Source organism: Diadema antillarum, unplaced genomic scaffold (assembly GCF_040938485.1).
Source record: "Diadema antillarum isolate AM-2024a unplaced genomic scaffold, OU_Dant_1.0 seq00001401_RagTag, whole genome shotgun sequence".
Classification (NCBI taxonomy): domain Eukaryota; kingdom Metazoa; phylum Echinodermata; class Echinoidea; order Diadematoida; family Diadematidae; genus Diadema; species Diadema antillarum.
The window spans coordinates 67459-139547 of record NW_027272156.1 but is presented as its reverse complement, the minus strand read 5'-3'; the positions used below and the strand labels follow the sequence as shown (position 1 = coordinate 139547).

Here is a 72089-nt window from a genome sequence, read left to right as displayed (position 1 = left end):
TGCATGATAAAGAGAGCGAAGGCCTTTTTGCCCCAACAATCCCTAAAATTACTTTATAATAGTCTAGTGTTACCACAATTTGATTACTGTTCTGTTGTTTGGTCTAACAGATTTCAATACCATACAACTAAGCTAGAAAAAATTCAAAAGAGGGCAGCAAGAATAATTTTGGACAAAACATATGACACACCGTCGGCTGATTTATTCAAAAGTCTTAAATGGATGACACTAGACAAACGTTTTGATTTCAGCCGCGTTATGATGATATATAAATGCGTCCATAACTTAGCACCTTCGTACCTTCAGGTGCACTTAGTTAAGCCTAGTGATGTACATGAACATCATACATGGCTAATAGACAGTGGAAATCTATGTGTGCCAAGATTTCGCTCTGATTGTCACAAGTGCAGCCCAATCGTATCCTCTGTACTTGAATGGAACAGGCTAGATCATTCAATTAGATCAGCTTCTTCCATATATTCATTTAAGAGATTGTTTAAGCAAAGTTGCTATTTGTAAGTAACACACGAAATTCATTCTGGGCTTTATCATTCCTGTATTTAGCGTTTTTAATTGTTATTTCGGCATTCTGGTGAACTCTTGCTGTGGCATGTACTTTTTATGTTACTTTGCAATGTACAGTATGCTGGTATGTATTTACACTGTATTATGACATCTTCTGTATATACGTTTTGCTATTTAATGTACATATGTTCATCAATATTATTCAGGGCTCCATGGAAGACCACTATTTATTGGTGAATGGACTACCCTGACAAAAGATTAGAAATAAATAAAATAAAAATAAATAAATAAATAAATAAAGTATATACATATATATATATATATATATATATATATATACACATACACACACACACACACACACACACATATATGTATATATATATATATATATATATATATATATATATATATAAGTAACAAAGCTGCAACAAAGTTCATGCTGTATTCACCAACGGTTTATTTCTTCACACAAATTTTCGGGCGTCTCGCCGCCCTTTCTCAAGTGTTGACACTATAATATATATATATATATATATATATATATATATATATATATATATATATATATATATATATATTATATGTAATCCTAAGTTGCAGCTGGCACTGTTATTCACATAAATACCTTGATAGTGATTGCATAAACCTCACAAGTTTTTATAGGTGTGTCATTCATCTATTCGAACGTCAATTCACATCATTCCCATCTAGGAAGTTCTGACCTTATACGATTGAGAGCCACCACAAAGATATAAGAGATAACCCTATAATCAGTAAACTGTTAAAAGCGTAGACCTGCATGTGGTGCGCTATTCCGTGCGCGTTGCATGCGCTACAACTGGGGTAGTCCATGTGCTACTCAGCATTCGGTAGTCGATCTTCAATAAACACAGGGTAACGAAAACACCGATTTCTTCTTTTAACGTCACTAACAGTGGTGCTTTCATTCACTTTGGACTTTTTCAAGCACCATCCTCGCCACGGTTATAAGCATACTTAACAGTCTGTGCGTCAACCAGTCAAACGATTTCGCAGGTAAGGGAAAAATATTTAGTTTGTATAATGCATTATAGACTATCATTGTTGTTTGCATTCATTCGTCTCGAAAAACGATGGCGTATAGCGTAAGGCAAGAAGTTTGCACCGCCTTTATAGACTATTATAGATCCCAGATTACAGAAGACAAGCGACACGCACTATTCCAAGAGCTATGTTGTCATGCAGTATAGAACATCTATTTTTATCAGCCTGCACTTAACAATGTATCTCCGTCTCTCTTATGAACGATATAATACCGCTTATTGAAGTGTGCATGATATTGTATGCATGTTGTCTCTAGACCCACCGAACCCCTTTTATACCACCACTATTAGGATTTTTGTGACTCAGGCTGCTAAATGCTGCACCCTCCGTTGCCATCTATCAGTCTATGCGTGCTAAAAGTTGAAAAGCAGGCAAGCATTCAAGTAATCGTTATGCTTTCGGCACAAGATAAACTATAGTTTCAACATGTTTTGAAATAGAAATGTGGAAATCTGCATTCTGACATTTCTTGGTACTTTTAATTCATTAACTGATCCGTCACTGTGACTTTCAGTGTGAATTTAAATTAAGATATTAACTTAAGTTTTATGTGATCTAAATAATACCTATGTCTAGGCCTTATAATAAAGAGTTTAAATGAGTTAAAAGAGTTTAAAAGAGTTTAAATGCAATAACAGATAAACCTATCTTTATAGCAACTTGAAAGTAATTAAAACATTATATATGTAACAATCTCAATATTATCTTCAAGAACATTTCTTGTAATGAAACGGGAGAAGTATCATTGAAAAGTTTCAGTTTTCCCTGTTTAATGATGACCTTAAATAAAAACTTCGAAAATGCTGTTCATCTATTTTTGCATTCAAGCTCTTCATAATTATTATATATAATATGAACGTTAAAATATATCAAATGAATAGTAACGTTTGGACCGTAACATTCATATCTTTTTATTAATGTAAATCTCCTCTGTACTTCATAATCACTGTTGCAATATGTTTTATTCACCCGCACAGCATTACAGTTATTCTGTATGATTATTTCGTTGAATGAAGTAGGCCTAAATAAATAAATAAATAGATGATGTATTATTCAGGGGCTGCGAACGTTTGTAATTTGTGTGTGTGTGTGTGTGTGTGGGGGGGGGGGGGCTTACCGGTGGGGGCTTACCGGTGGGGGGGGGGGGGGTCAAGAGTCAACTGTGGAGAAAAACACCCCCTCGCACCCCCCCCCCCCCAAAAAAAAAAAACTAAACAAAACATGCAAACACACATACACACACACACACACACAAACAAACAAACAACAAATGGGCAACTTCTAACAAGTGCTACAACACCACAAAATTTGATCCGGATTATCATCCTAGACCATGAGATCTTTAGAAATGTTAGATTCATAGTGTTCATGAACGAAAACAAAAAAGTGCTTTCATAGTTGCACCACATGAAATTACGGAAATATGTTGGCTTTGCTTAGGTCCGGACTATCCAAGCACCCACACTTTAGTTAGACGTTCTTAATGTCTTAACCCTTGTTGTGCTTGTGTGCAAATGGCACAAAAAAACCCATTACATTGTTCACACTGTCTAAAGTCCATGGCTCTGATAGGGTTAAACAGTCAGAAACGATGTATCTGGGCAAAACACGGGACCATGCCACTCCTCCAGGGCTGCTGTCGTGGCTGAGCGGTAAAGCTACTATCATACAGACCAAGCGGAAAAGACTGCAGGCATCCAAAATGCATGTGTGAGATTCGAGTCCCAGCTCGACTTAAGTGCCCCCTGTCAAGGCACTTTATCCTCATATCATCACTGCCATTTAATTCTTTCGGAGGAGACATAGGTCGAGTCGTCTGTCTCGTGTTGAGGGGTAGGGTCGTGGGAGGGTCGTGGGAGGGGTCTAGGGCAATTACCCCCGGGCAATTACTAGTGCCCCAGACCCTTTCCCTGACCCCAACCCTGATCCTAAATCCTGAACCTAAACCCAACCCTTACCCAAATTCTACCCCTAAACCTATGTTTTACTCTAACCTTGTCATTAACCAGTATTTAGCCGGGGGTAATTGCCCGGGGGGGGGGGGGGGGGGGGGTAATTGCCCTGATACGGTGTGGGAGAACTATACCCTATGCACATAGTTGACATAGAAGAACCCACTTCACCTCTCCCGTAAAGAGCAGCCCCGGTGAAGTGGTCGAATACACACTCACGAGAGGGCTGATATTTGCAATAATAAGGCAAACAACAAAGGGCAATTTGCCGTGAAGATTAGAAGAAGAAGAAGGAACATTGTATTGAGACCATAATACAATGATCTTCGTCTGTATTCCAAACAGAGGCTGTATGCTGTGCAACTCGTTTGTCGTGAAATGAAAATGGGGCAGCAAAGTCAAGCCATAATAATTATCACGTTTCTTTCTGTAATCACAATATCAAAGCGACAATCCATAAGAGCTCATCTCTTGCTCAGCTAAGTAACATTTACTATCACTTCAGCAATCCTGTTTCAAATGACGAGTGAAATTTTGCAATAAGCGCGGAGGAATGTTGCCTTTAACCTTCTTCATTAAGGTAACGCCATAACATGGTATGAAAACTGACATTGTGAGATTGAAACGAAAGTATTTGAAACATCCAAACCTCTCTGGAAAACTTGTGGGGTTTTTTTTTGACAGAAATTCTTTATAATCTCAATCACTCTGTTGTTCAGTTATCTATTAATTCGTTACTGTATCTAACCTTGAGGTTCAACAACGTGGTTTCGCCTCTGAAGTAACACACATTCAATGTTGTCATGATTATAATATTATATATTACCTATCATATCATAAATTATATCATATATCATATCATATCATATCATATCACAGTTCTTTACATTACATCACAAAAGTAGATATGACTTTTCAGCTTCAGTTTAGTTTATTTGCATAAATATTTATCAGAAATTAACAATACTTTGTTGCAACACAAAATACATAACATGCATTAAACACATCTCACAAAAGTAAAGTTTTTCAGTTTCTATACGCGCCAACAACACTAATTTATTTGAACCTTGCTCATTTCCTGTCTATTCCCCCTGTGCTGATAAACGTACAATTCATTTTCCTGTCCACATAATTCATTTGCCAACGATTCTAGTCTTCCTCCCCCATCGGGGTCTTCAAACTATTTTTGATACGTATCGATGAACTTCACCATGTCATAGTGGCAAAAATTCCTATAAGATAAATGTTCCTTTAATCTGAAAACGGTATTCCTCTATATCTATTTTGATAACTCAATTCAATTCAGTTCAATTCAATTCAATTCAATTCAATTCAATTTAATTCAATTCAATTCAATTCAATTCAGTTCAATTTATTTCACATCTCTTAAACATGCACAAACTCGGTCTTGAAATACCCCCCAAAAAAAGCAACAACAAAAAAGCAACAACAACAACAAGAGGGAGGAAAGGAATCTGCACAAGATTTTGTTTTTCGAATGTTTTTGATTTGCTTTTTGAATAACGTGAAAAAGAACATTTGGTCATTCTTCCAACCTCCTCCTTTTCCTTTTTTTTTGGACCCGTTTTCTCGAGGAACTGTAAGAACACTTTTTTCTTTTCCTCTTTCATTATCTCTCCATCTCCCCCTCCCTTGCTCTCTCCTTACCCCTCCCTCCCTCCTTCCCCCTCTCCCTCTCTCAGAGTCTCCTTCTATTTCTCTCTCTCTCTCTCTCTCTCTCTCTATATATATATATATATATATATATATACACATAATTAAGAGTTTGCTTCCAAAAGCCGCTAAATCCATCGAAAAATGATGGATTTAGCGCCTTTTGGAAGCAAGCTCTTCATACATAATTATGATATGCGTGTATATACCTCCTTTCTCTTCTCTCTCTTTCTCTTTCCATGTCTTATGAACGACAAGACATATAAGGAGGGTGAGTCGATGATGTGCTAAGAAACCCCCTCACAATGTCATCAGAGACTCCAACCCAAAGCACCTTCTGATCTGGAGATTCTCCCGCCTGAAACCCCTAGCAAACGGGAGACTCCAAGTTGATGTGTGCGAAGCGCGAAATTCCTAGGGTTGTAGATGCTCTCTGGTGCTATCTAAGGCTTATTTTTTCAACATACAATAGCAATAAGTAAAAAATCCTTTCTAACGGGAGACACAGAGCCAGGGCGGGAGAAATTAAATCTCAAACGGGAGAACGGGAGATTTTGCAAAAATGGGTTTTCGGCGGGAGATCTCCCGTCGAAAACGGTAGAGTTGGAGTCTCTGTGTCATGCTCCGTTCATCGTCAAAATGTAAATGCATTGTGTGTGTGTGTGTGTTTGTGTGTGTATAAGTGTATAATATATATATATATATATATATATATATATATATATATATATGTTTGTGTGTGTGTGTGTGTGCATGTGTGTGTGTTTGTCTTTCATGCTTCTGACGAGCAAGGATGACTTGACTAGAATTAATGTTGACTCTAGACTGTGCTCACGAGTGCGCTCGTCCCTTCCCTGACACGACCATGACAGGATTCTATTTATATAATTATAACCCTTTAAATAATCATATTTCTTTCTTTCTCCGGGGTTGATCATGTATGATATGGGAAGGAATTTTTACACAGTATGCGTACATCAACAGCGTCATATAGTGTTTACCGCAGTATTTGAAAGTATTCATTGTAAAGTACTTTACATTGATAATAATTATGTAGAATACAAAACTCTTTTGATGGTATATCACTGTGCATAGAGACAGAGAAAATGAAAACAGCAGCCGGCCAGTGATTACACTTCCCCAGAAAATAGCGCTCATCGAAGTATTATTTCGTAGAGCGTCAGAGACCTAGATTATAATGATACAGTATGAATTAATAAGTCTTAACCAGAGTGTTTCTTTAATTAAAACAGCAGCAGCTTAAAATATAACGATATCTTCCCCAAAGGGCACCCTTTCTTCCTGACCATGCGTCTTGTCAAGTTGTACGCATTGAGACGGAAACCTCAAGCAAGTACAGGAAAATGACAGTGACTATGAGGCTTCTCTCTCTTTACACACTCAAACACAAACACAAAATACACACGGCAAAGCAAAGTAGTACCAAACAGCTATAAGAACAATACCCGTCAAACCAATTAACCCTTTCTGCATGTGTTAACGAGTCAAATGTGCACAAAATTTACACACAAACTTATATGGACATGGAAGTTCCCGTGGCACGCAGAGGGTTTAAGAAGCTCCGTGGTCGAACTGACCTACATTAAGTCAATGGAGGTTAGTTGGACGAGGGTCATCTCAAAGTAGGTCGTATGATCCCTTCTGTTGTAGATGTGTATACCTTCCCGAACCTTATTTCTTGTGACGAAGACTAATAAAAAAACGACGACATTGGTTTATATGAGGCCTAATGAGTGACAAAAGGTAGTACAAGTTGTAGCATACAAAGCGAAAGAGAGAGAGAGAGAGAGGGGGGGGGGGGGGCAGATAGGATGAAGGGGTCATGATGTGATGTAGGACTAACACATCAACGCACAAGTGCGATGTACTTCACTGCCCTGACGGCATCTATGGCATTGATATAGAGACGTCTAGGGAAGAAAGAGAAATGACCCCGCCTGACCCCTCCCCCTTTTCCTCAATGACAACAAAAGAACACACATACAAACAGATAAAACGCGCAGTGAAGCGAGATCGAGGGAGAGATGTGGATGGTTGATGTCACTAAACCAACGAGAATTGCAGGCGATCTCTTTGCTTTGAATACCGGCTCCATGACATTTGTTCCTGCGACAATATTGCCCCCATGAAACATCTGCAGGCTATAGAGTACAGCCAGACATAGATTCTACCCACAGTCATAACCCTAACCCTAATCCTAATCCTCACATCGAACTAAACCTAAAACCCTATCACAACCCTAACCTTAACAATAAGTCCTTGGAGAAAATAAGACCAGAGCAATTGTCGAAGGAGCAAACGTCGTGTAACTCTAAATACCAAGTGTAGAGGAAAGGCGTCCTTTTGTAACCCCCATCTTTGCTGTAGACCTACCGCTCTACACTATCCAACCCTTTCTGTTAGCATACGCACGGATGCCCGTACTCATACGGTGTATAATACACATTTTGGGAAGTGATGGGGCATTAGTGGGGGGCGGGGAGGAGAGGGGGACGTAAGCACCTCATCAGTCCTCTTTTATACCAGTAGATCTCATGTCTCACGTCACTGGTGTGTGTTTGTGTGTGTGTGTGTGTGTCTGTTAATGGCGCTGCAGGTTGGAAGGTCAACCCTGCTGGTAGTGGACAACCATGGCCCCATCTCGGGACAAGAGACTGGTCATCATCGACACCGACGGTGGCACCGACGACTGTAACGGCATCCTGATCGCCGCAGCCGATCCCGGCACCGAGATCCTGGCCATCACGTGCGTCGTCGGGAACGTCGAGGTCGACCAAGTCTGCCGTAACGTGGAGCGAACAGTCCGTCTGTCCGACAAACTTTGTGTAAGCTTTTTTTCTTTGTAATGCTGACTTCCATATTGGTAGGGATGGTATAGTATTGGTTGAGTCGAGGATTCAGCTGTTAATTCTTTGCGAGATAGTTACAAACCACTGCATGGTATGTTAAAGAGCACACAATTCTAAGAGGAATTTAAAGTTTATTTGATGAAAGTCGGTTTTAAAATGACTGAGATATCAAAAAAATAAAGTATAACCATGATAACGAAGCGATCCTAATAAAAGATGGGCCCCACCTTTTTTAGGCTTGTTTTATTCTAGATATGTCAGCCATTTCAGAACCAATTTTTGTCAAATAAACTTTAAATTCTTCGTAGAACAGGTAGAATATAATGCTCTTTCATATTCCATGAGAGGTTTTTAATTATTTCAATTAACAATCATCGAAAAACATTAGAAACCTGGAGCCCCAGCTCAGCCGAAGCTGTACCACCCCTTTAACGTCGACATGGAGATTAGTATTAATTTTGCTGTTAGTGTTAATGTTAATTCATGTGCTTGTGTTTGCGTTTTTGGTGTTGCTGTCGATGCTAATGCTGATGCTGATGCTGATTTTGTGTTGACGCTGAAGCTTATACAGATGTTTATGCTGATGTTCGTGTTGGTGTGGATGTCAATGTTTATATTAATGTTTATTGCAATAATGAAAGTATAGGATACAATCAATTTGAGATGCACTACTCAAATACACCACGTGACCCTAAAATAGACTCCAGTACAATCTCTCGTCGGAGATATCTGATGTTTATATCATCACCAGTGCTGAATTATTTACTGATATTGATTTTGCATTCTACGTCTACCCAGTGATATACAAATAGTTACTCCAAAACATATAAAAGATACAAACTTTTCATATACGTTATAGATAAATAAATAAATGAATGAATGAGTGAATGAATAAATAAATAGATAAATAAATGAATAAATAAACAAATAAATAAATGAATAAATAGATAGATAGATAAATAAATAAATAAATAAATTTATTTATTTATTTATTTATTAATCTATTAATCAATTAATCAATCAATCAATTAATTAATTGATTAATTAATTAATAACCAGGGCATAGATTCATTGAATACTGTTCATTCCTATACAGCGAAAGTGATTTATCAGTACAACACGGAAGGCCGGAAGGAAAACGATAAAGGAAGCTTGCACTTTATATGAGTTCATTCATTCCGTCGGTAAGAGGGGGAACGGGAAGAAATACATTAGCATAGGTTGCAGTGCACCCCATTTATACAGTACGAGAGAAATTTCGTAGTGATTAACTTCCGAGGGAGAGAAAAAACCCCCAAAGTAAATATTGGCGACAACGACAACGAAAGCAATGTATTTTTACAACATTTATTATAGCCAGTCATGCAAGGACGGTGCATGTTCATAACACTGATTTCGTTGTATTTTTCTTTTGCCACACACACACACACACACACACACACACATTTTTTTTTCTCTCTCTCTAGTCAGAAATGAACAGATATAGCGCCTATAAAAGAATTGGGAAAGCGATAGTAGTCACAGTATTGACCGATTCTGTGACGCGCTATATGTGTATTTTTGGCATGGGCGCAGCCATAGTGGGTGTATCAGCCGACCCCCCCCCTCCGCACTCCCTGAGTGCGCGAATGCTTGCTTAGTGCGCGAACCTTTGTTACAAGTGCGTGATAAACATGTTGCCCCGGGGTGGGGGAGAGCAGGGGGGGGGGGGGGGGTCGGCTGATACACCCACTATGGCTGCGCCCTGTGCCGTAAAATGTCTGCTGCCCTCAACGAACCCGAATCGGTCAATAGTACCACCAGTAGTAATAGAAGTAGTGGTATTAGTAGCAGCAGCAGGAGTGGCTGTGGTGTTAGTAGTAGTACAGTAGTAGTAGTAGTAGTATAGTCGCAGTAGTAGTAGTCGTCGTCGTCGTCGTATCAGTGGTATAGTGGTAGTATAATTGTAGTAGTAGTAGTAGTAGTAGTATAGTAGTCGTCGTAGTGTATTAGTAGTATAGTGGTAGTATAATAGTAGTAGTAGTAGTAATAGTAGTAGTTAGTAGTAGTAGTAGTAGTAGTAGAGTAGTAGTAGAAGTAGTAGAAATATAGTTACAATAGCACTAGCAACAGTTCAGCAGTAGTAGTAGTACTACTACGATACTAAACAATCCCATCATTGCACTCAACGTGCAGCTACAGTATTCCGCTGCTGTATTCTTGTCGGAAGAAGAGGTGGTGATAATGTTGATGCTATTACTGATACGTGGATGACAACATCCTGTGTCAATATCATTAATTGTGTCTCCTATATAGTGTTGTGGTTCTCGATCACTATTGGCGCTGTCACCATCAAAAACTTATCACATAATCAGTAACATGACTTGATTGCCATAACTTTCGTACTGCTCTTGAACTTAATGCGATGTTGTCATGCACCTATGTTTATGACGATATAAAAAATGGATATAATTATGATCTATAATCACAGAAAGCTAAGTGTCCAATCTACAAGGGAGCAGCCGAAAATTTAGCGGGGTTTCCAATACCACGCTTCAACGTGCATGGCTCGGATGGCCTCGGGGGACAAGGGTCCACGGAGTCTACCGACAGCCCGGACACAGGCTCACAACACCAGGGTCTGGTCCAGAGCGAACCTGCGTGCATGGCCCTGGTCCGCATCGTAAACGAGCACCCGGGCCAGATCAGTGTTGTTGCCATCGGCCCTCTAACCAACCTCGCCTTGGCACTCCGGATCGACCCTACCTTCTCGTCCAAGATCAAAGACTTGGTCATCATGGGCGGTGATTCAGAAGGTACGCAAGGATGCAGTATTTTTCACGTTTGATCACACAAAATCACAAGAGAAATTGATAAATGATCTTATCATGATAAAACTGATCGAAGAATTTCCTATGACGAGCGATTATCTTCGCGAGGAAATCGATGTCGACAACCCAATTCCCCATACTCTTCCTCGTCACCTTCAACATCAGCTATTGAAGTGGAATAAAGAAACATCCTCTGGCACTGCTGTGCATCTCCTGTTAACTTTGCTTCCTTGAAGGAGGTTTAATAATGACGATGATGATGATGATCATAATAATAATAATAATAATATTGAAAATGATAATGATAATGTCTTATTTATCCAGGTTAGCCTCTTCAGTGTTGTTACTGCTCTACCAGAGGGCCCTTCCATTATAATTACCCTAGTGTTGCTAGGTACCCATTTATACACCTGGGTTGAGAGGGACATGGCGGGTAAAAACATCTTGTCCAAGGACGTAAGCACTGGGTGGGATTGGAACCCGGGTCCTCCGATCGGAGGACCTTTTTCCCCATTTTTTTTTATTTTCCCCATTTTTCGCACTTGAAGCAAGGTTATACATGTACTTCACTTCGACCACTTCTGTTTCTTTTTTACTACAATGTATAATCACTATAAGGTCCTCAATTATTGTACAGTCGTTTAATTTCATAATATTCTGTTTACCATATTCTCTGTTATCAAAGGAGGTGAAACATATATGTTTTGTCGAAATAGGAAATAAGCTTTGAATTGAAAATTGAATTGAATTGTGAGTTGGGAGTCAGGAGTCGGGAGTCGTATCCACTATGCCACAGCGTCCCCACCATAAAGATGTATATAGCATCATTACGATGCACAGCAAATTCTCTCTTTCCATGCAGCTATTCGGTTTACAGAGGAGCCATGAGCATCTCAATCAATTATAAATGTTTTCGAGAGTGACCAAAAATGAACCGTATTCAAGCCAATGGTGACTGTCGTTGCAAACAATCTCAGTGACATTTATTTGTGACATCGAGCTCCTGAGGGGGTATCATCGTAGATGGACGAGAATATGTTACTTGTGATAAAGATCAGACATAGCAAAGATTGGCAGGACAAAAATGGGCCTATGAAGCTGAAATTCATAAACTTTTTTTGTTGAAAGAAAAAGCTAATGGCTGGTCATAATGACGTATACTTCAAAGGTATAAAAGTGATTCGTCAGTTGCAAGTTCTACAGGCAGTTAGATCATTGACGCTCTTGTCCTTATGTTAAATCACAGTTTTGTTCTCTTTCCTTGAGTTTCCATTTTGCTCATGCATGCTTCCTCATTGCTTTCTGTTTTGTCCACAGGACGTGGAAACATTACCCCGTGTGCCGAGTTTAACTTTTGCGCTGACCCGGAAGCTGCCCGTGTCGTCCTGCGAGAATTCGTGTGTCCGAAGACCCTTGTTTCGTGGGAGTTAACCATTAAGTACGCCTGGGAGATAGTAAGTTTCTGTGAGCCCTCTAGCTCAGGGAAAGCACATTAAGCTGATGATAGGCAGTTTGCATGACAGACAGGCTGACAGTTGTAGTTAAGAGACTCTAACATACAGTGCGCAAATTGAAAATACTTTTCCAGCCCTCTTTCCCACTTCTACATAGCTTCAATAGCTTTAACCCTTTCGCCTAGGAACTACCAAAGACTTATACACGCAACCTTCTACAGTCATGCGGGCAGTGAGTTAACTCTAGCTGTGCTTTAGAGAACTGGTTGTGCGATGGGTCATCCCACGAGGTCGACACCCATGAGTCATACAGCCCACGAGTTCGACATTTTAAAAAAGGTCCATGAGTCATACAGCCATGAGTTCGACACTAGGCAAACAAGGCTCACGAGTTCGACACAAGGTAAAAACAGCCTGCGAATTCGACATCGTTTCGTGGGCCTTTTTTGCTAAGCGTCAAAACCCATGGGCTGTATGACTCATGGTTCGTATGAACTCTCAGGAAAATTACAATACCTCGACAGTAAACCAAGGCTGCAAACTTTATAATAATATATACCTCTTCGTTCTTTGCCGTCCCACGTGTTACGGAACGGGTTTCCCCTTGAAATGGAAATCTCTCGTTAATGCTATGAAATTGAAATATGACAGCCATCTCACAATTCAGAAGTGTTTATAGGCGTCTAGATTTATGTCTGAAAGAATAATATTAATCGAGGACAATGCTCTTCAAGCTGAAACTATTTTGACAAGGTTAGTCATGCTGTAGACAGCAGAGGAGCGAATTTAATATTTCTCTGCCTGTTCTGTCCCGAGTAAGGGAACTGTTTGTTTGCTTTCGGTGAAAAACAAAGTGCTTCTGTCCATTCTTTTTTACTGTTATGACACCCTCGACATAATCATAAATAATATATCATAAAACTTGCTTCACAGAATACAGCGTCATAGATCCTTGTCTATTACAACATAGCTGTGACACGTTGTCACAGTTAATGAGTGTCGTTTTTCTTGCATCATTTCTTATGTTTTCTCTCACTAGTCACGTCGTGGTAACATTAATGGGAAAATGTTTCTTCATCTTAATCACAAGCTCACTGAAAATGATATCTTCGACAGAATGTGATATTCGTTATCGTGCATTGTACATGTCACCCCACTATACAGGACTGGATGTACGATAACTTGTTTGTGACTGACACCAAAGTTGGACAATTCCTTCGAGACACACATGAATTCATCATCGCCGTATGTAAAGAGGTACCATAAATTCACCATGTAAACTTAACGTTATTATTCACGAAACAAAAAATCAACAAAAACTGTTTTCCATCGACAACTAACGGGAGCCTGAAGATGCGCTCTTTACAAAGACTATAATTCGTTGATTTTAAAATCTCGCAGTTAGCTGATTAGACACGTATAAATACAATCAACATCAACGTTGAATCAGGCGTAAGTTTTGTTTGTTTATCTGTTTCATTTCCATCTTAAGAAGATGGCTGGGTATCCCATATTCAGCTGCAACAGCTGGTCTCCCATGGGGTCCAGTTGAATGTGAGGCGGGACCACTTTACCGGGTTAAACACCCTGCTCTTTTCCATGTATGAAGCGGGATCTTTTACGTGCATGAGTTGTGACTCTCTCACACACGGGACGTCCGTTTTATGTCCTATCCGAGAGGCAGAGTATTTTGCCTCTTTGATACTATATAGGGGACGATATGATTCACACAACATAATTGCTCTGTGGGAATCGGTAATCGAACTCGGATCCTTTGTGAGGCAGATGCGCTGCCGACTGAGCTAGATATAGCAGTTAAAGTGATGCATAATACAACTCATTGACATTTTCCCCAGGGGACTTACCTGGTTTAAGTGATTCACCTGATCCGAATGGCTCCTACCACACATTGTGATATTACAAAGTCCATCTGCAATCAATCGAATAGTGGGAAAGCTACATAGAGAAATCTCTAGGCAAACGTTCCTGTTGCCATAATTATTATTTACATATTTTATAAGAATGATCCTTTAAATAGGAGTAAGCTGTTCCTGAGGTTGACAATCATTATACCAGCGGTAATATTGTTGGATACCGCAAAAGCCACATTTTAAATGAGACTTACACCGACCGATTTAGTCAGAAAATGGAGAGTCTCTTCCGTTTCTTCTCTTTCCGATTTACCGGTACCTGTGTTGTCTGTTTGTCTGTTTGTTTACTTGCTTTTAGCAACCTGATAAAACAACAGGTGGACTGCAAGACAAGTTTCCTCCATGCGACCAGATGGCAGTAGCAATCTGCGCCAATCCTAGTCTCGTCACAAAGGTGGAGGCGTGTCCTTGTACAGTGGAGGTAGGGGGCGTGTGCAGCAGGGGTCACCTCGTCATCGACAGGGGAGGGATGGACCCCACCCTTGCTTCGGTCACGCCCACCAGGATTGTCACCGAAATTGACTTCGAGGAATTCAAGAAGATGTGCATTAACTGTGTGCGATGATAATGGTCGCTTGAACTCGTTCGCCTGGTTTTGATCACTCGATCGTAGCGTCTTCCAATGCTTTTCCTAGTTTCATTTTATAAAAGCATAATTATGGTTATAAAATTGGGAAAATCAACCAATCATTGACAGTCAGTCTCAATCAAAATTACCGTATAAACCTTGAAGAGTTCAAGAAGATAAGCATGCATGTGCCGATGTAAGCATGGAGAGCCACCTTCAACATCAAGAAAATCAGAATTATGCATGGAAAAGAGGCATTAGATTTTAGAAATATGCAGTATGCGAACATGGGCTCAATAGTTATACGATCGAGCATACACTATAGCACAAGTGCAGTTGCGTACTTTAGTGTTTATAATTATTGTGCACAAAGTATGGAAGGGCTCAGTATTCACCAATTGCTGGCCAGTACACAGTAGAAAGGTTGTATATACAGGGATGCCAAGTTCAAACCAAAAATGTATGAGTGAGATTTTCATGACTCGGCATCTCAGCGAGCGAATGTGCGCAAAAGCGAGGGTGTGGGAGGGGTCCCCCCCCCCCATGGCCTCCCACGGTAGGGAGCTTTTTCAATTTTTAGCTCTTAATGGCGCGATCAGGTGCATACTAAAGTGACTAGATCTATTTTTTACTTATTTTGAAAGACAAAAGGAAAAGATACCTTCAATTGTAACTATCACTTTTTATGGGCCCAAATTGCAGACTTTGCCCGATGCGTGAGAAAAATGGGCGCCATGCGTGAGATCGTGAGACGACCCCTAAATGCTTGAGTCTCACTCAGAATGCGTGAGACTTGGTAGCTCTGTATATAGAAAGACTTATTTATTCATATCATATCTCGTAGCCTATAAGGGGCTAAATTGCGTATAACATTACAAATAATATACAGACAAATTCAAACATTCATACAGTAACAAAATAAAGCGTTTACACGTTGTGTGGTGATCTTGACAGCAGATGGAATTACGTGCATGTGGATGACATGTCGAAGTACTGGGATGGCATGTAGTAGTAAATAATGTATATTAAGCTGTAGAACATCAATTACACATGTGAGAATTCACAGTATATGAGTACGTGACCGTGCACTGTAGTATTGAGAACAATGGCTATCGTGTGTGCCTTTCCAACATATCACACGTCATTAATGTGTGTATGTGATTGTTATACGTATATCATTTTTATGTGACTATACATACATGTATATGCATATCCATATACACGGGTGTGTTTAAATGTCATAACATTTGTGTCAATTTCCGCTACTCCTCAAAGCGGATTTTCATATAAGCGCTATTAGAATTGTAAATCACACTGGATACTTATCCCACACGAATGAACTTTTTGTGAATGACAAAATTTTGAAAATTCCAGAGTTATTTTATTACAACGTTGGACTGTTTATGTTTAGATTCTCAACTGGCCAATTACCAGATGTATTTTCCCAATTGTTTACAAGAAATTATACAGTTCATGATTATCCAACCCGTCAACGTTATGCATATCACCTTCCACGTACCCGAACAATTTTCGTGAAAAAAAAAACCCAGTACGTTCATTGGGCGTAAGTATTGGAATAAACTCCCTGCGGAACTTATAAGTTGTACCACTGTAACCTCATTCAAACGAAAATTGAAGCAATATCTTCTGAGCAGCTACGGCATGCATAGTGTATATAATGCTTGTTGCTCTTTACTAGTATTTTACCCCTTGTCTATCCCTTATTAGTAGTCCGGAGGGATCCTAACCATGAACATTATTTTTGATCAGTCTGCCTGTTGCGCTCTTCAAGCACTTATTGTTCCACTCGATTATCGAAATTCTCGCGCATGGCAGCTGTCGGTTACCATAGTCACACCAACCTCCTTGGTCACACGGCCTGCATGGTTTTAGGAATGTGACTCCTGAGCTCTATTGCCCTTGTGTGTATTGTTATACATTCACGACAAATTTCATTATTATCCCACCTTCTACTTATGTACTTATGCGATATTGCTACGCCATTATCTATACCTTCACACACCTTGAATCTCTACAATCTCAGTTCTCCCAATGTCCTTACTTGCAGTTATAGGTTATAATATTGTTGCAACATATGGCCTTTCTGTATTCTATTTAGTAACACTTAGTTTGATCGGATTTTCTTGTTTTGTTTTAATCGGTTCCCCCAATTATAGTATGGTCTTTAAAATATCTGTATTTTAAGCTTCCCCTAATCTGACTTATCACGGGACCTGCGGCTGTACAAGCTAATGCTTTTACGCAGGCCCCATCATATTTTTCGCATCATGACCACAGTTCAATTCGCATGTATACAGACTTTGTGTTTATACCAAGACAAACTTTTGTACATCCCGTTGAAGTTTCGTCTAATTTATGTTTTGTATGATTTTCGTATTTATATACTTTTTGTGATATGAGAAATATGAAAATAAATTGAAATGAAATGAAACGAAATAAGCATAATGTCAATAATTATGTGGTTATACAGAATGCTGCTCTGAAATAAATGAAAAAACAAAAGCAATCTGTCCCTTAGGGAGACATTGGAGCAAGAACAATATTGCTGAACGATCCGAGTACATGCATAAAGTTGTCATGTAACTCAGTTCATACTGTTGTTGTTGTTTTTTCTCCAGCAGAGCTTGTAAGGCCCGATCCGATTCGCTTGCTTCTTTATGAAAAAACGCATTGGGCTATGGAATCATGCATGTATGCATTGCAACGTTTACGGCAAGCTTTCTTTTGGGCAAGCTTTCTAATAATCTATAGTCATACACAGGCACACGATGACACGATTAGATAAGAGTGTAAGTAATCATAGTGTATTGTAGCAACAGGCAAAATTACTTCTCAAATTTCCTATAAATTCGCTATTGATGAAAGAACTCAGTGAGCACATGGTGAGAAATAAAAATATTCAGTTTGCTTGTTCACGTGATGTGCTAAGTGTTCATGGTGTTTGACCAGTCTAATGATGTGCATAGTGTAAATGCAAATTTTTGCACTTAAACTGGTTACACGCCACGATTGTCTGTGCTAGAACGTCAGCGCTGTGTGCTGCCTCAGCGTATAGTAGCATTATGGATGAGGGTATAGTATGCCGGGTGTTGTGTGGTTTCAGTGATCGTGGAAAAAAAGAGGAAATTGTGTGTACCACGAACGGGAGATAAAAAACATTAACATTGTGACAAGAGACATATTAACTCCTCCTCTCCTTCATTTCCTCCAACCCCCCCCCCCCCCCACCAAAAAAAACAAACAAAAAACGCTGCCATTTTGTTTCTTTATCTGTCATTAAGTGCATATCATAGCGATTTCGAATAAGCCTATATAAACAAGAAAGAGTAAAATCAATCTCCCCCTTCCCTTATAGAGTGGGACATTGACGAAGTCGGAGATATTCAATAATACGTTCACTGAGGTGAAATTAAAGGCCTGTGCAAGGGCGGAGACAGTTAATGACAATTATAATAGTAATAGGCCTAGTAATAGTAATAGCAATAGTAATAGTAATAGTAATAGTAATAGTAATAGTAATAGTAATAATAATGATATTAGAAATAGTAATAACATGATAGTAACAGTACGCAGTATACATATAGGCCTAATTGCAAAAATGTTACTAATATTGATAGTGAATATATATATCATGAAAATAGTGACCTGCAAAAGATATGATAACCACTATTCATGTACTTTCAATTTTGGCCGTGCCTATTTTCTCGAATCATCTAAGTATATCATCGTCAGCGAGTACATTAGGACCGGAGAGTAATACATCTTTATCCATAGCTTTAATATAGGACCCATAAAAGACCTGCACTATCGAAGTAATTACTACCATTCGATTCCTTGTTATCCCATTTCATGTACTAATCAAACGTCTGTGCAGATAACTTCATTAGGTGTTCGGTTGGATTCTATTTCAGGCTTATTTGTTTTTTGCGCTCTGTATAGACCCTAAATAAATTAAGATAACAGATCGCTATAGGACTTTGATCTTTCGTATACAGTCCATTCGTCGGAGTTCCACGGAGTTGTGAGCAAAAATAATAATGATTTTAATAATCATTAATCAATAATGATAATTTTCTCGAATTATACTTTGGGACCAATAAAGGCCTGTACCGTCGGCATGATTATTATTATCCGATCCCTTGTTGTTGTATAACATCTTATGTACTAATCAATGTGTGAGATAACTTCATTAGGTATTTTGTTTCAGGCGTATTTGCCCTGTGCGCTATGAAGCTCCTAGCTAATGAAAGATAGCAGATTGCATGCTATTATAGGACTTCGATCTTTCGTTTAACATAATAGTCAACACTCACCATAGAGTGCCAAGCAGTTGCGCACAAAAAGCAAGGCCTTTTTTTCCGCCCATAAACCAGGTATCTTACAACAATCAACCGTTTTGCGGGAGTTTTAAACAAAGCGGATTAACAACAGTTGCTGACCTTTCTCAAATGGGCAGTAGGTAGGTATAAACTAATGGATTATAATATGCATTAGTTGCGATCACTCATTGTTTCTTATGTTTCGAGAATAGTGTATAGTAATGTGCAATGATAATTATATCATTGTGTCACCTGCACGTTAACTTCCATAAGTTTCCCCAGACGTTAATTCATTTTTTTTAATTCAAAGTATAAATTCGACATGTATTTAAAGAATCATTGAGTCATAGATAGCAAAGAATAACATTTGTCAGAAGTCATTACAAAGTGAGGCATTTTTTCATACAAACATATTTATACATTCTGCGAAAAAAAAATGGAGGTACCCACTCAAAAGACTGTGCTTGTACTATGTGGGCACCTCACAGGGAGAAAAAAAAGGTGAATAACTTAACTTCAAATGTGCAGGAAATGAGAAAAGAAGTGGAAAAGGGGAGAGGGAGGAAACAGAAACAGAAGTAAAGAGACGAGACGACTAAAATTAATATAAAAAGCCTAGATCAATCGATACATTAAAGATCAAGCGAATCCAGCGCATGTATGCAAAAATATTTTGATAGTGACACACTCTGAAAAAAAAATAAGGAAAATAAGACAAGCAATAATGATTAATTCATCATGTATATTCTAAAGGTGTTAGCTCTTTAACTATCGAGGGGTATTATATTCAATTAGTATGTATAGTTGGTTAAAAGATATAAATATTTTTAACGTCATTGTAAAAGCATTCGATCTATAGTTCATTCAGAAGGAATAGAAGTGACATTTGGCATTTCTATTAACATGGCTAGGAAGTGATAATTTATGCGAAATGAAGCTTTGTGAGATTGGATGTTCATTATACAGTATATATCATCTTGCTTCAAATAATACGTTCTACCACAATCTAACGTCACAAATCGTTGTAGACTTCCCGTCTAGAGAGGGAGCAACCCATGCAAAGAATCAAACTGTAGGCCTACTTTTGAACGATAGAGTTCGACTTTCCTCAGAAGATCTTTTTTTATCAGATGATGGGATTTTCTTCATCCCTGCTCAAGATGAGTGATACAATACTAAGACACGGGAATGCGTGAATAGAAATTGCGTAAAGATTGATGAAAATAAAATGAATATCACAGTTACTCGACAAGATATTTCCGGACACTAGTCTGATATAATAATTATATAAATACGGATGTTTGATGCTATAAACATATTACCATGTCGGATTAATTTTTGGAGAATTATTTGGAAAAGCTATAAAACTGGCTTTCCAGAAGGATAGGCATGGTTTCAAAAACTTTCACAACATACAGCTCTGATTAATACGTTTGCACATGTTTCCAGATGGGATTGACTTTTGTCTTATATTTGATCATTAGAGGAAATTCCATTTCATTAATGAATAAACAAGCAAAATGATATACCAGACATTATGTTGAGTTACTTTTTCATCTTGAAATTGCTCGGAAAGATGGTGACATCAAACGCCGAGATCAAAGGTACATAATTTTTATACACCTGTGTACTTGTGTGTATGTCTGTGTGAGCGCACATCCCGAGAAAAAACAGACAACTTTTGAATAATTGAAAAGTTAATTTCCAAAAGGTGCTAAATCTATTTTCATAAACATTTACTTTCTTATACAAACTTATAAAGTATTAAAGTTCTTGTGAGAAAATGGAGAAATCAGGTGACGACAAATTAATTTTCTTCCCAAGGTGTTACATCCAGTGGGATCCAGTTAGAAACCAGAGTGCATGCTTAATGACAGCACTTTGACGCCTGAGCAATGACAAACTACCTGGTTTTCCTGATGACCCATAAATAGTATTTTATTTCTGATGATGTGCATAAAGCAACCAATCTGTGTTGGAGAGAACAGGAGGAGAATGAGTAGAGATAACAAATCATCTCAGGAAAAATTCTCAAAGTCTCAAAGCTAGTCGCTGAATCAACATTTACATGTTGTACATCACCGTGCCAATTGTTTTCTCAAAAGGTGCTTAATCCACAAAATCCCTAAGAATATTAATTTAAAAAAATCAATGAAGACACAGCTTTATTATCTTTTTTAGGCACATACACTTTCCCATTATGATTATGGGGAACTCCTATGGGACATAAAGTCTTTGCATGAAAACACAGAGAAGCATGTGAAATATAAATCCAGGTTTTTCTCTTCACAATCAAAAGTGGATTGGCACCTTTTGGGAATGAACTGAGTCTTTAATTATTATCATAGTGATGCAGCTGGAACTCAGGCTCTCGAATTGTAGTCCGGAGATCAGGCCCAAGTTGCAGCCGGTGGTAGCACGAGTTCCGCACCGCACTATGTCACCTGACCTTTAACACGCCTTCTTCACGTCACATGATCTCTGCTGTAGCCAGAGTACAGCCCTATAAACGAAAGCTCTGCCTCGACGCGGCCCGAAGAGCCCGCGCCCCAACACCGGCGCGGCGATCAGCGCGAAACCTTGGCCGGTTTCTCGGGTACGCGACACACGTGCCAGCAGCTGGCTAGCGAACATATAGAACTTAAAAAAGCGTTCGACTTTCTGGCGTGACCGAGCCTCCGAGGTTTTGGTAGTAGTGAAAACACAATTTTCGAAATTTTACTGGTTTTCTCGAGCACAGGTCAGCTATCTTGACCAGTTTTCATTTGTTGTTTCCTTTATTTTCTCGCTCTAAACGACACGAACTGAGATACCCAATGGCAGACGTCATCGACATACAGCACAACTCTTCGAGTGGGGTCGGCTCCAAATTCCAGGCGTTTTGTTCCGCCGCGCTGTCGGCGACGCTGGAGTATGACACCCCGAAGATAGTTCACATCAAGAGTAAAAAAGTTGGGCTCATCAACAGGATCCTGCAACTTGCCATCATTGGCTATATCATCGGGTAAGAAGACCTTATTATGTCATAAAGTAAATTTGATTGTGGTTTATGTCACAGTTGTTGATTGATGCAGAATGTCGAAACGAAACGCTACCCATTTCTTTTTGGCATGCCGTGATACATAGTGTCATATTTATCTCACATTCCCAGTTCCAAATCCCTAACCCTGAATTAAAAATGGCTGGCCATGTGTCTGGTTCAGGGAACAGGAGACTCACTATTTAATGAGAATATGAGAATCAGAATAGAAGAATCATGTCTTACTCTTAGAATAGCATCTAGAAGAAGTTCGAACCTCAAAGTTGTGACCAGAATTTAATATCAAACGAGCTGAGACTCATGGATAATGATTCATTTGCAATTGAGGCACTTCTACACTTTCTGAATTTTCATGGTGTGGCCAAAATGGGCAAGACTTCCATATGTACCCCTGCTATATGTATAAAAACATGAATAAGTTAAGGTGGCTTTGACAATTTGGGATTAGGATTAGAGTTTACTCAGTTTAGGATTAGGGTTTAGGTTAGGGTTAGAGTTAGGGTAACATTGATCTCGGTGTCCTAGGGAAATGTGGACTTGAACAGAGGAAGCTAATACAATGTAGGTGTATAATAGTGGGGGTACATATGGAAGTCTTTCCCCAAAATGTGTCAAAACATAGATTTTATAGTCTTTAAATCAATAAGATTATCTAAGAATAAACTTCATCCACAATATGTGACATACAACTTACAAGCAGTATAAGATATGCTTGTAGGCCTATGTACCTCAAAGCATTTTTGGGTTGTCCATCAGGCATCAGGGCATCACCAGGCTTCCAGTTGTTGTCCAAAATTAAATATCAAAAGTCTGAACTTAGTAACGTGTTTGATATCAGAGGCATTCCTAGATATTGCCTGCTCTAAGAACCTTTATAGCCTGTAAGGCTGTCTATTGTATGTGGATTTCTACACTGAGCCCAGCCTGAATGCGAAGCATTCAGGCTGTAGTATAACTGTACAATGGAGCGCCTGGGGGTTAGATTTCTGTGCATGTTAGATTACATTATGTGCTTCCTCCATTGTGTGATTTTTTGGATACATGTGACATCATGTGAGTGGTATCACTGTGTACACAGTGGTCGGATGGATTGCAATCTTAGCTAGACAATCTGAATCGTAAACAAATCTAGTCATTAACCAAATCCACACCTCCCTTCCTGACCCAAATCAGAAACCCTCACTATTGTGCCTACCATCGCCTACCATTGTTTCTCTGTGGAGTCATAGTCCCAGTTCAATATTATTACTGTGAAAGCTTGAAAAAAAATCCTTAATATTGCAGCCACAATGCCAAGTTTTTGGCATGACCCTTGAGCAAGAAATTGGGATACGTGTAATTAATGCTAGGCAAACATATTTCAAAGGATTTTCCTCAGAATGATAATAGGGCATGTTAGTGGAAGGTCAAAATGGATAGTGGGCAAAATTTATAGCACTCAAACAATCAAATATGACCCTTACAGGGCTTACCATGTAAGGAATTTGGACCAAATTATACATGTATATCAAGGAACATGTGATGCTAGAAGGGTATATATACTAAGTATTTTTCTTTTCTTTTTTTTTTCAAAATATGGCCCAAACTGGAAAATTCTTTTTGTCCATCAGTAGTTGTTCATTTACATTTATTAAAAGCCATTTCTCATCTTACCCATTCTGTAATCTGTTTTATTCCCAGTATTGCCTTTACAAATTAATTTCTTGTCATCACTTTTGTTTGGGTTGCAATTGGGTTGTAATTGGGTGCAATTGGGTGCAATTGTTATAAATGTTATAATCTCATATCAAAAGGGTCTTAAATGTAATATAAACATTTTTTATTTGTTTCCTAAGTAGACTTGCATGGATGTGAACATACAGGAAACACTATCAATGATGGTAGAGCTTTTATTTGTTGACTGCAGTCAACCTTTCCATAGTGAGTCTTGACTGAAAAAAAAAAAAGTTTATGTACATGTATGGCTTGGTATACCCATCTCTTTCTCATTAGGTGGGTTCTTGTGTACAAGAAGGGATACCAATCCACTGACGATGTGGTCAGTGCAGTCACCTGTAAACTGAAGGGCGTGGCATACACTAACATCACAGATGACCCCAATCTCAATGTCAAAGACACCAGCCCATATAACAGGATATGGGATGTGTCAGACTACGTCATTCCACCACAGGTTAGTTCCTTTCCTTTTTAGGGCCCATGTGTGCAGTCTGTCTGTAGCTCCACACATACTGTAAAACGAGGAATTTTCGCGTGCACTTTAATTTCGCGAATTTCGCGAGCGCCAAGATTCGCGAAATTAAAATGCACGCAAAAGTCCTTGTTTACACTATAAGCATTGAACGCCAGTGGCACTTCGCGAAAATTTCATGCCACGAAAAAGGCTGTCGGCTCCAATTCACAAAAAATTCATACCGCGAATATATCATGTTTTACAGTAGTCTTTGTTCAGTACCTATTCTTTTTTTTTCTTTTTAGGTAGAAGGAGTGATATATGTTATTATGCCATATATATTTCATGAGGTTTTTATTTTTTGCGAAATTATCAAATCTGATTTCAACATAAACGCGACATATGCATGCATATACAGTAATTTCTCTGCATCACTGTACTCCTTGATTGTGAATTTAACTACCTGGGAGATTGTTTGGAAGTCCCAATTTGCAAAGTGATTAGGCAAGTTTAGTGAGTGTATGTTATATACAGTAAACAAACAGAAACATTGGGAAACTCTCTAAAGTAATGTACTGTGACTTTACTGGTAGTGATTGAATACACAGTTTGAGATTACAAATTAACCTTTAAATTCTTATATCAATATATTGAAGTGAAATACAGAAATTATGTGCCTTCAATCTATTGAAAGCATCAGGTCAACTTTTTCAGTCGTATTGAATCAGCAACATGTTTGTATACAAAGTCAATGGGATTTTACAGGCTATCGGTCCTGAGAGGGTTGAAGTTCAATGCGCCTGACGCAATTAAGGAAGTACAATGATCAGTGTCTCACAAGATAATAGTTGTTGTACTAACATGTTTAATGACATTTGGAGTGCTATTCTCTAAGAGATGGAAAGCTAGAAACACTTAAACAGGGTAAGTACTGGGCAATATAGAACACTCAATATAATTTTTAAAGGTGCATGGTCCCGGTGTTTTAGTCAAATGCGTATGCGGGCGCACGGCGCAAGTTTCCTGTAGAGACCTACGCTATCGACTCCTCTTTAGCGCTTATGCTTTGGCCCACTTCCCCGAGTCCGAAGAAGTCCGATCCACTGTAGTCCATGGTCCGATCACAGTTCGGCTCATAATTCGGCTGAGGGGGATGACAGCTTTAGCAAACTTCTTTTGTGATGTCATAATAACAAGCACATATGCACGCACCCTGGCATTACTACAGACTGCGCGATGCGCAGAGAAGACAACGAAGGCAACGTAACTTAGCAACACCTACGCACTTTACTCTTGATGACAGCTCAACTTCGATAATCTTCGTATCAATGCTAACGGTGATCGGCAGTATCATCAGCAGCGCCCTCTACACTACCGGGACTATGCCCCTTTAAGTGACAAGTAAATCATGTTGATATTACTACATGGTCTCCATTTTCTGTACTTGTCTGCACCTTCTGGCCTGTATTAGGAATTCATCATAATGAAAATCATTGTTTGTAATATCGTGCAGGAGATGTTGGTGTTAACCTGTTGAGGACGAGTGCCGAGTATACTCGGGCAAGTGTCTATGGGAAATGCGTCTTGTAGCAAAATCAGCCCGTCCTCAACGGGTTAACATACTGAAAAGTTAAAATTTTCATTGGGTGGAAATGTTCTCACCTTTCACTTGACATGAAATTGGCGCAAAATAAAAACACATATTTTGTTTTTATTTACCCAGTGTATGTAATACTATTTCATATTTCAATTTCCAAAATGAAAAATTCATTTCATCTGGAGTGCAGAAAGCTACAGGGTACTTGTGTGGAGATTTCCTATTTTACAGTTCTAGGTTTTAATGCTCAGGTGAATCAAAATTGTAACCTTTTGTTACATGAAACAGCTTAAAATGTTTTGAATCTGCTTTTGTAACTGAAAAGTAATTACCATATTTATAATCTTTCTCTTTATTTATTTATTCATTGGTGTTCTCCATGTTCAGCAAACCAATGCATTCTTTGTCATGACCAACATGATCATCACCCCTGACCAGCAGAAGGGCGAATGTCCAGAGGTAAGAGTCAAGTCAGTGATGGTGATTAAAGCCCCTCATTAAAGGACAAGCCCACCTTCATTCATGTGCATTGAGTGAATGCAGCATTATTAGTCAAACATATCAGTGAAAGTTTGGGGAAAATCTGACAATCCGTTCAAAAGTTATGAATTTTTAAAGTATTTGGGCAGTCACTGCTGGATGAAAAGACTACTACAGTGTATGATGTCACATGCATAGAACGATATAAGGAAAATGAAAAGAGAATCTCACAAAATTATATTTTTTGAAAAATGTGCATATTTCCTCGACTTGTCACTGACGTATGTCAAGGGCAATATTATTCCCCTTGCCTTCTGAAAGAAGCAAGTCAAGCGTCTTTTAATTACAAATGCGAGAAAAGTGAAAATACATTGAATTTTCTTTATATTTTCTTTATATCGTTCTACTCATGTGACATCACAAGCTGTAGTAGTCTTCTCATCCAGCACTGACTGAGCAGAAACTTAAAAAATTCATAACTTTTGAACGGATTGTCCGACTGTCCTCAAACTTTCACTGATATGTTCTACTAATATTGCTGCATTCACTCAATCCACATGTCTATGAAGGTGGACTTGTCCTTTAATCCTACTTCTTACTGATGAGTTTTAATGACTAGAAGACAGAAGAATTGTGTTCCCAATTCATCTGTGGGATTGGCACAAATGAGTTTCCTTCCAGAAGAGATGTGCCTGTCAAGGAATTTAGATTGTCATAGATGAAGTGTTTGATATGTCAAGTTAATAATGATGTGAAAATGAGACCATGAGATGCTTTTAGTTTTCGACACACATTTAGTTGCTCAGACACTTTTCCTAGTAAATTCTAAACTCCTATTATGATGCTGAGAGGGACAGAGCGAAGATCATAACAAAGTGAAAATCAGGAAGAGGAAACGACAAGGTGAATTTTAGTTGTGAAATGATAGTTCTGATGTTCACCAGGATATTGTCTGCCAGTGACAGATTACAAAGTTAAAGAAATTCTAATGTGCATTCTAGGGTCTGGGGTATTACAGTTCACAAGTCATTTGATTTAAATTTTCAGTCTGTTTTCAGTGCTTCTTTCAGTCAGGCCTCCTTGTTTTTGTTTTTTCACTATTTTTCAACATTCACGATTCTGAAAGTAGTAAACGTAGGAAATGGAATTTGAATGGGAGGCATCATACAGTCTGATGTGACATGAAGTTATGCTGTTGACACCCATTTTGCATTGTGAGATAATTGTTTTTCTGACCCCAAGCACACTCAATTTTGGTGCCTATCTATGTGTAACAGGGTGAATTACACACAATCTTCGGAAAGTGTAAAAACTGTAATTCATCAGACAGTTGAAGCTCTATGTGAGTAGATCTAGCTTCTTGCAAATATGGCATGTGAGATGATAAAGCCTTTGTCAGGTCTTCACAGACACTTAAGGAAATAAGGTAGTATCAAGAGTTTCATTATGACCAACTTTCATTGAAAACTTGCATAATGTGCTTTCACCTTGCATTTAAATACAAGTGCACTTTCTTTCTTGCTGTTTTTCAAAGTTGCCCATTAAATTAAGTGCCCATTAATAGTATGACAATACACCAAAGGTGAACTGTATTGAACAGGAAGAAGAAGGAGAAGTGCTGATCAGAGTGAAATACATCTAGAGCATTTGGTTACTTTCCTCAATATCCTAAATATCATGTTTAATGTCAGCGTTGCATCAGTTTCATGTGAAAGCAATAAAACTATTCAAAAGAAATTGATGTGTTGGATAGCGTGTATGAAAGCAAAACTAATTATAATCTAGAAAGGAGCATCCTATCTGTACACAATAAAACAATATAAAATGCCCCCCCCCTCTCTCTCTCCCTCCTTCTCAAGGATCCTGATATTCCCAATGCTGTTTGTAGTGATGACAGCGACTGTCCAGCAGGAGAACCAATGGTCAATGGAAATGGTATGCCTTGGGCTTTCAGAAGCTTCTGCTGTTTTCTTTTCCCGTCTTTGTAATACCTTTCTATTTGATACTGAATCCTTTTTTTATGAGAACCTGAGTAGTATTTATGATATTGATATGGTCTTACGGGTGACTCCCATTGTAACAGCCTTAGGGACTGGCAGTTTTCTTTCATTATATCAAAGTTTTGTTTTAGCCAAATAAATAAAGTGAATAAAGTGTATGACAGGATAATTTGGGAACCTGAATTTTACTTCCTTCAAAATTTTGTTATAACCGTGTTTGTTATAATGGTAGTGCACTGTATTTACCAAATATTGCCTCTTCAGTGTTGCCACTGCTCATCCCAAGGGCCATGCCATTATCTTTACCCCAACATTGCCAGGTGACCAGGGTATGTACGAGTGGGTCAAGAGGGATATCATGGGTAAAATTATGTTGTCCAAGGAAATAAGCACTTGGCAGGGCTTGAACTCAGGACCTCTGTTTGAAAGTGAAGAGTCTTACGCACTATACCACAGGGTCCCTATTATCTCAGTCACAGATAACAGTTTACATTTATCTGTCTTAAAGGACAAGTCCTTCACAAGTGCACCTTTGATCGCATACACATTGATTGAGAGAATGCAGCACCATAAGTAGAATACATAAGGGAAAGTTTGACAAAAATCAAACAACCCATTCAAAATACAGTCTGTATATAAATTTTTGAAGTTTCAGTGCCACCATTGCTGGATGTGAAGATAACTTCAATGTACAACTTTTGATGTCACATGCGTAGAATATTGTAAAGAAGAGTAAAGAATTTTCAACATATTTTTACTTTTCTCACATGATGATAGAGCACTTGACTTGCACCTCTTTCTGAAGGCAGAGAGAATATCATTACCCTTTATGTCAGTAACAAGTCATAAGAATGAGTGTACACTTTTTTTCAAAAATTGAAATTCTGTGGAATTTTCTTTTTATTTTCCTTGAATCGTTGTTCGCATGTGACATCATAAACTGACGGTACACTGCAAAAACAGTGGTGTTAGATTTAACACCACTGGTGTTGAATCTAACACCGGCCCAACTTCAATAAAGGACCACACCATCTGGTGTTAAAGTAACACCGTCTCTGGTGTTGAAATATCCAACACCCATGGGTGTTACAGGGTGTAAAAATATACCAACACCAGCCTCGGTGTTTTTTTTCAACACTTAAGAGAGTGTTAAGAAGTTGACACCATAATGGTGTTCATTTGAAATCCCAACACCAGTTATGGTGTAAGTTCAACACCCGTGGTGTTAAAATATACCAACACTAGCTCTGGTGTTGCTTAGATTATTGATAAGTTGACACCACTTTGGTGTTCTTTTGACACCCTTTAACACCAATGATGGTGTAACTTCAACACTATTTGTTGTTAGAATCTATACCCCAACACCTGTCATGGTGTTATTCTAACACTTCAAAGTGTTATACGTTTGCATTATTTGGTGTTTATTTGACACCATAGAAGTGTTGATTCAACGCTTCAGAGTGAGAAATAAATTCCAAGTGATGCCAACTTATTAACAATTTGAAGTGTCGATATCTCGACATCATTTCACACTCTCCACATTCAATCGCACAAAATAACACAGTAATGTAAGTAGGTGAAAGACAGTCACGTGCTACTAGGTTGATCAAAATATTTAATAAATTCTGTCTGTCACAACAAAACACAATAATTCTATTACATGTAATGAAAGCCTCATCTCTACAATATAAGTATCAAAATGGAATACCTTTGACCCTTTCAGTTGGTTCTTTGATTATCTATGCAAATGAGATGCATTATGGCTATTGTAGGCTAAAATATCAAATTTAAATACTCACTCTGAATACCTTTGGCCTTCTTGGCACTATCAAGTTGAATTTTCAAATGAAATTGATACTAGTATTATATCTTCTTGGCTCTATCATTCAAATGTTCAAATTGAATTGCCTACTCAGCTGTATAATTCAAATATTCAACATAGATCATCCAGTCTGGTTGTAAAATGTTAACATAAAAAAAAGTATACTCTTTCTTTTGATCAATGCTATTGCAAGTGACGATACAAGCATGTGAAATTTGGATCATTTAAATATTCAAATGACACACATAGGCCTTCTTGGGCCAATATTTTCAACTCGAACTGGATGTAATTGATACCCCCACCTAAAACTTAGAGAGTTAGCTCAATTCACGATATTCTTGTATGCCTTTTGTTGAAAAAAAAAAGTAATAAAAGTTGTTACCATAGCAAGATTACTCAACAGTGAGATCAGTGTGCGACTCATTTTAAGATTACACTGGTTACATGAGCGAAACCTCAAGTCAAATGCTAGAAAACTGAGGGAGCTCACCCAATTCACAGTATTTTTTGTTTGATTTTCATTTTAAAAGATGGTTGCCATTACATTAGCACTCTGTGCAATATTTCAGGCCAGATGCTCAGAAACTGAGGGAGATTTCATAATCAACTGTTGTGTAAGATTTTAATTTGAAAATGTCACTGCCATGATAACACTTTCTTTGACCGATACAAAAGATGACATTTGCACATTAGCGCACTACAGTGGTCACGTGCCAAATTTCAAGTCAAATGCCTAAAACATGAGGGAGTTATGAGTCAATCACAATATCTTTGATTGCTTTGTATTAAAAAAAATAAGTTAGCATGGAAACGCATTGTTTAACATTGACGAGAAAAGTGCTTTGCACATCTACAATTTATCTTGTCACAACATATAGGTGTCATATCTCAAGGTTATTGCTAAAAATTGAGAGAGTATGCTCAATCCACTTGTAGTTTATACGATTCTCATTACAGAATACCATTAACTTGACAACATACTATTTGACAATGACGAAAAATAAAATTTGCACAGATACATAATACAGTGGTCACATGTGCCAAATTTAAGGTCAAATGCTGAATCCACATCGTACTTGTGGATGATTTGTATGAAGATGCTGTTGCCATGGAAACGGATTTATGACCCCCACAAAAAGTGTCTTGCACGATAACGTATTATCATAGTGACCATATGTATCAAATTCAAATTTAAATGCTAAAAAAAAAGAAACTAAGAGAGCAGCGTGATCCACACAATTTTGTATGATTTGTTTAAAAACTGCAATTGCCATGGCAACAGATTTCTGGACAATCGAATTTCAACAGAATTGATTTAAAACTGAGTAGCTTGATCCACATTCTGTATTCGTAATCTTTATGAAAATTTGATGTTACCATGGTAATGCATTACTCCATACTGACAAAAAAGGTGTCTAGCACATGTAAAAATTACAAGGTCGTTGTTCAATGTCCCCTGGACTAAAGGTAATCACCTCCTCATCAAAAACTGTCATCGACTAATGAAGAGTACTGCTTCATCAACTGTATATCATCAGTCTCTATCTCGGTTCTTCCATAGAACTGGACTTGGAGTATCTTCACAGTTTCATTATCACAGTGATGATTCTTTAAGTGTCTTCTAAAACCATTGAATGAATCAAATTATGTCCGTACACAGGCCCCCTAGGCGCAATTTATTGTTTGTCCATCACTCAGTCCATGTTCGTATGGCAAACAGTGAAAAAAAAAGCAGTTTCAGTGGGAACTCCTAGAGAATGCATCACTTCATTATCTATTTGAAAGTTTAGATCTCAGTTCACGAACTCGGGGTAATTCCAAATGTCCAAAGATTGATGAGAGGTTTTGCATACCGTAGACAAAACACATATTTAATGTGCTTTGAACAATGTGTCGAAGGCACTCTGAATGATATCACCAGGGCAGGGTAGTACCAAGTGGTCAACAATGAAGTAATATTGGTACACATGTATGTTATCCTTCTGACGTCCTCTGTCAAGCAAGTAGAGCTGCATCTTCTTCTGCTTTCCCTCTTCAAGTGGTGATCAAAACTAGCATCAGGCTGAAAATGTAAGGAAACAATGAAAAACAAACAGACATTGTATGAATCTATTACAAATAAAAACTAGACAAATTTGACTGTGACCTTTATTTCGATTCCAAAATGCAATTTGATAGACTCAGTCATACATAGGCTTACCACATTTCATTCACATTTATGATTATTTTAACAGATTTCAAGCTATTACACACATGGAGGGATGGACTACTCAAAACCATAACAATTCAGGCTCCACTTCTTGGCAGAGGATAATAAATGGATCTTATTCCATTTTACTTAAAAATCATTATAATTTCACAATTAAAACTCACTTAACCTATTTTTTCTTAAAGAAGCTTTGAAATTTATCACTTTTCTCTTATTCGTGACTGATCAAAAAGCAACTTCAAAATTTTAGCCTACATATGGGGAAGACAATCTTTAAAGTTCAAGGATCAACTTTGAAGCATTCACGAGTAAAGTTCTCGTCGACATCAGGACATAACCCTGACAAAGGCAAGTGCGCAAAAATATTCACAACATCCAAAAAAAAAAGTTAACCTGTGAAACATTGAAAAGCACGTGATCTAAATAAATTACATAGTCCAACAACACAAAAAAACCCAGAAAATTTCCCTTGACCTCTAATTTATTTTCTAATACAAAAACAGATCATAGAAAGTAGAAAATGCAAAATCAATTAAACTCGTAAAAATCAATTTCATTTTCAGAATACCAAAGTACTGTGAGTTCTAATTGCCTGTCCAAAATGACACATAAAGGCTTGTTCAGATATGATGAGACAAACTCCGGCAACATTTTAGTGTACAAATCAATGCGATATGAGATGGTAAAAAACAAACAAATAAACAGATCAAAACGCAACAAAACAAAACAAAAACACTGAGGCAAGAGGAATATATTTTGCCACACAGTGGCAAGAAGTTATGGTGCAATCAAGCTCAAAAGTAAGTGAAGATACGATGTCATGAGTTTATCTTTATCTTATTTTTTTTTTAGTCATGTGCATTCATTAACATAATGAAAGTGGCGTGGTTCGGCGCACCATATCTGAACACTAAAAATGTCAGGGGGTTTGTCGCATCATATTTGAACAAACCTTATAGTCATGTAGACTTACCTTTTGAAATCGGATAAGGTAGCCTATAGCCAAAGCCACAGAAATCTTGCACAATCCTTGCGCCCTGGTTCACAGGTGGAAGAGGATAGAGTACAAGAAGGATTTGCAGGTTACTTACATTCTATGCTGTGTTGTAAGAAATGCATGTTATATACAATATATTCTACGACTCATTAACAAATTATCCAGGTATCAACAGAAATTATCAGTAAATTGCACTGCATAATCAGGGAGCATTAAGTAAAACATATGATCCTTCATGTAGGATGAACCCATGGGTTGTTGTGTGGCTTCTATAAAAAAAAAACAAGAAAAAAAAAACTCTTCTTTATTTCATCAGCATCTCCAAAATAACAAAATTACATTACATATTGATTTGTGACTGTGAACTTTTATATTACAAGTGAGTTTGGTGAAATCCATTCATCTGCCTTTGAAAAATCAAAGTCACAAGATATTTCCTTCCATTTTTTTTCATAATGAATGGCTCCTGACCCTTGATTATTGACCTCATGACCCTCATCGACTCCAGGGAAACGTTTGATAAAATGTATTGTCAGATGCAAAGATTTCAGCTACTTATAACAGTTGTCACCAATGACAAGTTTTGTGGAACGCCCCCTGGATTTACATAGCCTTACCAAGTTTCATTCACAGATGATTGTTTTCAACTTGCGGCATGATACACAAGAAACGATATTGGATGGATAGACATCTAGAACATAAAAAAGGGGCTTTCAAAACCTGTAGTATGGTGCATACCCTGACTGCTACCAGGTCTGGTGGTACACTATTTAATTGCTCCAAGTCTCATGAATCCACATCAGTTTTCCGCATGTGTTCTCCCAGCAAACTCAACAGCTTGACTGTGGTTTCTGAAGGCTTTCCTCTTGCTGGCTTGACAAGACCTTCCACCAAAAACTGGCCACTGCTCAAAAAAGCTTGGCATCGTTGCCTGGGAGAAGGAGTGAGAAGTACTGTTCAACCTGCAAGTGTAAGGACCATGAACATACATAATTATCAAGTGGCTACAAGTCCGCAAACTGTCAAACTGGTGCGCAAGGTGTGATGCACTGGCTTAGGATTCAAAGTACTGAACATCCACATAACTGCACTAGTGTATTTACTGTATACAAGTGCATGAAACAGATTTATCTTGTGTGCATGAAAGACTTGATCAGAACTGCAGAAAACAAAGGGTTTTGTTCAGGTGGCTTCAGATTAATTCAGTCGGTGATTCTATTATATATACCTACTTGAGATATGCTCATAATTTCAAGTTCGTTTTAATTAGCCAGCAGGGGGGGGGGGGGCAATAATATCCTGCTTCCAGGTATTCATCATCTTTATGCAGTGTACATTTATGCAAATATTATTTGAGGAGAAATGGAAAAATCAAATGCCGTTTTGCAATTGATCTACTCTCATTTTCAAGGTTTTTTAGATAGATAATAAAAGGTCTTTTTGCAATTCTGTCATTTTCAAGATTCTCAAGTGTACTATTGCCAATATCATTATGGGGAAGAGGCATATTCCAAGAGATTTTTTTTTTTCAAGAGATTATTTCAACAAATACTACCATCAGTATATTCCCTCACCTGAATCATGAAAAAAGTGATTATACATGTATTCCATTTTGACTCATTTGTGAAATTTAGGATCAGTTCTCAGACAGAGAACAACTGCCAGTTATTACTAGGGGCTGTGATTCTGTTTCTCGCTACTCTTGAACTCGCACCTTAGATCTAGCGCACTGTCTTAAGATGGACTCGGTGGAAATACAGGTTTTACATGCATGTACGTCATCAACTTTATAAAGAGCATATTCTTATATGTATAATGTAACTTTGTAAGCGGTTAGCAAACTCAATACAAGTACTAGTAGTACTCATATCAGAAACTAGTTAGTAGATTCTAACGTAAGATCCACGCGCAAACACTAGCGTTCTATAGGGCCTAGGCCCCTACGTTCCTACGTGTAGCTACTGAAAACATCACGTAACCTGTTTAGTGTTAGTGGTAAACAAAAATCGGGTCGGGAGAACCCCCCACCCAGCCCCTTTAATCGGGTATTTACGCTCTTTTTAGAGCAATATTTGCTACTATAGTACCTAGTACTAATTTGAACCTAACGGTTTGGACCTAGAACAGTTACAGTAGGCCCTACAAAAAAAAACATAGTAGGCCTAGGGGCCTACCAGTATACCTACGAACATGTACAAACCTACGAACATGTACACACAAACATTGTTCGAACTTCGTCTTCGTGCACGTCAGTTTACCGTAATGCCAATAACGGGTCGGGTTCATTGGTTACAAATGATTTGCGCGCTAACAAAGATCCGCACCAGAGCCTCAAAGGTAAGAAAACTACATCAATAACAATACAAAATGCCACGGAACCTTTTATATCTAAAATTTGAAGATATTTTTTAAATGCAATTATTGGACAAAGGAACCCTCAGCGAAATTCGGACTCAATGCACCGCTGCAGCGCGTTGGTGTTATGGCCTATTATGTATGGCAAACACAATAGGCTATGCTGCACTACACAGTATACTATAGTATTATGTGCGTGCAAAGACAAAGTTGTCTATAATATGCGATGAAATCCGTGAAAATCATGCACATCGTTTATGGTAGAAAATAACTGGTACAGGAAATAATTACCTTAAAAGATACTTATCCCTGCTGACAGACTTAGCAAAGTCACCATCATAGATTCAATGTCATTTTTAGCCCCAGACGACATCGAAAACCTGACTATCGCGATGACAGACGTTAACGACTCCGCGCCACAGCAACAAATTTCAGGCATTGGCATGTGTAACCAATGAGATCATCGGACTGCGAACACGTGATCTTCTCTGGTGGACAACTAACACCGATACGGTGTTATTAGTGAAAACCCCCTTTTCATGACAAAACTATAACACCACTTGGGTGTCATTTTAACACCGAGAATCTAACACCCAATGAATGAGAGAATGTTGGTGTTAAATTAACACCGAAGGGTGTCAAATTGTGTCAATTTAACACCAAATTTAACACCCACAGTTTGACACCCGGTTGGTGTTACACTTTTAACACCGCATTTTTTGCAGTGTAGTGGTCTTCTCATTCAGCAGTTACTTTGCAGATACTTTGAAAATGAATTCATGATTTTTGAACAAATTATGTGATATTTCTCAAACTTTCACTGATGTGTTCTACTGATATTGCAGCACTCAACCAATCCACATGTATATTCAAAGGTGAACTTGTCCTTTAAAGGTAAAGTATTGGGTCAATATTAAAGTGATCCAGACTGTACATATGGACTTCCTCATTGACTTCCATTGAGGTGGTTTTGATGTGTATACAGTGCTATACAACTGTATACCCATCAATGATGAAATTAATGCTCTTTAAACCCATTGCTTGTAAGATCTGAGCTTATTATACACCTCATCTATTGTATTTCATCTTCTCTCTAAAACTGTATTTATCTATGTCAAATAAGTTAAAGGCAACCGGTCGTCGAAGGCGATTCGCAGCTCAGTAGAAAAGCACGACAAGCTGCTCCTCCCGTTATTGTACCCCCGTACGTACCGAATGCCGAACACGACGCTACGCAGCGCACCAGCGAAAATCAGATGGGGCACGAGAGCCGTGCTAGCCGTCCACTGTAATTTCAACATGGACGCCCGAATACCTACCGAATGGGGCCGAATGGGTGCACGCACAAAACCGCACAACAGCCATGCGCATGAAAATCTCTCCCGATCGCGTTTTTTTTAAAGACGGCACAGATTGGGGCATGGCGCGTGTTAAACCTATAGGAAAAACGTTGGGTTAGGGTTTTTGGTTATGGTTATGGTTAGGGTTAGGGTTAGGGTTGAGGTTAGGGTTAGGGTTAGGGTTAGGGTTAGGGTTAGGGTTAGGGTTTGATGGTTAAGGTTAGGATTAGGATTAGGGTTAGGTTTAGGGATAGGGTCCCTGATAGATTTTTTGTTTCCCCAATCTGTGCCGTCTTAAAAAAAAACACGCCTCCCGGTCTGCGACACAACAAGTAGTGAGAGCTGTCGGGTGTGCGTACGTACGTATCTGGTTCCAGTCTCTGTTTATTTGCACACACACATTTCGCTTCGTAGCAACTTCGGAAGCGAGTTTACGTGCTGCCGCCCGCGGCTGAAATATGTCCATGTATCCTCGCGACTGGGTGTCTTTAAGTGTCATTGATTTTTGTTTTAATTTGAGCCGTGACTTGTGTGCTGTATCAGTTTCAGAACATGCCAAAGGGGCTTCTTCCCTGTTAATGCTTGGAACTGAAGTTACTCATACATTGATTGACTCAATAGTTTTTTCTTCCTTTCTTCCTCATGGGTGTTCATAGTGTACAGTACAACATAACCTCAAATGTCTGGAATGCCATTTCTCTCTAGTTGTAATGTCTTCTGAAAATTAGGTCCACTGGTAGAAAGTGATTTTTATGCGTACAACATTAAAAGTGAACTGTTGTCCAATACAGAAAGATAGATAGATAGATAGATAGATAGATAGATAGATAGATAGATAGATAGATAGATAGATAGATAGATAGATAGGTAGGTAGGTAGGTAGTGGTAGAAAGAAAGAGGGATAGATGGATAGAAAGATGGATAGATAGAGTGATAGAAAGATAGATATATATAGATGGATAGGTACATGTAGATAGATAGACGGATAGCAGATGGATAGATTGATTGACAAACATATATTGTATTATGTAGACAGATGGAGAGATTGATGATGATGCTTTAATTAATCTGTACCAGTTAGTACGGCATGATGCTGGTTTATGATCTGTGAAAATAGAAATGATTATGATAAAACCCGTCCAGGAACGGACTTCTGCCTGTGCGCATTCATTTCCGCCAATTGATTCCCAGATATTTGTCTGATAGATACAATGTACCAGGGTCTCATTTTCAGTTAAAGGCATAATTTACCATTTGCAGATGAAATAAAAACCCAGCTTTAGTGCTTCAAACTAGTTCTAAAATGTGGGTTAGGGATACAACCAATGTAAAAATTTGAATCGGTAAACATACAAAAAGTGAACAATAGTTACAATGAAAGTGTTTGTAGACTAAACCGTCCACAGTTATGGTTTATTGAGAAAATTAGTGATATCTCCATACATTTAAGGCTTTTTTTTCAAAATTTTTACATGGTAGGGTGTTTTGTGATAAAACTGACCTACACATATGCATCAAATGTGATATCTCGGACATTTCAAAAAATCATTGCTCCAAAGGTAAACTGTACCTTTAAGATTTCACAGAAATATTGCGTAATGTTCAAATCATGAAAGGTGCACATAAAAACTGATACTTTGATGAATAGTGTGAATCTTGCAATCTAACTTCAGTGCATAGGTTTTGTATTATGCTTCACTAGAGGGTGCTCACTTTTAGCGTCATATTTTTTTTTGTCGGTGCGCTTGTCCCTTTTCACATCCTCTGTTTTCTTTGTTTTAATTCTGCAAGGTGTGAGAACAGGGAAATGCGTTAACTACACATACCCGGATGGCGACGTGACCACGACTTGTCAGATCAAGGCTTGGTGCCCGACAGAGTTTGACGAGATACCAGTGTGAGTAATCACAGAGCATATATTTAAATAAGATTGCAGGTAATGACCTTTAACCCCTCTCAAATCTACTGTATGTTTGTACTTTCTGACTTACATTTGGACAATAATTTGCCTCTTGCTCTAACTCAGGTACTGATTTCAAGATCATGGAGCAATGGCCTAATATTTTCCTCTCTTCCACTATAGGTGTAACTTGAAAGGATGGTATAGTTAGGTGATACGCTATCAGCGTATCACCTATTGTGATTGTCAAAATCTCTCTTTATTTCTTTTTATTCTTCTTTCTTTCTGGACAATTTTGTGTCATCAATATCTCAAGAATGACATTACGGAATAACATGACATTTTCAGGGAACATGTCTCATGACAATATCTAGCCACAATAAGGTTTTCATGACAGTAACATATCTATGACGTCGTCTAGGCGCCATTTTGTGATTTTTGGACCATGTTACATGATCGATCATAACTTCATAACTAAAGGTCATTTCTGTATCATTTTTTGTGGACATAAAGTTCAGGTCACGTTCTATCTTACTTCTTTTGATGCTAATTACCTAGGACATCATTAAGTGCGTGTAAGCGCGCGTCAAAATTTTAAAAGGCTCAAAACAACTTTCCAATGGGAAATCTCGAAGTTTCAGACAATTTTATGCGTTTCAAACAATTTTGCACGTGCGCGTCCGTCCGCGCATTTTCGCGCGCACAGCGCGTCAGCAACATGAAAATACACTTTTTTTGACAGATTTGGATTCCTGATACTTTGAGCAACAATATCCATTGATTTCTAATCGATTCCTACAAATAACAAAGCAATGCACTTGCGTCAAAGTTCAAATTTCGCGTGCGCGTCTATGTGCAAATATAGTGAAAAAACATGTCTTTGTTTATTTCGCCATAGCTCTTTAAAACGTCAGGTGACCCTATGTTTTTATTGCATATTACAAAAGCATATAAATTGGACATGACGTTTCAAGTATCATTATTTCCATAATTACATTATGACGTCATCATATCGTCATCTGAAATCAAAAAAGTGGAATCAATTTTTTTGAGGTACTGTTTCTGACATTCATTTGCTCGTATCTCTGTTGTTTAAGCTCAATATTATCCCAAATTCAGATATGTTGTACTTTGAACATTTGCCTTTCAAGTCCATGTCATGGTTTTGAAATTTGATGACGTCATCATGCTTTAAATTGTGTTTAAAGGTAAAGACGCAAAATCGGACAAGTTTACGTGTTATGTCTATGGGAGGTGATTTTTTTAGAAACCATGCATTGACTTGACAACGTTTAAGCACCTTTATCTCAGCTGATTTTGCTTCATTTCCTCTGAAACTTATTTATGTTGTAGCTGTGACAATAAGCTGCAGTAATCATGCATTTTATTCTTTGAAATCTCCTCATGAGGTTGACAATTTTGCAATTTAAAACTGAAAATGAGAATGGAATGCGGACCAAACGATTCCTGATTCATCTTTCACGTACATAAGCTTACGTTCCTCTAATTTTCTCGTCGAGACGTATGGTCGAGTGGTTAGAGGCGTCGTCTTAGAAACGTGAGGTTGCACACGTACGGGTTCGATCCTCACAAGAGCACGAAAGAAAATAATATATTTTTTTTACTTTTTTTCTTCAATAGAGTACTACACCTTCGTCCATGTAGAAATCACGTTTGCATGTAAACACACCTATACGCACACACTCACACAGTATACCTTTGTTTTGCGTTGGAGACTGCATTACTTCGACTGCTGCAAAATTATAGTTTTGCAGGTTGGGCTTTTCAAACTGATATAGTATACTGTCACAACATGAAATTTGTTCATATTAATTCAGTAACACAATGTAGTCGTGGTTACTTTGTGCTGATTTATACATGTAACAAGCTATACATTGTAAAAAAGGTATTCAGTCTTCTGTATTGATGATTATTTGTCAATTAGTGGTTTTTGTGGAGTTTCAGATAGTGATAAAAAGTATGGATGATAAGTGCAGCGATAATTCCTATAGTTAGTTCAAAGCTGTGTTACAGATGTTTGATACATACATTTAGCATTGTGTGTGTGTATATACGTGTGTATACAGGTTGGCCATATGACACATGCTAGACAATTACTCTTAATTGATTAGCAAACGTGATCAGCTATGGAACTGAATATGGTACTAATGTATGATGTTAATGATTCTGATTAAACTGTGACGAGTTTAAAGGGATAGCGTAACTGTGTGTAAAAATAAGGCAATTATAAGGATATTTTAGGGCAATTTGATAACCATGCCTATAATAATTTCATACAGGTACTAATGCCTGCCTCATATTCAAATGATAGATCGTCATGTCAATAGCAAACTGACAACGTACGATGAATGTGTTATATATTGAACAACTGTCTTTCAAGTCCATAACGTTCCCCATATTTTCCCGTCGAGACGTGTCGCCGAGTGGTTAAAGGCGACGTCTCAGAGACGTGAGGTTGCGGGTTCGAACCCCACAAGATCACGAAACAAAATAATTAGCTACTTTACTGTTTTTTTTTCTTCAATTTTGTATTACATATTCGTCCATGTAGAAATCACGTTCGTATATAAACGCACCTATACACACACACAGACACACACACACGCCATATCCCTCTTTTTTGTGTGTTGGAGACCACATTGCTTCGACTGCAGCAACATTTTGCAGGTTGACTTTGTCAAACCGATCATAGTATGTAATGACGACGACTGAGGTGTTGTACTTTGAACAATTTTCTTTCAAGACCATGTCATTGTTTTGTAATTTGATGACGTCATTACACTGAAAATTGTGATTAAAGGCAAGGTATCAAAACCAGCCGATTATAGGTTTTATGTCTGCGGGACGTATTTTTCCCAAGTTGCCAGAAATGGCATAGCGACCTCAGTCGTTACAAGGCCGCTTTTCCGTCTAGCAATGCAATAGATGTTCACACGGCCACGTTAGTTGAGTGGGCATTGACTTTCCCCCCGTTATATCTATACATTGTTGTTGTTTTTTTGTCTTACCATTTCCGTGGATGACCCGTGGTCGAGTGGTTACAGATACGGTTTCGCATGCACGCTCAATATAACTTCAAGGTGCCTATATCACATTCTTTTCTTTGTCGATCACAGATGACTGTCATCTCATGACCACAAGCGTATCACCTAACTCGTCCTCAATGTGACGAGTTTTCATGTCTCGTTTTGGTTGAGATTGGGCTTCAGGTTTCCAATTTTTTTGTAAGATAATGAGAAACCATTTATGAAATATTAAAGAGCATACAATTCTATGAGGAATTCAAAGTTTATTTGATGATTTTTTTTTTTTTTTAAAGGATTAGATGTCTATTTGAAAATCAAAGAGGTCTTAATAAAAGGTGGGAGCTACCGTTTATTAGGACCACATTGTTTTACTTTGTTTTTGGATATCTTGGCCATTTTATAGCCGATTTTCATCAATAAACTGTGAATTCCTCTTTGAATATGCTCTTCTTCCCCATCTCAACCAAACCTACACCATCCCTTTATAGGAGAAGTCTACAATATGTTCAAGTTGACGAGTATCATTAACAAAACGGAAGACTGAGGAGAAGTTTGATTGAAATAAGACAAATATATTTAAATAGCATTATACGATTTTCAATTGAATGGAATTAACTTTGAATGACAGATGATATTAGTGATGGCAAGTGAAATGATTGGGTCTCATCCCAAGTGTCATGATGTTACTCATTGAATTATTTTCATTTCTTGTGACAAAATAGTCAAACCAGTAGGTCAAGATTCCATTAATAGACGATTACACGTTTTAGCCTGTAGATTTCTTCTCAAGAAATAGGGTTAGTATGTGACATTATGCATGTGGAATTTGGTTATTACGGTGCAAAAAGAAAAGAAAAAGAAAACTAGGACCCATGTCCAGGATGTGCAAACTTTTATATACTGACTGCCATGCATGTTTTCCTGTAATCATTGTATTTTGCAGAAACAACACGGCTATCCTGATGGCAGCTGTAAACTTTACTGTGTTAATCAAGAACAGCATACAGTTCCCAAAATTCAATGCTTCAAAGTGAGTTTACCCAAGAACTTCGGTGATAACCGGATTTGCAAGTTTATGCACTTCTATAACCTGTATTTTCAGAATTATAAGGGTCAGTACCATGATGTCATTTTCCATATCTGCATTCTATACCAGAAAACCTCCAAGAAGTAACAGCAATGGCCTTATATCAGAATGGATATCCGCTATGTTTTCAGAGTTGAGCTAACATTTCTTTGATACAGTAGGCATTGTTTTCACATCATAATCAGCCTAAGCTTTTGAGATTGTGTACCACCTTTTCAGCTGCTGAAGAAAGATTCAGCATGCTTCCAAAAGAACTTCACCTTTCCTTCATGATCACATTGTAGACTCTTGTTTAATCCCTGACTTGGTCCATGTGTCATTTTATGCCTGCTGGCTTCAGATCAGTTGTGATTCAAGAGTAGATGGTATATCTTGTGTCATGGAGAGGCTTTCGCTATCGAGTATTATTTGATATCTAATACTTGTTATTGTCGCAACTGGTTATGTGCTGAATTAATTAGCGTTTTATTAGTTGCCATGATAAGAAAAAAAATCATGGGCATACATACTCAAGCAGGATTTGAACCTACAGTCTCCCGAGTACTGGACAAATGTCTTTAATGAGATGTATACACTGGGCAATCAAGCTTCTGCCTAACAGCCAGTGCTGGTTCTAATCCTTATAGCATGCAGTAAGTACTGCATATTTATTCAAATATGAATCAAATTCTTGCATCAAGTTGTTTTTATTGCAACTGGTTAACAAATTGCCCTACATCAACATAAAAATGCACCAAATAAATTAATCAGTGTTTTAGAAGTAGCCATGATCGAATCCTGACAGAGTATGTATGCCCATGATTTTTTTTTATTAATCATGGCTACTACTTTTAAAACATCAGCTAATTTTGTGTGTATTTATATCAATGTAGGGCAATTTGTCAATCAGTTGCAATAAAAACAACTGGGCGCAAGCAATCATTAATTTACGTTGGGTTTTCCATTTGACATTTTTCTTGGCTTTTCTTTCTTTCTTTGCTCTCTATCCCATTGTCACTATCCCTTTCTCTCTCATTCTCTGTCTCTCGCCAATGTTGGAAAAAGACGCAATATCTTGGAGAGTAGCAACAGTACCTACCTGAAGAACTGCCATTACGACAAGAAGGATCATCCATTCTGTCCTGTCTTTCCTCTTGGGACCATCGCCAACGATATTGGCGCTGACTTTAACTCATTAGCCTATAAGGTATGTATCCCTCAGCAGTACAACAAAGTTAGTATTCAAACATTAAAAAATGCACGGCCCTATGAGTTGTTGGATATGAGTCATTTGTAATACTTTTTAAGTGATATGGAGCAAAAATTAGATGCATTAGATTTGTGATGTCGCATCAATAAATACCATGAATGAGTGTTTGTGTGGTACCAAATACAGAAAAGGATGTCTACCTTTAATACTTGATCAAGATACTTGGCAGAGCTGGAGCACAAGTTTTGCAGTGAACACTGTATTGCACTACCATTTTCTTAGTGTTTACGTACACAAAACAGGAGCAATGATGATTTGCACACTGTAAGCTTTCATGTACTTCTGTTTGATTAATTTGAAAGAATTTCCTCCTTTGCTGATTTTCTTTAGTCCAGTGATGCAGATTTTTTGGATACAAATGTTGATGATAATGAGATTGTTCGTATGAATATCATATCAAGTCAATCCTGTCTTCAAGGGAAGTGTGAAATGTGGCAGTTAAAACAGGTTTGAATAGTAGCCAATGTGGTACTTATACAATCCAACAGGAATGGAAAAGACTGATAAACAATGACAAAAAGCCTATATGCAATGCTTTCTATTTAGGGGACAGAAAGATATTGCATTTGACATTATTGTCATCTGTGTGATTTTCAAATGCATGCTTTTGACAAGGCACATACCCTTGTCAAATAATGACTCATTGTGTAATTGTTAAATTCCATAGAAGACTATGCAAGTCATAAGAAAGTTGTCGTGTTGGAGGAAAGACAGATGGATGATGAAATGCTAGGCAAACACAAGTAGATTCTCTTGATTTAGGATTCCTTTCAGTTGGTTATGAAAGGGTTTTGATCACCCAAAGAAGATATCGTAAGAAGTGCTGTTGGCACAACTCTTGTGCACATGATCAATCACTCATTCAAACACATCTCACAAAAGAGAAACATCAAAGGCCCAAAGTCACACAAGGAGTTTGCATGAAATCATTGGTTTGAATTTGATCCACAGACTATAAAAACCAAGTGTAAAGTACCAGTAGGCATACTTTGCCCATGGACGAGTCTCTAGGTGTTGTCGTTACATCTCTGTACGGTTGAAATGCCATGTGCATTTTTGCTACTAAAATGTGCATAAGCTAAGGAGTAGAGTTAAACTGCCTTTGTGAACTCTGGCCGCAGCATCCAGATGTAGTCCCTTTGAATATAGAATGTGATTATTGAACTCACCTACTGCCAGAGGTAAGAATCCATACAGGATGAGGCTTAGAAGCTTGAGTGCCATCATCACTCCACCAGCATAGCGATGAAATCTTGACATGTTGCAGAGGGGTGTTTATCCCTTCTTGAGGAAATATTCAAACTTTGTTGTTGTTGTTGTTGCACAAGGTCTCGCATGAATGCGCACTACTCCACAGTATCAACTGACTTAAAAGCTCCTTAATAGACATTTGCTGTCATGATAAGATCCCCTAGAGAACACCCAATACCGCAAGAATCAGCCTTGCGAAGAGCGTGTTACCGGTACTTTTTGTAGAACATTCCAACAAGTCTTGTCAATGACATTACTTGTTTGGCACTGGAAGAAAGTAACGTGACATTGGTTTCCCCAGTCTGCCTGTGTAAAGTCAAGATATGTGTTGTCTGAAGAAAACAAATTCATATGCTGTCCATACAAGATGATGAAACTTGTATCTTGATTCAACTGAAGGAAATAGTCAGTTCAGTTGCTCACTTGGTGAGTCCAAGTCCTGCAATTGAGACAGTACAGGTACTGTTTTCACACTGATAATCCACTGACACTGATATTCCACTAAAATCTCCGCAAGATGTATGCATCCACAATTCAGAAATCAAATGAACCCAGTCATAGAGATGGACGGAAGGAAAAACACAAACAACAATGCTGAATGGACATCACAAGTATATAGGGAAGCATGATTTTGGGGCCAATTCTGCATGGAGTGAACAAAAAGTGCATTATTGATTTTTCTTTTCATCAGCACTGGAAGTACAATTAATTCTTATGTGTCATGCATAACCATACACAGTAACTTTTAGATGAAACAGCTGTTAACCCAAATACAAAGGGTTGTGACCTTGATGAGTGTGAAGACTTCTATTCCCATTTGCATGTGAGTTGCATTGTACAACTCCTTTGTTCTTTTGTATTATTATTCATATTTACAATAGATGCAGTAATTCAGTTGACTGTTGTGATTTCCTGTCAGCATGGCTCGACACTAAATGTTTTGTCTGTTGGCCCATTTTGGCCACTAAAATCTTGAAATCTTGATTTTTTTTTTTTTGCCTGAAATCAAAGCAATAGATACAATCCACTTTGAATCTTAATTGCCTGTTCAGACCACCATAACAATAAATTTGGTGGCCCGACATGAATTTTTAGTGGCTCCTGACCACCGGGCCTCCGCTAATGTCGAGCCCTGCATAGCCACTTCTTGATGATTTTTATGCCAACGAGATAGATTAGATATGAGGACTCCCCTTTCATACTTTTTCTTTTTGCATTCTTATGAAACATGTGGTGTATATAGATATCATTTAAAACCCATGCTCTTCACATTTCTAAATTGTTGTCTTACATCATCTATTTCTGTAGAAAACTCTAAGAGTGTTTTCCAAATACAATGTTCTTTGGAGAATTGGCATGTTGCTTTTTACTAATGTATTGAAGTGGTGTTTGTTCTTTCATATGTGATTAGGGTGCAGTTGTGGGAATACTCATCAGATGGGACTGCAACTTAGACTACAGCTTGGATAACTGTCGTCCGGTATACACGTTCAAAAGACTGGACAACAAAAATGCCCTTATCGCTCCTGGATATAACTTCAGGTCAGTTTTGATTTTGTTCTCAATAATGTAACTATCATCACCACCAATGAGCAGAAGCAGTACCCCCACCCCCACCACCACCACCATGCACCCACACCATTTTCATCACCATTTTCAGTAGCATCAGCATCATCCTTCATCCTTGAATATCGTCATCATCATCATCATCATCATTATCATCTTTTTCTTCTTCATTACCTCCATCACCATCCATCATCACCATCATCTCTGCAGTGTACCAAGATCTACATTGATACCACAGTCACCAACATAATCATCATCATCAGCATTATCAGCATCATCATCATCATCATCATTATCATCTTTATTATCATTGTCATCTTCATCACCTCCATCACCATCAATCATCACCATTATCTCTGCAGTTTTACCACGATCTACATTGACACCAGTCATCAACATCATCATAATCATCATCATCATCATTGCCATCTTGAACACCACCATCTTTAACATCATTCTCCCAGACCTGCCTGTCTTCCTGGTTCTTCAGGTGTATTCCTGAAAACTAAACTGCTCTCTTCTGACCTTGACAAAAGAATGTTTAAATAAAAACGCCACCCTGTTTTGGGATTTATTTTCATTTTTCACCTGCCAAGATCCATATAGCACACAATTATCCTGGGTCATCATAGCTTATTGGAATCACCCTGATTTTGATGTACCGTATTTAATGCTGGCAGTCCTGTTTGCCCAATATATTGGTCACTTTCAGCATGTCTTTCACCACAACCATTACCCCCCACTATACTACGTGACATCCAGGGGTTTCTCATCTTCATCACCATTCTCATTAGTTTCACCAGCTATATCATCATCGTCACACTACTATAGTCAATAACTTCATCACACAACCATAGTCTATAACTTCATCTCGATGTTACACATTTGTTGCCACCAGGTTCTCCAATAATTACAAAGAGGGCGGAGTGGAGTACAGGACCCTGACCAAGGCGTACGGCATCCTCTTCCAAGTCATTGTCACGGGGGAGGCGGGAAAGTTTGATGTCGTGCCCCTCATTCTGAACATCGCCTCTGGCCTCGCCCTGCTATCCCTGGTGAGTTTTGTGAGTATGGTCAAGGGTGCACATTGTCCTTTCTGTTTGGCACAAGCACAGACTTGTGGAATTGGACAATGTAAAAAACAAAAGGACTTTTATGCCTGTTCGCAGTAAAGTCCATCACTTGCACCCTATTTAACTAGTACTGGATGATATATCTTAATGCTTCTTAGTACTGACCTTGTTATCCATGTCTCTCTCCATTCTTATATGCCTCCTCATCAATTCGTCGGCAATCATCCGAACTGTCATATATGCAATTTTCACTTAAGAATGATATTTCCAGATAATCGCGTTTGAAGTTCACCCATTTTTCAGTCATGATTGCTACACTTGTATGTATGGCATTTCCAATTATTTCTGTAATATGTCAGACTTTACTCACTCTAACGTGTGATGTTTTTGTGAAATTGTATTGTTAGAAATTAGAGAAGAAATTGCAAGAAAGTTACATGTATGTTTTTTCAGTTTGCCAAGACTGTTGTCATTTACCATGTAATTTTTTGTTGACTGCGTGTAGAGTACTTGTGGTCACCGAACCGTTGTATATCACTATTAAATATTACACGCAAAGTCAGTGCGCCCGATATACCACAGTTTGGCTTGTCGCTGGCTTTAACCCATGCGCTTATGAGGAAATGAACAAAATGAAATGACAAGACTCTATGAAAGTGATAATTACACAAAAAGTACATCAAATTAAGAACTGAAAATATCACATTACGTATATAATGGAATGTCCACTATCAAAATAACTGAAAATCGGAAAATCGAAAAATTTGACCGAAAATCGGGATATGCGAGGGTTCAGATGACCGCAGACGAATGAACACCTTTTGACAGTTTCATTTTTCTGTTCTGTCATGCACTTGTCATGGCTGGCATTTTTTCAAGAGTATATTGGATTATCTACAATAAAAAAGGTATTGTGATTTGTAACCATACAGAATACTATGATATGTGCTATGTTTACCACAAAGATACCAAGCTACAGCAGGAACCGGTAGTCTGTAGATTTAAAGAAGAAATTTGTTGTGGTGAGGAGGGCAAGGGTGATAGTAAAAGATGTCTTGCACACTGGCATCCATTTGTGATTATCGGTTGTTATGGATGTCTCCTCCTTCTCTATCACAGGCAAGCATCATGTGTGACATCTGTGTACTGTACTTCCTTCAGAAGCGCTACTTTTATCGCAAAAAGAAGTACCAAATGGTTGATGATAATCCTTACGAAGTAAGTATGAGGCAGTATGAAGTATGAATAATGACATTAATTAATTTCAATGTCTGGAAAAAGGAAGTTGACCCTCAACAAGACATTTTTTCCTTCTCTTTTTTCTTTTTTAAAAATACAATTAACACATTCCATACTGAATTCTGAAATCCCCATAGACTTAATGCACAGACCACCAGGTTCCCGTACAGAACGGGTTAATAGAAATTTTCTTTGAAATCCCTTCTAATAGACAAACACATAGAAGGATATATACAAAATTAATCAGTAGATAATTTACTTGGTATGAAATTGGTACATAAAAGTATTCATGAAAGCAAGAAAATATTAAGTGGAGGAGTGAAGGTTGAGGTGTTAATTTTCTTCAATTTGTTTTCCTCTGACAGTTGTGATCTTACAAATTTCATTTGTTAGAGAGTTGCAATCTTACAAATTTCATTTGTTAGAGGGAGACAAATTGACGAAAATTCACACCTCAAAAGTATTCATGTTTGTCATGAGATATCAACTTAGATATATATCCAAGTCCCTGTAATGAGTACATGATATGCTTGAAAGCCTTGCTTTTTAAAGGGGATGGCTAGTAACCGATCAGTGGGAATCAGTGGGAATGCTGAGGGATGATTGTTCCAATCCTTGTGGGATTCATTTAAGAGTACATTATATATCTACTGTTGTGTGAAAATTGTTTGCTTCAGAACGGTCTCATATTCAATTAATGTGCACATTAATGCCCCGTCACTGACCAGGGACGCTTACCTGGAAGCATTAAACTGCACATTACTTGAATATGAGACCATTCTGAAGCAAATAATTTTCACACAAGAATAGATATATAATGTACTCTTAAATGAATCCCACAAGGATTGGAACAATCATCCCTCAGCATTCTCACTGATTCCCACTGATCAGTTACTAGCCATCCCCTTTAAGTTAATTTTTCAAAGCCTATAATATTAAATTTTCCTTGTATGCCAGTATGGCTCTTGTTTTTTGTGTCTGTTTGTACGTCTGTGTGTCTGTGTGTAGTGGGCAAAGGGGGGGGGGGGGGTGAGTGGCATGGGTATAGGGGTATTCTAACCCTTTTCACGGTCACTGTAAGGCAGGAAAAACATGGAAGAACAATATAGTCCTTTGTATATTTGTATGGGCAATGGCACAATTACTTTCTCTGATTTTTGTTTCATCTTTACAGGATATGTCTGATGCTGGAGAATAGCAACTATCATGATTCATAAAGAGGTAATCCTCTGGATTTACAACATGTAGTTGTTTACTGTTTTGTATATTTTCTATGTTTATGTATATGTTTACTCATATGCCTATGTATATATTCATTTGCAATTACAACCAAAAGGAGTGCTACCCTTCACTCTTCATGTGAGTCTTACGAAGAGCTTGCAATAATGATGCGTAAAATTCAAGAATAATAGGATACTCTGGGAGATAGGTTTCTCTTTGAGTAATTAATGGACCTGTTCTAGAGCAGAAATGTTTTGGCAGTGCAAGAGTGTCATTCAGAATTGGCTACATGAAACTGAAAGTTTTAATGGGTTCCCTCGCCCCCTCCTCCTCAAATCTTATGAAAAGGAATTCGTCATTAACCTCCTCCGTAAGAGACATTCATCTTTACAAGTTAAAATGAAGACAGTGTTGAGATGGGCGATAAGCAATTATATTTCCTTGTCAGATGTTTAAGTCCTCAAATCAAGAGTTTGTTAAACTCAAGAATATGTAAGAATTGCAAGGCGATCATGCAATGGTGCAGAAAGTATGATTCAACTTGCCCTGATGAGATTGACAGTGCATATAAATGTTAGATGATAAAGGTATTCTGAAAACTTTACTGATGTGTAGTATATCAATACTTTTATACTGAAACCATTGATTGTAGGCTAAATAATTTGTTGATGACACTATTGATAGGAATCCAATACTTTTGAACATTTCCGGACAAATTACTGGGCAAGGCTTCTACCAGAAACCTAAAACAGCAGCAAAGAAAGATTTATAGATTGTATTATACCTCAAAAAGTGCAATAATACAGCAGAATCAAAATGCTGTCAGAAAGAAAAAAAAGAGAGGATAATACAATGTATCATTATGAGCCTTGAAGCTGTTAAAATTGTCTTCTGTGAATAACAGGACTTGTCATCTCTTATTGTATGGAATCCATCATGGAAGAGGCTTGGCTGCTTTGTTATTTCCATAGTTTGGCAGTATATACAGAGAAATGAAGAGATATGTAGTTTGTCATTCTTATGATGTGAACAGTTCAATAAGATACTGTTTATCTCTGTTAATAAAATGTGTCCGTGCCACGGGGGGGGGGGGGGGGGGGGGGGGGGGGGGGGGGGGAACATGTAAAAAGATTAATGACGTAGAAAGGCTGGTAGTGCTCCAGCACATCAAAGATTATGAAAGGTAGAGGTAGTCCGTTGCATACTTTTATAAATCAAGCTAATAAAATGTGTCAAACTACTGCTGGAGTATTTTGACATGTTTTCTAATGTAGTAGCTACATGTATGATGATTATGGAAGTGATATTATTAACATCATATTCATAGAGCACCTAAAGGACATCACTGCCTCTCTAAGTACATTTTAATTGATAATGATATAATATTGATTATGTACAGAGACATCATATCACGACATACACAAATCAACAGTATGAATATGTATTTGTTTGATAGCTAGCACAAATTAAAACATGCCTCACCTTGTAAAGTCATGAATGGCATAATTTATAAGTTTACTGATATCTTACTATCAAAGTGAAGACATTCCTCTTTTGCCTTGTGTATGACACATTTTTGGAGTTACATTTTTATACGGCAGGTTCAGATTGTATACATGTATAGCTTAAATTTGACATTTGATTATTTCTTAATCATGTCATTGTTTTCACTTTTCAGATATATCCCATTCCTAGTACTGGGCTCCGAAATGCTGCAGTTGTTCCAAGTTTCAAGTCAGCAATAGCAGTCATCAACATCAGCCACAATCTGCCTTTTTCTGATTGCTTCAAGGGGCTGCATCATACACTCAGATTCGCTGTTTAGCCACCTGTTTAGAAAAATCATTATGCTGCATCTGAAAAAAAAAAATTCCTACTGGAAAAACAAAACAAAACAGAACAGAAAAAAAAGAACCAACATTTGATTGCTAATTCTCATTCACTGTGGCCATCTATCAAACATGGACATCAATCAAGCGTGAATCCTTTCAACCACATTAACTTTTTTTTGTGTGGAAATTATTACAAATATGTTCTCTTAATGCATTGTATTACATGTATTTTTCCCTGTTTATTAAATGGAAATGAAAAATAAAAGCTGATTGAAGTTGATTGATTGACCACACACCAGTGCCAGGCGATCATCGAGGCCGAGTTAAGTATAGCTGCGTCTCACACATTTCTTCAACATGTGTCATGCATGGCAATCTGACTGGCCACATTAATCAAAAGCAATTTACCTACTAGTATTCTGTATAATTATGTAGGACCTACATACAACATGACACACTTACTATGTTTATTATACAGAAATTATATCCCGATAATTTTTTATTTTTTCCCCTTGCCTTGTCGGGCAAGCAGATTTTCTTGTTGTTGCAAAACACTTGCCCAGAAATGAATTTTACTTGCCTGAAAAGAAAGTAAAGAAATATAGCATATTGATGTCACTTGTAAGTCATGGGCTTGATAAAACACAATCATTTGAATAAACAGCACCTGTTGATTCACACGCATTATAGTAACAAACTTGGTTCAATCAATTGTTGGTGTTGCATTGCTTTGGAGCTTCTTCACATAAAAGTGCTGGAAAGTTGTTGAAATGAAGTTTAAGTGTGTTGCATCACTAAAATGTCATCATCTTTGGGCATCTGTATGGTTGACCTGAAGGGGAAAATATAAAAAGAAAAAAAAAAGATGGCTTCAAAAACTTTCTGCTTGCTATATACTGGCAAACATTTTTTCTCATTTCTTCTAAAACACTTGCCCAATTTTGATTTTCACTTGCCCCAAGCAATCGGGCAAGTGCTTATGTAGCACCTTGCCCTTTGTGAGTAATTCTCCGTGTCTGTTTAATGTATGTACACAGCATTGTTTACAGACCATATTATAGAGATGGCCATCACTCTATCTTCATTTATTAAGCCATTGAGGATGGGTTGATTTTGCAACAGCACGCATTTCTTGACCTCAATGTGTTAAGGCCAGTGTTGTGATCTGCCTTGAGTTGCCATTCTATACATATTTCACTGTATTCGATCAGTCTTACGATGTTTTCTCCCAGATTTCACCTTGACATTTTCATCTTTTACAGTAATACACAAAAGTGGCAAATTCTTGAATTTCCTATTTTTATTTTCATAATTGATGCGTGCAGAGAGAGAAAGAGAACACATTCCGTTGTGTTAATTTGCCCATATGATATCAGTTTTGGTGCAAGACGAATGTATTATGGATATCAGATTCTAACTCAAATTGAAATTGCCAGTGCATGAAATTGAAATAGCCACATTCAAGTCTGTTTTATTGTTTATGTGTGTACAATATAGAATAGCGATATGCAGCAAGCCAAGTAACTATCATAGATATTATGTAATAATGTAGAAAGCTTTGCTTCCACAATAGCTAGACTTCATTTATTAGGATAGTTTTTGTTTCAAAACTCAATCAGTGTCAAGCCATAGACATCATGTACATAAAAATACTTATGAGAATAAAGGTTTGATGTCATCTGAAAGTCAAGGCTAGTGTAATACACTGTATGCAGTTACATTATTAAAAAAAAAGAAAATACAGCATAAACTTATCCAACGCCATCTCATTTTTTATTAACCACTACATGTTTCTCAGCAACTTTGGATGTCAAGCAAGTACTTATCGTTTAAGTTTGGTTATTAATATTATGACACTGATTCTTAGGACAGTCCTTTCCATAGGCCAAGAAATACGACAGTGTAATAAATCTAGAAATGTATTATGATTATTTTTTTTTCATAACATCACCTTTCACATTCCTAGGACTGATGTTTAATGGGTTAGCACATGCCAAAGAATTTGTTTGCGGAGAGTCAAAATGCCTGTTTGTAGCATATTTGTTTCATGTGCAAGGATTCATGTGCCTTGAAGACTATGATAAACAGCTGAAGTTATATCCTTCTTCTCTGAGCTAATATACATTTGTACCATGTTGCCTCTTTGTAAGACCGACATAATCGATTTCTGAGTAACACTGTGTATCTCTAATCATACTAAGCAGATTTGTAATGCCGACTATAACTTTTTGGTGTTGGCACTGCAAAAAAAAAAAAAATAAATAAATATATATATATATATATACCTTCAGGAAATCAATTGTATACTCTACACCCTCGAGTGGACTCATCCAATTTCTGTTGAATATTTCTTACCTAAGTATTTATCACACTACTGATTACAAATGCAAGTGAAAAAATTGCAATTGGCTTTGATGAATGGTTGTTATGTGAATTAGGCCAAAAATACACATTTTTTTTTCTTTATGTCGATATAATTTTGTTATGAAATTATGTGTGACATTTGACATTATGTCAAGTCTTTCAACTCTCCTTTATTGGATTTGATATAAAGTGGACAGTGGGCAAGAATTATTACTTGTAGAAAGATCTGACATGAAGTCAGGATTAGAGAATGTGTAAGATTGTTACATGATGTGCCAATGCCAGAAGTTCTTTCACACAGCTGTAGTAATACATGTACAGTGGAACCTAGTCATAAAGAGGTCAAATATTGTCACAAAAAATTCTTATATTAAAGTGATTTTGCAGGGCCCATCTCTTTATATTTTTATGTTTTTGTATTCTTCTATAGTGAGAAACCTGACATAACAAGGTAATTGTCAGGTCCATGCTTAAAAGAGGTTCCCAAGTAATATTGGTGTTTTAAGTTCATTTGTTAGGAAAAAGAAATTGAATTGTTTCTTCTGCTTCTCTAGTGCATGCTATTACATATATAGTTGTAAATAAACATATTAGACTTCATTGAAAAAAAAAAAACTTAGTTCAATTCAATACCTTTTAAATGATTAACATACTAATGCTAGTTTCAGAGTAGCATTTTCTTTGTTTTACCATGCAGATGGAACTTCAGTGCCACAGCAATCAAATACTTTTTTGAAAGAGAGTCATGAAGGTCCTAGGATGTGTTAAAAGTAAAAGCATTATAATTATCAGGCTAAGAGAAAGTTTCATCCTAAATATTTTTCACACTGCTTGATATGTTCATAGTGTGCCTTGTGGCAGCTGAAGAAGTGTCAATTGTGGTACATTATTTATGATTGCATAATGAGGTGGTAATTTTGCACCCAAATACAAAATGGTTAATACAGTTGTATGGTGCTACTTCAGCACTTATCATGTAAAGTAGAAATTTATTTCAGTGCTGAGTACTTAGACTCTGAAATGTTTGTAATTATTATGCATTGTTGACTGAAATGTGACAAAAATATGAAATGAAATGTTTCTGATGAGGATTATCTACTTGCAAGACAACTTGTCTAACGCGTTGAAATTTTTATATATTTTTTTTTTAGCAGTACTGTAAATGGACAGCCAAAGTGCAAGCTATGATTTTCTTTCTCTTTAAGATATGTACATTTCCTTGTTTTCAAAACTGTACACCATAATGACATTGTAAGCTTTGCTAGCACTCATTCTCAGGAAAATGTCTTTCATGTGAATTTTGATTCCAATGTGATCGTTCTGCATGTGATTAGATGTATGATAATGTTGAGCAAGACCAACAGCGTCTTGATAATTATTAGACTTTGTGACAGGTTGATGCAGTAAAGCTAAATGTTGGTCTCCTCCAGAAACAGCTACATCCACATCATCACTGATTTAATTTGATTATTAAAAGAGAGAATGGGAGAATCCAGCCAGATGTGATGTGGTGTCATATAGTAATACGGCATCCTTTCTACCCTTCACTCTAAGAAATATGGGTTCAACATTGCACCTTTACATGTGACACAATATTGTAGCACCTTCACGGGTGCAACTTTGCACCTTTCTGGTTTGAAAGGTGCAAGACTGCACCTGTTAAGGTGCTCCCAGTGCAACACATATACGTACAAAATTGAACCTTTTTCTCTCATCAGAGTGTTGTGGGATTTAAAATAAATGTACTGGTATGTAACTCAGATACAATTAGGGGACATGGTGCATTCTTTGCACAATATTTTTAAAGCAATTAAGGAGCAAAGGGAAAGATGTGATGCTAGTCAATTAATCTGTTGAGGACAGACTGATTTTGCTACAACATGCGCACTTCCCATAGACACCTGCCCGAGTATACTCGAGACATGATCATCCTCAACGGGTTAAGTAAATTGTCACGGTATTTTTTTTCAGCAATTCTTACATTTATGAAAATTATAAAGTGATCATTGTTTGATGTATATAAGAGCTGGTAAGAATGCTGCTGCTTTAGGAATGCAATAATGGTCATGTGTACCTGTGATGTGTGACTTTGGCAGGCAGGATAAGTGAATGGACAATTTTGAACAAAACTGAGACTTATTTCATTTTTATGCTGCCCTGGTCTTTTAAATCAACAAGAGCTGTTCGACAGCATGAGAGCCACTGCGTAGTCCCATTGCAGAAGTAAAATGCCTAGTTTGCGGTTGTTTTCTTGTGCTTATAAGAGTTTCTCACATCGGGATAACACTTCTCCTTGTAGGGCCTAGTGTGTGTCATGCATGCGATAGAGAAATGTGAATGCAATTTTTTCTGCTATATATTTCACTGTCTTAACTTTATTGTATCTGTTATAGAGACAGGGCCTATGTTTTCTTCTAATGAATAATGTGGAATATGTACATGTAAATGTTGTAATTTTCATGGAATGTATTTTCTGTATCCCCTTAATCATTATGGGATGCCTGTTATCTTATGTATGAGTTTTGTAAGCCTTATGGTTTGTTTTCTACCAGAACTGCTGTTGCAAACATGGTGACTTACCAATCTGTGATCAATGAAAGTAGATTATTGAGATGACTACTTAATATAATGATGAATTGAAATCACAGTCCATGTACATTAAATCTTGATTTTTATTTTATATCCATTTTAGATTATATTTGTACTGTTTCAAGTTTATTATGTATTCTGTTGCTGTGCGTTTGTGAATGTGTGTGTTTCCTGTGTTTAGGGCCCTATATGTTGCTTGAATGAGTTTATACATTATTTTGTTTGTGACTTTCTTCATTGTTTGAACCTCATTCTTTGAAAGGGTTGCTTATAGCAACGAATATTAATGTTTCGTTTTTTCCCCCCTAATTTTTATTTATTCACGTTTTTTATTTGTAGTCCTGTCCTATATTGGCCATTTTAATCAGGGCATAACATTATTTTTCCAAATGCAGGTTGATAGTATTTTGTGACTCTAAGTTAGATATAGAGCCTTTGGAATTGTATACACTGTCTTTGTTGTGGGCCTACCTTATCGTCCCTTTACCATACATGGTCCATCTTTTTCCAGATATCTTTCTTTAGTTTTGATTCATATTAACTCCATTGCCAAATCTGTGAACATTCTTAGAATGGGGGGGGGGGGGGGGGGGGGGGGGTAACGCACAAGAGTTTATTATTGCATTCTTGAATTTTTGTTTGAACAATTTGTTTCATCAACGAAATCATGCAGCCAAATGGGTCGATTCAATTCCACCTATTATAGTTCGGTACTGCAAAATTTGTGATCCACATCCGACGTGAGTATTCATTTTATGATACGGGTAACTAAAAAGTATCTGTATACAAATCCGCATCCTTGAGAGATCGCATACTAAGTCTCTTCTTTTCTTTCTTTTTTTGTCGAGTGATTGAGCGCTAATCTTTTTATGAGGTGCATATACCGTTTAATATGTTGAAGGATCACGAGACTCAAAGAAAGGCTGTAAATAAATGTATTAAAGGTACCAGAACTATTATGATGTACAGTATTCTAAAAAGTGAATAAGAACAACTTATGCAATTACAGGAATTCGAAGTATATGCTCTAGGTCACATGACCTTCAATTTGATTACGCAAGACTACTCACAGACATTAGCATGCATTCATAATCGTTTAAAGACTATTCAGTAAAATCACTGTAAGGAAATTGATAATTAAGCCCCTGGAATCGTGTCGGGCTTCTTCCTCCTCATCTTCTCCTTCTTCTTCTCCTTCTTCTTCTCCGAAAGAAATTGTCTTCTCCTTCTAATTCTTTCTTCTTCGATATTATTATTATTATTATCATCATTATTATTAACATTAGCATTATTATTATTATTATTAATATTATTATTATTATTATCATTATTGTTATTATTATCATTATTATTATTATTATTATTATTATTGTTATTATTATTATTATTGTTATTATTATTATTATTGTTATTATTACTATCATTATTATTGTTATTATTATTATTATTATTATCATTATTATTATTGTCATTATTATCATTATTATTATCATCATTATAATTATCATTATTACCATTATACTTTCTTTTTTCTGTGTGTACAATGTGCGCCCGATCCGAAGTGTACATCCACACCACAGAAGAGTTCTGTGATCCACACACGGGCAGCGTCTTGTCCGACTACAGCTGGCGCCCTCTAAACGAGCGCGAAATTTGGTATGTCGTAGCAGTGGATCGAGCTACAGAGGAGTTCCGAGGAAAGCGCGAAAGAGTGCAATAAACAACTTGACTTCCATCATCACATCCTTCAAAAGACTTATACACCGAGAAAATGGTAAGCCTTCTAAGCTATGGGTATACTATTTATTGATTACTACGGTGACAACAGTCCATGATAACCGCAGCTCCACAGCACAGGGCACTAACAGTAACAACACTGTCCTCCGGCGGGGCGCTCCACAGTCCACCGTCCGTCCCCGGCCCACCTTGGGGAGCTATGCGTTCGGGCGCGGGCTGGCAGGTCCATGGTCGCAGGCGCAGGCGCGCAGGCATAACTGCAGATAACCACACCAACACAACTTACACTAGAATTTTCTTCATAGTACAGCTAACAGTTAGGCCTACATCAGGCCATATGTACGAGTATTAAAACATTACGATGAATTCTGTCAATTTATGTATATCCGTGCGATTTCTAATGTTAGTAGCTAGTAGAGTAGTATGATACTCGATAGTGACTTTGATGAAGAGCGCTGTGTAATTATTTCCATTTTCCTCCCAAGAAATAAATTAAATACCACAACAAAAGGCACACGGTCAGCTCAGTGTAACCAACAGGAGCTTAGAAGTTAGAGACAAGAGTGTTTTATATAAGGAAGACCGCAAAAAGCCAGTCATCATACTGGTAGAGTAGTCATTTACTTAGAATCTGATCTGTTATTTTGAGAACATGAAATTCTAAAGAAGTTTGCAGTGTAGAGTCAGTTTTGACATGTGTATAGCAGATGCAGGAAACACATTTATTGATAAAACAGAAAAGCCTGTAGGCTACACTGGAGTGTAGGCAACCCCATACCAGCAGCTGATCATCTTGACCGAAAGATCGGTCTGTATCTGTCCGTCGGGGAATGTTCCGCGGAGACTGCGTCTGGCTTCACGGATCCCCTCCGTATACAGACCGAAGTCAATGATTGCGGCTCCTGTGTGGAGCAGTCGCGCACAGCTCAAACGTTACGATAAACCAAATTTCAGACAGCTTTTTTACATTCAAACAAGTTTGACATGACATGACACATTATGCAGCAATATTTGGGATAAATTTCTCAATTGTGCAATCGAAATACTCACATAAACTCGGTTATAACGCAGAAATTTTATCGATATCGCAGCATCGCCGTTCGCAAGCTGTAAGTCGCCATTTTGAATCTGTAAGCCAATCACATGCGAGGTACGTGTTTTAGTAAAACAAACACGTAGAAACTACCTCGCATGTGATTGGCTAATAGATTCATAGTGTATGTTTCTGCAGTTTGAACGTGACGACGCGACAGGCTGTGTTTTACGTTGAAAATTCTACTAAAATGTTGGATTATTCATTAATCTGGTGAGTATAATGTATTCTTAAAAAGCTAATTTCACTATACAAGCTTAAATTTGCCGACCTAGGGCCGTGAATTAGACGCAATCGAGAAGGGTGAGGTACCTCACCCAATTTTCCATAGAGACAGTGGTTAAGAACATCCACACAGCAATGGGTACTGCAACCTTCCGTCTGTCTACGGAGGACAGCGTTAATGGCAAAATATAAAAAGAGTCCTCCGGACAGACGGATCTTTCTGTCTACTGATCATCATGACATTATGTGTATATTCTGTCTAGATGGTGGAATGTAACCAAGGCCAGGTGGCAGGGGCGTTCCATTGACATTGTACAGCTGTACACATGATGCAGACTGTGGGGCATACTTCAGGGATGCCAAGTTCAAAGAAATTTTATGAGTGAGATTTTCATGACTCGGCATCTCGGCGTGCGAATGTGCCCGCGAGCGAGGGTGTGGGAGGTTTTTTTTCCCCCTGTGGCCTCCCACGTTCAGGGAGCTTTTATAATTTTTACCTCTTAATGGTGTGATCAGGTGCATACTTAAGTGACTACTTTACTTATTTTGAAAGACAAGAGGGAAATATGCCTTCATTTGCAACTATCACTTTAATCTTTGAGCTATGCTCATTATCATAGGCCTAAATTGCAGACTTCGCCCGACGAGTGAGAAAAATGGGTGCCATGCGTGAGATCGTGAGATGGCCCCTAAATGCTTGAGTCTCACGCAGAATGCGTCAGACTTGGTAGCTCTGATACTTATGAAATGGGTAAACTCCATAATTTTCACATGGTAGTGGTAGAAGAGACACAAAGCAAAAGACAAAATGACAAACAGACCGGGAGAAAAACATTGCTTAACCAGTGTAATGTCTGAACTTAAAACATGAAATGGTTTACTTAAATATAAAAGTCAGACTTTGATTAGTGGAGGGAGTATGATGAGGGAGTATGAGGGAAGATCAAGCTCCTATGTTACAATTAACAGTGATTCATAATTTTTAATGTTTTTGTTGTTGTTCATCTTGATTGTATAACAGTCTAAAAGACGAGGGTTGAGCCTGGAGGAAAAGAGACAAAGGATGCAGGAAATATTCTTTGAAAAGGTAAGATATGTTCTTAGTTGACATCTGATGCTCTCACTTTAGAGGAACATACAGTATGTGACCCTGCATCACAGAACTCAAAGCCGCCAGACATTAATTTTAGTTAAAGGCAGCTACTGAAAAAGCAAACTCTATTAAATTAAAATGATGTAATAACTCAATTCAAATGAATTCTGCTAACCTGTTTATTATGTTGGGAAGAAAGCACACCCTCGGAGCTCCGGAAAAGTGTGTAATGAGAAAAGAGGCCCTAAAGTCCAGGGTCTATTCAATGGCTTAATCTTACCAAACCATGCTCTGTGCAATGAATGAGACAAAAGCAAACTGTTGAGGATAGCTCTTTCAGAAAATTTGAAAAACTCAAGACTGACTACATTGACCCATTTCACCTATTGTGAGTCTTCTTACATGTAATTATAAAATAGGGCATGCAACTTCATGTTGGTTTTGTGATGTGCGGTCATATATATTTATCATAAGTGGAAATCTCCTTTGATGGTTTCATTTTAAGAAGCTTTACTCTGCTTCCTTACCTGCTCTTGTTATTGATGCACAGGTGTCATCATCTATGAGTATTCATTGATCAGCATCATTTGTGGTGCTACCAGTGTCTCTGATCTCTTGTTGATGCTTGGAAATTAATATTGTATCAAAAAAACTATAAAGTTGGCTTACTTATGAGTGACTGAAATGTTTCTTATCTGAAAACTGCCAGGATCCGATTTTTTTGTTTTGATAGCTGTTTTATCTGTAAAATACAATGTAGCATGCTTTGATTTAGGACTTAACCAAAATTGTTGAACCCAAAATAATAAGAATGTTGTTTACAAATGATGTGTTCTTCTAAATGAAGTAATGTGTGATTTATTTAAAACAATGTGACTATTTTTCTTTTCTAGATTTTTCTTTTTATTTGTTTGTTTGTTTTCAAATTACTGAATATTTTCTTGACAACAATAGGAACAAAGGTTTGACTTCATTGCATCTCTCTCATTGTGTCCTGAAATCATTTTTTTTTCTTAATTCAGTGGGCATGACTGCTGTCTTTTATCATCACATCTAATTGATTTTAAACCCTCTCTTACACCTCTATTCAGTTTTAGTTTGTTTTTAGAATTTTAGAAAAAGAATTTGACCTGAAGCTGATACATTGTATTGTGGTAGTTAGAATGGGCATTGATCATCTTTCTGACTCATGTTTGATGCATTTTTTTTTTTAATCTGCAGAAAGCTGTGTTCCAACTGAAAGAAATAGAAAAGATTGCTCCAAAGGAAAAAGGCATCAGTAGGTATTGTTATCATCTGTTGGTAATGATAAAAGTTGTTATTTCTTGCAAAGATATCCCTTTTCTGTGTTGTGCATCTTCAATTAGGTAATAGTAGTGCAAGTAACAACTTCACTCTGAATTATGAGAGAAAATCTTGCAAGGAAATTGAAAGTCTTTCTTTCAAAATGATTAATAACGTTGAACTGTCAATGATGATTGATTATGTGTCCCGTTAGAGTATTATAGATTCTACATTGTACTTTGCTCCATTTGGAGTCAGATTTGTTTGTTGTGACCTCAAAGTGCCCTTGCCACCTCTTCTTCAAGCTAAATCTTGTCACATAATGAAAATGATATCAAGATTTGCATATATGAAATTGATTCAAATATGAAGTGATTGTCCAAATGTAAGGTCATCAAAAGTGATGTCCGGTAAAGTCTGGGAATGTATGAAAATCAACTTCTGCCGAGGCTTCCTGTTTTCGCTAGATCTGATCTGTAGATGACTATAGGCAAGGGGGAGAAATAAAGTATGCATTATGAGGCTTTACTACTAGGTCAAAGTAAAATAAAGTAAGGTTTATACATAACTTTTGAATAAATCGTTAGATGTATGTCTAAGATTCTTTAGAGGAAATATAATGAATTTGAAACCTGTTTGATAGAAGTTCTTGCAATTTGAATGCCAGTGCATGATAGTAACATTTTGATAACTGAACATGTAATCCCATCTCTGTAAAGCCCACCACACACTATACCACTCACAGCTATACGACTGACAGACTTTGGATCTGAAATAAACAAGCATGTTTATTCTCAGGCTATTGTGATTTATTTGGATCCAAAGTCTGTCAGTCGTAAGTTCGTGAGTCGTATAGTGTGTGGCGGGCTTTCGACTTCTAGGAATGGCTCACAGAGATTGACCTTTGATTTTTCGCTGAGTGATTTTGCTAAGTACAGTCAACCTTGCTTAAGTCTACCTCGCATATAAGTCAAATAATCACCAGTCAAAGATTTTTTTTTTTTTAAAGTCCTCTTCTCTTTATATTATTCTACTGATTTTAATCCCTCATAAGTCAGATTTTCTCTACTTTGTATAAAGTCAAAGCTATTTCTTCAGTCCGAATAGATTCCACTTAGGCAAGGTTGGCCGTGCTAATTATTATTATGTAATATTATCATTTGATGGTTTATCTTTTTCATTCCAAACCCATACAATATAGCTTCCATGGCAGTGAAAGATGTTCTGCAGGGGCTTGTGGATGATGGCTTGATTGACTCAGACAGGATAGGAACCTCCAATTACTTTTGGGCGTTTCCTAGCAAAGCCAGCCAAGTGGTAAAGAAGAAACAGAATTAACATATGATTCACAGATATATTTGGTAGTAGCCTAGTGTCATGTTACTGAGATCTTCTTATGTACATGGACCAAGACATATTTAATCCTACTACAATGTACCAGAATCATTTATTACAATTTATCTTAATTCTAATGAGCACATTTAACCCGTTGAGGACAGACTGATTTTGTTACAACACGCATTTTCCATAGACACATGCCCGAGTATACTCGGGACTGGTTCTCAACAGGTTAAACATGACAATTTTTGTATTTTTGTATTTTTGTGAAACTAAACAAAACAAACCTGAAACCACTTGTTTCACTTGTGAAATTCCATTATGATATTGTGTTCCTTTGTATGACAACAGAAAATAAAAAAAGTTAAAGTTGTGAAAATTTTTGGGAAAAGTTGGACATTTTGAAAAAGTTTGGAATTGTAAAATTCTAGAGAGCAAGACAAATTGGCAACTTGTGTTATGTAGGTGTTGACAGGGTTCCCAGCCCATCAGGAAAATCGGGAAATTATTTTACTTTTTTTCCAGTCAGGAAAAAGTCAGGGAATTTGATAAAAATGCCTCAAATCAGGGAAAAGTCAGGGAATTTTTAATTGGCCCAAAAATCAAAAGTAGTCAGTAAGACTCTGTTAATTTTGTTGCATATCAAAACAACATCCATTGGATGAAACTGGATGAAAATTGGATGTGAAACTGGAAATGAGTTGAAATAGTTATCATGGAAATTTGATACTTCATCAGGGAAAAATCAGGGAAATATCAGGGATTATTACCTATACGAGGTAGTTTTGAGAGGCAATTGCAGTTGGTATTTTGCAGGGTCGTGGAGTTCAGCAGGCGACATTAGAGCATATCACGAGCATCCGGGGTTTTACATATACAGTGGACTCCTGTTATAACGAAGCTCGCGGGACCGGCAGTTTAATTTCGTTATTAGGCGGAATTTTGTTATAACCGAACAAATAAACAATAGAAATACATAGAGTGGATGACATTGCAGCCCAAATGTTTACTTCGTTATAGCCGGAATTTCGTTATAACCGTGTTCGTTATAACGGGAGTGCACTGTAAACATTCCGGTCTCACCAATTACTTTACATGTAAACATTCCGGTCGACCACAAAGCGAAGACATTCAAGGACGTCGCTACGTGTCGGTTACACGCACCGCAGAAAAACGCCTATAAATCAACTCATACAAGGTCGACCACTTCCAGCAGCACTACACGTCAAATAGACTAGTCCATTTGTGCTCAATAACTGCACAGTGACAATCAGTTATTACAACTCTCCAAATTGAAACAGAAGCAAAAGTAAAGTGTAAAAACGTTCAGATGTTTGAAGTTCGCCTGTTACAACTACCTATATCTTGGAAGTTGGAGTTGAATGGTATACATTGATGAACAATTTTCAATTATTCGACATATTGGTGATGATCTACAGGTTGTCAAATGTGGCTTGATCTATATCATAGTGTATAGCCATATTCACATATTTTCCTAATTTACCTAGGGGATAGGTAATAATTATGATATTGACTGGCCTTGAGGGAGATACCAGATATATATTGCCCGCACTGAAAGAATATTCTCTGGTATCTCCCTTGAGGCCAGTCAATATTATATAAATATTGTTTTCTTGAAATGCTGGGAACCCTGTGTTGAACAACTTGCCATTGGCTTTGTACAAGAAGTTCACTACTTTCGAGAACTTATGCACTGATGAGAACATACAAATACAGTGCACTCCAGTTATAACAAATAAGGTTATAATGAAATTCCGGTTACAAAGAAGTAAAAATTCAGCCCGCAACGTTATCCACTCTATGTATTTCTATTTTTTGTTTGGTTATAACGAAATTTTGATACAATGAAAGAAGACTGCTGGTCCCGAGGACTTCGTAATAATGGGAATCCACTGTATGTGTTTCTCTCATATACCAAGAACATGTCTCAAGTATTTTCTTTTTCTTTTTCATGAGAACAATTAGGAAACACATTAGCATGTTTCATTGTCTTTATCAAAGCTGGATATCAAGAATGAATAATGGTGACACATAGTTTGCATTATTTCATATCCCACCTCTAAATGCAGATTTTAAACCATTCTCTCGAAGGCATCTTTGATTGCTTAGGATGGCACATGTTACTTCTATAAATCCTTGCTTACAATCAGATATAGTCATGTTTTTTTGTTTTTAGTATGACCACTACATTTTGTGTGCGTGTGTGCATTATCGAAATATGTGTAGTTTTACACAGTTTCTCTGGTGTGCATTGTCATTAAATGTGTATCGATGATTTCTGACTCTGAATCTTCTGTATACTACTGTATCTCAGAGAAAGAGAAAGATTCAAGATCTGACCAGTCAACTGGAGGAGAGTGAGAAGAAGAGAAAAATGCTCGAAAAGACTGCAGCCAAGGCTACAGTTGGTAAAGAAGAATCTGTGAGTACAGTAGTTTGTGTATAAACACTGGTATGTGTCAAATTGTCTTCATGTTAAATTGTATGCTTCTTCACCTGTATTTCCTTGCCTCTTGTTGTTCTTTAATTTTCTTTTTTACTTTATGTCCATCAAATAATAATCTTTCTTTTATAATCTCATACCATACTGGCATGAAATTTTCCACTACCAGCTATGTTTGCAAGAGAGAGGAGTCGTCACGTAGTGTGTTTTAGTTTATTAACCCCTTGAAGACAAGGTCCAAGTATACTTGGGCAGGTGTTTATGAGAAATGCGTGTGTTAGCAAAATCAGCCCGTCCTCAACAGGATAAGGTATTTCACATCAAATACTTAATCCGTTCCCTCTGACATCATCAAATCCCCTTAGACTTTTGCTTAGGAATTATGAGGTTCCCTCAGCCACTAGGTTAGTATTTTTTTGCAATATTTGCAAGTATTTTCCCCCCAGAATGACATATTGTGAACTAGATAAGAAAATAATGGCCTTTCATTCCATACTCATCTTATGTCAGTGTGAAATATATGTCAAAGACAAACAAATACGGACATTGATACTGCAGATACATATTAGTATTTTTTTGCAATTTGATCCATTGTTGAATGTCCAATCATATGAGATTACCATTAAGTTCAAGTTTTTTAGAAGAGAGCACCTCTGATATTTGCTTTTCTTGTTGTCAGGATGACCGCACTAAACTGCTCGCCACATTGGCAGAAAAGGAGAGCGAAAACAGCAGATTAGATTCCGAGCTAGCCAGGTACAGGGAATGTGACCCGGAAGTTCTTGAAGAGGTCAAACAGCAGACACTGGTAGCCAAGGATGCCTCAAATAGGTGGACAGGTATGAGCATGGCTTTTTTTGTTTTCCATGGGCCTTTTTTTTTTCCATGTTGATAGTGATCGAGTCAGTAGGTCATGCTATGTGAATTCTGTATTACTCGGGTATTATACCCATATGTAAAAAAAAAGAAAAAAAAAGAGCAACCGAGGCAGAGTGAGAGAAATAGAGAGAGGGAGAGAAAGAAAAAAGAGATTTTTAGGATGAAAAGGAGCATGTACATGTATAGGAAGAAATGCAGATCAGTAGAGCTACCCTCCCATGCAGTTTGATGTATTATAACAGGCAATCTGGGGTACCGCTAATTCTTTTCTTGCTCTCTGCATTTATGCACATTATTCCTGTGAATGACCCATTTGCTGATTACTGCCTTTAATGTGCCACATAGCTCGCCAACAGCAGTCTCCATGACAGTGTTTTATTTAACCTCACCTGTATCTAGATTATGAATTTTTTTCTGTAAAGGCATAATTTGCCATATGCAGATGAAACAAAAACCCAGCATTAAAATGCTTTAAAGTGCTTTAAAATACTTCTAAAATGTGAGTTTGGGATAGAAACAACCACTGCAAAAATTTGAATCTGTATAATCGATGTTAAGTATTGTTAAATACACAGAATGTGAACAATAGTTACGATAAAATTGTTTCCAGACTAAACCGTCTACAGTTATGGTTTATTCAAAAAAATACTGATATCTCCTTATATATACTTTAGGCTTTATTGGGAAAATTTTGTATGGTAGGATGTTTTGTGATACAACAGACCTAAACATATGCATCAAATGTAACATCTTTAACATTTTGTAAATAACTGCTCCCAAAGGTAAACAGCACCTTCAAGGACAACAGTCCCAAGTGACTGACAAATTGTATATTACATCCATATTGCTGAGATTGGGATAAGAGGACATAATTGTTGGTTGATATTGCTATATTGAATATTGACAAACCTGGTGAAGGCAAAGCCACTCACTAAATATAAATTAGATATATATGTGCATGTATTATGATGCTTGCTGACTGGGAAGTTATTATATTTCTGCCAGATGAACAACACTTTGTTCTAAGGTCTGCATTTAGTTTTATGCAGAAGAGACGTGGTTATCGCTCTAAATATTGGTCATTTTGAAACTGTGTCAAGAGTGTTTCTCATATTACACTGAGTTTTTTTGTGTTAATTACCATATCTGTACCTGTGTTGTCTTCAGATAATGTGTTTTCCATCAAGAGTTGGTGCAAGAAGAAGTTTTCCTTGGAGGAGAAAGTCATCGACAAGCAGTTTGGAATTCCTGAAGACTTTGATTACATTGACTGAAACACGCCATACTAAAAACAGAAGTGCATGTATCATGTGTTGGATCAAGACCATTCCTGTACTTTTTTTCTGCAACTCTTGCTCAGCGCACTGATCGAGTCGATGAACTGATTTTCCATGAAAGCAACCAGGCTCGCATTGTGCATATCCATCCATTCGCAACACCATCAAATGCAGTCAACCTCGCACATGTAAAAAAACTGGCTAAATCAAAGAGAAAAAAACCTGATGTAGTTGTGAAGCAGTACACCCTGTGTTAAATTCATTGTGTATTCAAAGTGGAAATTTTTATAACTCAAAGGATTTTTCTGTCCCCCAGATGAGGTTGACTGTAGGTACTTGGCTATGTAATTGCTGCCACAGAAGATTTTTCCCTTTCGAAAAATCACAAATTATAGGATCAGTCTCCATATGTTACCCACTTTACATTATTGTACATCTCTACTTAATACACGTATGTTGTGTTCTAGTGACTAACCAGGAATTCTCTAATTGATGAGTGAAAAGAAGAGTGTATTTTTAAGGTCCATTTAAGTGGACTGTACACATAACAGCTATACAGTGTATTTGATTAAAGAATTTCGTTACAATTTTGCATCTATAGAGATACACCGTGGACAAGAGAAGACAGCTGTAGGTTTTAGTGGGGCTGCCGTCAGAGTTACAGCTCTTACAGGGTCAAAGGTCATCCTGATTCAACAAGTATTTGTAAAAATACTTTTTAATGCAATGACTGAGTTGGTAACCAGTGGATTTCATTCAAACTTGACATGGAGGTTATCCGTATGTGGTAGGTCATCCTCGGCAGGGGCTTTGGAATGTTTCAGGGAATTTTGGAATGCATTGGAGGTCCCCGGCCTGTGCTTTATAATTCCTATAGACAGGTTTGGTTTTGGTAATGTCTATTTCAGCCATAAATTGGAGGGGGGAGGGGGGAGGAGGGTCAGTATGTAAAGAATACAACTGTAGTTGATGAAGGCACTGATATACTAATGTACCTGACTCATTGCATAACACATTGAATCATCTTTTCTTTTTTTTTTTCCATTTTGACCGCCCCCACTTATGGCTGACACAAGTTACTGTGTTTTAAAACCAAATAGGTCTGTAGCTTCAGGTGATGCTGCCCCCTACTGTTCCAACCTCTATAGGCCATTCCATTTTTTGTGTGCCCTTTGACAGCCATATTGTAAGAATTCATTAAAATTAAAATTACAGCATTTCCTTGTCATCCAGACAAGGAAATGCTGTAAGAATTCATCAAAATTTGTCGTAAAGATATGCCATTAGGAAATCTACACTTCACTTGTAGACCCCAGACAAGGAAATGCCGTAAGTCAAATCCAATGGGAGAGATATAATTCCCTCAACTTCCACGAATTTTGACTCATGCAATAGAAGCAGCACATGTTAATGTCTTTTTGGTAGAATTTTTCGTCGACTTCGCTAATTTTTTAACTTGTAAGACGTCAACATAGGTGAGGTTGACTGTAGTTGCATTTCGTAGCGCTAGAAATTTCCACTCTTTATACAGTACATTTTTCCTATGGTGGACTCAACATCTTTGATTGCCTATGATTTATCATAACACTGCCATAGGTCTGTATTGTTGACTTGCTTGACTGCAGTCTACTACAAGTTAAAGGAGACCTCCAGATGATGTTCCTACTTTTACATATGAACAACTATAAATTAGTTATACTGAGTACAGAGTTTTAGAATTCATAGTGATTGGGATGAGGAATAAGAATGTTTTCAAAATTTATAACAAATTGCAATGAACAAGGTTGATGACATGGGCAGCCTTACCATAAGAATGCGTGAGTTTGGGCCCAAAGAAGCAGAACAAAAGAAGAAGGCATGCACAGATTCTACAGAGGTGGAAATTATTAAGCAAGCGGTATTGTAATGGAATTACACTGCTACATTTCTGAAATATGTGAGGCTTTACGTTTGTCATCAACACTGTTCAGTGTAATTTGTTCAAGATTTTTTCAGAGTATTGGTTTCTCTGCTCAAGGACCACACAAATCTATACATGGAGCTATCAATTTGTGCACCACGTGATGTGAAATTTTGAAAAACCCCTTTAAAGACGTGGCACCATGGAAAAGCATGGGTTGTCCCACTGAATCACTTTTCATTCGCTGCCCATTGTGTATATACTAAAAAACAATGAATAGTGCCCGTCAGTGAATAATTATGTGGATCAAAGCATACACTTATCAGTGGTATGTAGTCAATTCCGGTCCAGCTTCTTTCGCCGAGTATGTACTTACATACAGATCAAAGCTGTTCACAATTCATGAGATTCTCGAATATACATTGTACTTTGTGTCTTGAGCCAAGCCAGTGTTCCCACTCTGTCTGTGGTGTCTCCACTCTACTGGGTCTTAAAAGGCATTGTGATTTTATCAAGTGAATTGATGATACTGTCACTATGTTAAAGCTCTTGTCTTTTGAATCATTTATCAATGGTTTGACATACATGCCTCAAATGAAAACACCTAGTAAATAGGGGCAAAGAAATACATTGTAGTGTATCGTGCATAACTTTTGATGCACGAAGTTTATGAGAAATACTCTAAAGCCTTTTAATTTTCTGTATTATAATTGTACATATTGAGGAAATTAGTAAAACCTTTACGGTGTAACAGTACAATGTACAAACATCTGGCATATTTTCTAATTTCTTGCCTCTTTTGTTCTTTGATGAAGCAATGGTGAACACACATGAATATACATGTACTCTGAGTAACAAACAACCTCTAATTCTGAATGAAATCATGTGCAGTCGAATGCTGCTTCTGTATACCGTATCAATCATCTCAAGTAGCTTTACATCCAAGAGATACAACGTAATGCATGGGTATGTACAAGTATATTCATTCTATACAGTGTGCAAGTATACAATTGATATCTGGCCACTGACCTTCCAGAACATTACTTTTTGGGAACTCAATCAGGCAACTATAGGATTCAAATTGGATTGTTATGTTTCCTTTCATTTTGGCGACTACATTTCTTGTTTTTTTTTTCAGGCCAATCTAATTTCAAATTTAAA

The 72089-nt window shown here is 37.5% G+C and overlaps 3 protein-coding genes across 3 annotated transcripts; all 3 read left to right on the top strand.

The window, feature by feature from the left end:
• Positions 1–1412: 1412 nt before the first annotated feature.
• LOC139709048 (nucleoside hydrolase-like) lies at positions 1413–14867 on the top strand. The gene is made up of 6 exons (XM_071621014.1): positions 1413–1563; positions 7855–8083; positions 10578–10902; positions 12235–12371; positions 13536–13628; positions 14601–14867. The coding sequence occupies exons 2-6, from the start codon at positions 7889–7891 to the stop codon at positions 14865–14867; spliced, it is 1017 nt and encodes a 338-aa protein (XP_071477115.1). The 5' UTR covers positions 1413–1563; positions 7855–7888.
• Positions 14868–21906: 7039 nt separating this feature from the next.
• LOC139709047 (P2X purinoceptor 4-like) lies at positions 21907–50830 on the top strand. The gene is made up of 11 exons (XM_071621013.1): positions 21907–22214; positions 24243–24420; positions 26405–26476; positions 28357–28432; positions 39012–39117; positions 43111–43197; positions 44299–44440; positions 47166–47296; positions 48219–48375; positions 49513–49611; positions 50807–50830. The coding sequence occupies exons 1-11, from the start codon at positions 22027–22029 to the stop codon at positions 50828–50830; spliced, it is 1260 nt and encodes a 419-aa protein (XP_071477114.1). The 5' UTR covers positions 21907–22026.
• Positions 50831–59285: 8455 nt separating this feature from the next.
• LOC139709055 (meiotic nuclear division protein 1 homolog) lies at positions 59286–69025 on the top strand. The gene is made up of 7 exons (XM_071621020.1): positions 59286–59412; positions 61715–61780; positions 63008–63065; positions 64272–64387; positions 66744–66851; positions 67552–67711; positions 68919–69025. Exons 1-7 carry the CDS (start codon positions 59410–59412, stop codon positions 69023–69025), a joined length of 618 nt encoding a protein of 205 aa, XP_071477121.1. The 5' UTR covers positions 59286–59409.
• The last annotated feature ends 3064 nt before the right edge of the window (positions 69026–72089 follow it).

What these genes read in the sequence shown, in the direction of transcription:
- LOC139709048 (XM_071621014.1), top strand. Translation starts at nt 7,889, where the DNA reads ATGGCCCCATCTCGGGACAAGAGACTGGTCATCATCGACACCGACGGT. An exon ending in TTAAGTACGCCTGGGAGATA is followed by an intron (nt 12,372 to 13,535) that starts GTAAGTTTCTGT and finishes CCCACTATACAG; the next exon opens with GACTGGATGTACGATAACTT. An exon ending in TCATCGCCGTATGTAAAGAG is followed by an intron (nt 13,629 to 14,600) that starts GTACCATAAATT and finishes ACTTGCTTTTAG; the next exon opens with CAACCTGATAAAACAACAGG.
- LOC139709047 (XM_071621013.1), top strand. Translation starts at nt 22,027, where the DNA reads ATGGCAGACGTCATCGACATACAGCACAACTCTTCGAGTGGGGTCGGC. An exon ending in AGAAGGGCGAATGTCCAGAG is followed by an intron (nt 26,477 to 28,356) that starts GTAAGAGTCAAG and finishes CTCCTTCTCAAG; the next exon opens with GATCCTGATATTCCCAATGC. An exon ending in GCTCCTGGATATAACTTCAG is followed by an intron (nt 47,297 to 48,218) that starts GTCAGTTTTGAT and finishes TGTTGCCACCAG; the next exon opens with GTTCTCCAATAATTACAAAG.
- LOC139709055 (XM_071621020.1), top strand. An exon ending in AGGAAATATTCTTTGAAAAG is followed by an intron (nt 61,781 to 63,007) that starts GTAAGATATGTT and finishes TTTAATCTGCAG; the next exon opens with AAAGCTGTGTTCCAACTGAA. An exon ending in CAGTTGGTAAAGAAGAATCT is followed by an intron (nt 66,852 to 67,551) that starts GTGAGTACAGTA and finishes TCTTGTTGTCAG; the next exon opens with GATGACCGCACTAAACTGCT.